Raw genomic sequence first — 72,089 nt, 5'->3', positions numbered from 1 at the left:
GCTGTGTTTCTCCGGTGGCTGAATCAGTGGGGCAAAGCTGACCTGTAGGCTTTAAGGTGGACCTTGACTCGGCCCTGGCGTCCGTCTGAATGGTGGTAGGGGGAAGCTGCCGGGACCAGTGTGGATTACTTCCTCCCCCTTCTTTCCCTCATCATCCCACTGGCGGTACCTGGGAGTGCAGGTGCAGTGTGTGCTGCCTGACTATTCCTCGTGGTGTGACTGGTGCTGGAGACTGGACTGGCCTAATTAGGGCCTAGGAGTTACAGCTGTGGGCCTCAAAGGAGCTGCGGCCCCTCCCTTGACTTCTTCAGTGAATGAGGTGGACTGATAGTGCTGGGCCACGTCAGGGATGACTAAGTGGGGGCTGAGGCAGGATTGAGCTGCCTTTGGAGGAGTCACATGTGGAGAGTGGCCAGACACCTCCTCCTCTTCCCCCACCTTCCCCATATATTGGGATTGCCATCAGCTGTGTATGAGACCTCTGGCTCAGGAGGAGATGCCGGTGCTGCTGGACCTGGGCCCTTGTGAGAAGTGATGGCCGCTGAAGGTGATTCCTAATTGCACCTTGGGGCCCCCCATCTTTAATCCTGATATTTCTTGGTAAGCTCAGAGGGTTGGTTGGTGGACACATATTTGTAAGCTTGGCCTGTTTGTCTGGCTATGTATCTTTTCCCTGAGTTGCCTGCTGGTGGGGGCTGAACTTAGACAGACCTTTCTGACTCTTGGACCGCTCTGCAAGGGAGGACATGGCAGGGGTGAGCGAGACCTACATTACAGCCCTACTTTACATACTAGCTTTGTTATTGTTCAGGTGTGAGGACCTTACTGTGGGCAGTGACAAGCCCCCCCACCTCCCAAAGATGCTCAAACTAAAATGGACCAATGTACTACCCCAGTCGCTGGGACCAGTGGTGAAATCCGGTGATCTCCTGTGACAGCAACACAAGTACCTATTGATTTATCGAATATCCTTACAGCGATTCAGGCGGTTGAAGCTAAGATGGAGGTTGTGCGAGTCGATCTCTTCCTTCTGCGTCATGACCTTTGTAAGGCAGCTGAGAGGGTTACAGAAGCTGAGACTAGGTTTTAATAACTAAAGATGAAGTGAGTTCCCCTCATATGTCAAGTCTCTCAATTGCAGTCTTCGGTTGTGGTCCTCACTGAAAGGGCTGAGGATGCAGAGAACCGCTCCAGGCAGAACATTTCCACCTGTTTTGACTGCCAGAAGTGGTGGAGGGATCCAAAATAATGTTCTTCTGGAAGATTGGATCTACTCTTGGATGCCTCCTGATTTGCTATCTAGCAGCTTTGTGGTGGAGTGCGCGCATCCTGCTCTGACTAAGAGACCTCCCCCAGGGCCCCCTCCTCGGCCAGTAATAGCATGCATTCTCAACCACCAGGGAAACATTCTTCATGAAGCCTGCATCCATCAGGATCTAAGGCACTCTATTGTCAAAATCCTGATCTTTTTACGACTATCCTGGAGCAGTTCAACAGAAGTGTTGCACGTTTGAGGAGGTCAACAAAAAACACCGGGATGCTCAATATCTGTTATATGCTCCTCTTGCTGGCCCAGCTTAAGGATCTATATGAGTCCTCTACCGTGTTCTTTGATAGTCCTGGGCAGGCCTAGGAGTGGGCAACAGAGCAGCAACTACTTCATCAGCAGACCACGGAGAGTCCACATGTATATGGAGCGAATGGCACACGATGCTCACCCTTGGTGCAGCAGACCCGCAGGCGTTGCACTAAGTCTCGGACGTGTGGGCAGCCTCTGGGTGAGTGGCAAACTTAATTGAGCCCTGTCCTTGTACTGGATACTGATCTGGGTCTAGAACAGGTGGCCTCCCTGTCTGATCCCCTAGCAATCTTTAAATCACTGACGGTTTGCATGGCTCTCTGACTTGATCTAAATACTTACACCCTGCTGTGGGTGTGCTTGACTCTTGTGGTGGGTCAGACTCTTAAAATGTGCACCAGGAATGGTGAAACCTGTTGCTTGTTGTCTGATTGATTTGGTGGGGGGTGGGGTGGCTTTCTCATGTCTTCATGGTCTGCTTAATCTACTGATACTTTCACAGCTGTCAAGCTAGGTTATCCTGATAAGGGCAAATGGGGCTCCTGATCGTCATCTCTCTTTTCCTCTACCCCCATAGTTAGTGCAGATTTTCTGTACAGGGCGACAGATGCTTTTGGGTTAGAAGTATGGGCTGGAGGAGGTTTTCAAGCCAAACCATGATCTTTTATCTCCATAGGTTGCAGCACCAGCCTCAATAGAAAATATACACAGTTAAAACATCCATACACCATGAGACAGGCACCATGCGGTGCAGGGATGTGTGCCCCCCAGACTCCATAGCAGAGGCCGTAGAGGGACGAGAGCCCTGATAGGGGCCCCCAAAGTCTGTTTGTGTCTGCCTTTCTATGACTGTCAATAGAAATATATATACTTTCCAACCGCCATGAAGGTGCTGAATCATAATAGTGGAAGTGGGACCGCTAACTCCTTGTTGGCGGTCCTTTTTCCACTACTATATCGGTCGGACACTCATCTAACCAACATCGTAATTAGGGACTATGTGTGCACTGCGTAATCTGCACTGCTGATTCACTTTTTCACACCATTTCTATATTTTTTCATGTATGTATGAATACATTACATGTATGGCGGAAATTATTTTTGTCCAGCACGATTATTTATCATTATTGATTATTCTATATCCAGCATTCATTACTGTCTGTGCATGGAATTAAGTTTGAACTGAATGTGATTAAGAATATTACAGAACCTTCGTACATTTGGATGAATTCTCATGTGCCTTTTTGTACAGATTGATATACAAATTGGACAGAAGGCCACATTTTGATGTGAAGTGATCATCATCCCTACGGAGGTACCTGAGAAGGCAACACCCTTATTGTAGGGATTACATTCTGACCACTGGGCTGACCGACTTCTTGAGCCTGTTGACATAGCAGTGGTTGGTCCCTCTGCGTGCTGCCTCTGACCGCTGCAGCATAATGTGGCAGGCGGAACGCAGGGACAGATGTTGGTCGGATCGCAACTGACCAGTCATCGGTTGCGATCCGACCGGCATTGTAGTCAGGCCCATAGTCTTTAAATGGGCAATACAATTACTACAAAAAGACACCGTACAGACCCCAATGGATATATACACTTTTAAGTTCTGAAAGATCTAGGGGATCTTCCATAAAATTAGCAAGCCCTCTCTGTTTATTGCATGTTTCAACCAATTGGAATTTTTTGGCAACATTTTGACCTCAATGAGGATGTATTTTTTGCAGTACTATAACACCAAAATCATAAGTGCTATGAAAAATTGGTGTTCACATTCTGGTACTTCTCATTGTTCTATTTTTCGTGCATACACAATTGGGCCTCTAGGCAAACCGGAACAAAACAAGGAGGAAAAAACACTTTAAAGATCCACTAAGACATCCATAGAATTTGGAATGGATGCCTCAGCAGTGGTCTCGAGTGGTGGCTATCGGTAAAAAGATTGGTAGCCAATCCTTGACAATAGTTTGACTACAGGATCTTACCTCTCGCCAGATATGCATGATCCCTGAACCAACTAATAATAAGGTACATCTGAATTAGAAGTTTTGTTTTCAGGTGAGAACCTTAGGCCTCATAAATGTGCATAGAGTGCATGTGTAGGTAAGCAAGGATAGACAAACAGCTCTGACAATGGACCCAGACCGGGATGGGGTCTTGGCAAGGGCCGAAACATTTTGGCAAAAATCAGGGGCAATTGAAAACCTAATGCTTAAATAATACCCTGTACTTGTTTTTATTCATATCCACTGTATCTTCCAATAAAAAGGAATTATTTTTGGGTTGAACCGCAAGCCATTTTTAGCATTTTCACCTTCCCGAACATCTGCTTTTTCCAGACACAGTATAATTACATAAATGCAGTAATTTCAGGAATTACCCATTACAAACATAACATGAAATTCCCCAAATTCCCAAAATTACCCTGGTGCAATTTACATTTTGACTGGTCCTTATCAAATGTTGACCGTATTATACTCCATAATGGACAATTCTACTTCAAAATCCAAGGACTGAGAGAACTGCTAAATATGCAACTTCTCAGAGAAAGTACAATTTGTATCTTTAAAGGTCAGAGTCATGCACCCATAACAAATGTTCTACAACTAGAAACATCAGTCATTCTATTTGAGGCTCATCAGTGTTATCTAGCTGATAGTTTGAGAATAATTAAGCAGATGGCTTTGGATGACATTTGGATATGGCAAATCATCATCTATTTTACTTTTTTAATGTATTCTGATAAATTGCACTAAACTTAGGGGTAGCAGCACACTATACATAAAAGTGAGTGAATTAAGACTTTGGAATTAAAATAATGCAGTAGGACTTTCATAGCTGAAAAAAAACATGAACAATGGTGGGAGACCAACTAAAAACATAGGAGTTTAAACAGGAAAAAAAAGTGTACAAATATTGAATTTGGATTGCACAAGGCAAGAAGTAGAATGGTGCAAGAGAAACTAAGAAGGAAGGAAAGATCTTGAGATGCTATGTAGAGTGAAATTTACTAGGAGAGAGACGGAGGGAAAAGAAAAATATAAAGGAAGGTTTCAGTACGGTAAGAAAGAAGAGAGGTAATGATAGAGAAGGGAGGGAACAAGAAAGATATTGCGTAAAAACATATTAAAAGGTATTCGCCCAGAGCATAAAAAAATAGTAAAGCAGGTTTAGTTCGGGTTTAAATTAAATTAAATGGTTTTCATTTTTATCTCAACATTAGATGGGATTCAGAGATCCTGATTTTTAAAGGGTATTGAGTTGCATAATTAAATAACTGCTCTAAAGAAAGATGGTGTTGTTGCTCTTCTTGTGTGGAAACCTTTGGGTTCAAACATGACGTTCTATGAGTTTCTCAAGTCATTTGACTGCTGGGTTGGCAAGAGTAAATAGATTTTTATAATTGAAGTTGTTTATATGTGATGAATGTGGTATTTTAAAATTATTTTTCATTTAAATAATTTATTTTGGTCAATAAACCATAAAAGTGCAGTGCAATAAATTCATACAATACATTAAAAAATCATGTTAAAATATATATGCATACAAATAACCCAGGGAAGTCCTTATTTACATGTGCTATTTCCCCAGACCTTTGCATCATCAAGTCCGATAAAAGCCTACATGTTAGGATATAACCTATTCAAATCTGATTAAAACTGGTATTCAATGCTCCCTCAGGTATAATATAGGTTAATATCCTATTATATTATAAATCTATTCAGTTTTAATATATTCGAATGAGTCTTGCCCATAGATGAGTAGTGGGTTGTGTTACGTCTACGAGCCCAAGAAAGACTTGCGCGTGTACCACATGGAAAATAGGAAGCGTCAGACAGCAAATACAATCGGCTATTGGATATTATATTTCAGGATCCTAATTGCCTCTACACAGTGCTTGGACCCCATATTTCTCCACACCTGGATCACCCGTCTAAATCTAGCTTTTTTATAGCCTGGACAGAAAAAGAATACATGGAGTTCGGTTCCCTCAGCATTGCTGCAGGCTGCACACCCTATAAAAGAGGTGCCTGCCCATTTGCTGGAAAGAATATGCAGGGGGGGAAAGACCCATGTCTGAATTGGACATATAATTTCTTTGCTAATTCTGGCTGTATTTCATCTAGGAAAGACTCAAGATTATAATATTCTTTGATTCTCATAAAGGTAACCGTTAGGTAACCCAACATTGAGTTTTCCAATAGGTGAGCAAGTTTACCTTCCCTGTAACTCCTGGCCAATTCCTTCCTTGTTATTGTGGGACATGATACTTCTGGGTTGCTCCATAAGCTTGTTCTTCCCATTGCTACGGAGTGTGTCCCTGATGTATATAAAACACGCTATTTTCCCTGCACCAGGATGACCCATTACCTCTATTAGACCCATCCTGTATACAGCCAGTGCCCGGGTCGCCCATATGAGCTGCCAGTAGGTTAACGGTCTGAGGCCTATTTCTTTTGCAATTGGTCTGATTCCCAAATCCAGACGCAGAGTAACAAGTGGGGTGCTAAGAGGAAGTTCAAATATCTGCCTAATAAAGTTGTGCTCGATCTTGGTAACATTTCTTGCAGGACAATGCCCCCAGAGTTCGGACCCATACGACGCACCACAGCTGGTTTGCACTTTATAGATCATGGCAGTGGGACCAACAAGTTTATAAAAAGAGTGCCTGAAAGTCTTAGCCAACCCCCCTGAAGTCTCTGCTAGTTTGAGACTTGTTTTATCTATTTGTGATACCCATTACATTTTTTCTGTTAGGGTGACCCCTAGATAATCAAATACGGATACCTTTTTAATTTTATTCTTGCCTACATGAGACACCAGTGAAGTTCTCGAAGGGTAGGAGTCATATAGTCAAAATTTTCATAATAGCAAAAGGTGTGTCTCTGGCTTTGGCAGCTACTGGTTCTGCATGTATGCTTACTCAAGCATTACCCCTGCTCCCAATGTGTTCCTTTCTCTTGGCCCAGCATCACCAATTAAAACCCACAGTGCCCATGCCTTCTCATTTGCTCATGTAATCACACATTTGCCTAGCATTGTATCAGTGCATTCACTCACACATCAAATCCTTAACTCAATCGCTCACCCATCCATTTATTTACTCACTCATTTACTTTCTCAACCATGAATATTATCCTTTCTTTCACACTCCTCCCCTACATTGGCCGTAACCACAGACACTGTGAATGCCCAAATGCTCAATATCATTCACCAGTCTAGCCATCCATTCAGGTACTCACTCTTCAATCCATGCAATGAATCTCTTACTCATGATTATATTGTGGTTAGGTGATTTTCTGCTTGACACATGTGACTGTGCACACATCATTTAACAATAATTTTATGGATACTTTTTTGTCCTTATGATTCTCGTTTCATTTCTGTGGGTTAATTAAATGTGCTTTTCCTTTTCATGTAACAATACAGACTTTTGGAATAGAGTACTTTTTGACTAATATGACCGTGAAGACTTTATTGTCCTGGTTTCTGTGAGAGCCTTCATTTTTTAGAATTTTTTAGGTGTTCTGGTGAGAGGCTTTTTCTGGGTATGGGGTATTACATCTTACTATTCCCTTGTGACTTTTTCTCCTCCTCTTTCACTGCATTCACTTCTTTTATCATCTAAGATATTACACATGTGTGTATCTTTGACTTTCAATAAGGTGGCTTTCTTTATCAATATATTTCATGGGTTTTATCCTTCCCCTTCACAGGTTTCCCTAATATTGATCGAGTTTAATCAGATTAATGAATAATCCTGGGATATGTTTTAGGGCTCTATGTTTCAAAATGAATCTTCTTTTTGCTGTGAATCAGATGTTCCCATAATTTTTCATCTGTGCTGTGGTTTAGTATGCCATTATTTCTCCCTAGTTTTTGTTTGGTTTATATCAAGGCTCACCTGAGGTTTCCACAGGAACAAGAGGCAAGAGACTGAAGAGTAGATCTCCGTTTCATCACTGGACAGGTACGTGACCCTGTAAAGAGGGCATTAGAGACTAGAGTAAGACTCTAAGTAAGATAGAGAGAAACAATTTCGTAAACAGTATCAAACACATGTCAATATTCTCTACCTGATGCTTTCCCCTCTTCTACCAATATCCAAAATAAGTGTTTCAGGAATCAATGAGTAATTCTGCATCGGAAACAGCAAACAGAAAATATCAGAATGTGTACCCCATCCCTTTGCATGCAATGTAAAGATACTATGTAATAGGCTTTCCATGAATAGGAACATAGAAAAAGAAATGTATCCCAAAAATGATAGCCTAGTCATAAACCCATAGGAAAGTTTTGAGTAAGTAATATATAAAAATTAAAACACAAAAATGTGCACGCTAACATATTTCTTATTTCCTTAAATTTGCAGGAATCTAATTTACTGCCTGTTATACTTCAGCGCAGCATACAGCAATTCAAGAATGACAAATGCAGATGTCCATTTCAACCATGGAGACCCCATCAGATAAATATTTCCAGATATATTCTCTGTAACTACTATTTAAGCATCTAAAGTGCAAGCGCGTTACCGCCTTGAATACGCAATGCTTTTCAATGTTCTGCTTTTTTTCTTTATGCAGGAAGGCGCGCCTAAGGCAAGACCGTCTGCGCCCGTCCATGCCTGGACCGCGCCCAGCACCAGAACCCCTGGCCCTCGCGCTAGCCCAAAGACCACCTCCGATACGACACCAGCACCCTCATCGCTCTCAACCCAGGATGGACCCTCACCTGCTGCAGGGCCACCCCGAAGCACACCCACGGTCCCTTCACCTGCCGGAACTGCAGCTTCTCCTGCATCGAAGACGCAGAGACACCTGCCACGACAGAACACAACCCGCTCCGATGCATCCTGATCAACATTCGCTCCGCACGTAAAAATTGCCATTGAGCTCTGGGACCTACTCGACACCGCATCACCAGACGTCGCCTTCCTGACCGAGACCTGGATGAATGAAGCCTCCTCCCCAGACATCGCCATAGCCATCCCCGACGGATACAAGATCGCCCGCAAAGACCGCACCAACGGAGTCGGAGGAGGAATCTCGATCATCCACAAGAAGACCATCAGGGTCTCAACAAACACCAACGACACTCTCAGCACTGCTGAACACATGCACTTCCATATCCACACGGACCCCCAAGACAACCCTAAGAGGCACCCTCGTCTATAGACCGCCCGTACCCCAACCACAATTCTGCGACGCCATCGCCGACTTCATCAGCATGCACTCACTGACCTCCACCGACTACATCCTCCTCGGAGACCTGAACTTCCATTTGGAGAACAACAACGACAGCAACTCCTCCACCCTGATAGACAACCTCGCCAACCTCGGACTGGAACATCTCGTCACGACGCCGACCCACATCACCGGACACACGCTCAACGCCATCTTCTGCTCAAGCCCCCACGTCTCCTTCAGCCACGTCTCCGAACCCACCTGGACCGACCACCACTGCATCCACTTCACCTTCCGGAAACCTGTTGCACATCACCGCACCCTACATATCCCCCGTCGCTGCTGGGGCAAAGTCACCGAAGTACAGCTACAGACAAACCTCTCACTCAACCCACATACCAACCCCTCCAACCCCGACGATGGTGCGTGCTCCCTTAGACGATGGATGGATGACTGCACCAACACCTTAGCCCCGCTGAAAAAACAAACCCTCAGAGACACCAGCAAGAGAGCCAACTGGTTCACCCCGGAACTCCTAGCGTCAAAGCGCACCTGCCGGAAGTTGGAGAACATATGGCACAGCGAGAAGTCGCCGGGCAGCCTCGCAACCCACAAAGATGCCATCCGCAACCACCACCACCTCATCAGGACCTCCAAGAGGACCTCCTTCAAAGACCGCCTCGACAACAACGCACACAACAGCAAGGAGCTCTTCAACGTCGTGAAGGAACTCTCCAACCCCAGCTCCAATGCCAACGACATCCCGCCGTCACAAGCCCTGTGTGACTCCCTCGCCACCTTCTTCCACTGCAAGATCGCCGACATCCACGACAGATTCAACCCCCGGATGACCATAACAGGTCCCAACACGCCGGACCCACCACACCCCACCGATCAAGACCCCTGACAACCTGGGCCAACGCGAGCATCGAAGACACAATCAAGACCATGGGCACAATCCACTCAGACTCGCCATCTGCCCTTTTCCACAACACATCTTCAACAAATCCGGCAGCTCCATCGCACCCCACCTGCGCAACATCATCAATCTCTCCTTAGAAACCACGACCTTCCCTGAGAGCTGGAAACACACCGAGATCAAAGCCCTACTGAAGAAACCCAATGCGGACCCGAGAGAACTCAAAACCCTCCGGCCCATCTCCCTGCTTCCGTTCCCAGCTAAGGTCATCGAGAAGATAGTCAACATCCAGCTCACCCGCTACCTCGAAGACAACTTCATCCTGGACCACTCCCAGTCAGGATTCCACAGCAACCACAGCACTGAGACCACCCTCATCGGTGCCACAGACGACATCAAGATTCTACTGGACAACGGTGAGACGGCGGCCCTCATCCTTCTGGACCTCTCCGCCGCCTTCGACACCGTCTGCCATCACATACTATGCACACGACTCCACGACGCAGGGATCTGAGACAAGGCCCTGGACTGGACCTCCTCCTTCCTCTCCGGCAAAGCCCAGAGAGTCCGCCTCCCCCACCGAAGCCTCCGAGATCATCTGCGGTGTCCCACAGGGATCCTCCCTCAACCCGACACTGTTCAATGTCTATATGGCGCCTCTCGCACGCATCGCCCAACATCACGACCTCGACATAATCTCCTATGCCGATGACACGCAACTGATGCTCTCCCTCACCAAGGACCCCCTCACCTCCAAATCCAACCTCCACCAGGGAAATAAGGCCGTCGACGACTGGATGGATGATAGCCACCTTAAGCTGAACACAGACAAGATGGAGATCCTCATCCTCTGGCCCAACCCCACAGCATGGGACGACTCCTGGTGGCCCGTGTCGCTGGGGACACCCCCCGCACCCACCAACCACACACACAACCTGGGAGTCATCCTCGACTCGAAACTCACCATGACCAAACAAGTCAACACTGTGTCCTCCACCTGCAAAATAATCTCCTTCAAGCTCCGGATCCACGCACACAAGGCACTCCACAAGACCGGCCCAGCCTATCTCAACAGTTGACTCTCCTTCTACGTACCCAACAGGAAACTCCGCTCCGCAGACCTCTCCCTGGCTACCGTCCCATGCACCCGTAGAACCAGAGCCAGAGGCAGATCCTTCTCCCACCATGCCACCAAGACCTGGAACACCCTCCCCCTCAACCTACGACAAACAGAAGACCTTCTAACCTTCAGGAGACAACACAAGACCTGTCTGTTCGACCAGTAGCAACAGCACCCCGCTCTCTCCCCACCCTCAGTGCCTTGAAACCCTTGCGGGTATGTAGTGTGCTTTTCAAATTATTTGATTGATTGATTGATTGAACCAATAGCCCAACAGCTACTTGATGTGAACTCTTTCTTTGTGCACATATGTAGCAATCCATGTGCAGTTCTCAGTATCAGTTGCCAGAGAAGGCCACCAAAAGTGCCATCTCACAAGTTCTACAGTTTTCTCATGGGATGGCCTATGAGTAAATGAGCATGACTCAATTCTAAGGCCTGTCTTTGTAATTCTGCTGTGGGAACCACTAAACCCCCTTGTATGTATAGGAGGTTACTAGTACTTATCCATTGATGTTTTATCTTCCATGCTTTTACCTCCTCAGTGTCTTGTGCTACTGACACCTTCTGAATGAAATCCACTTCAGAACATACCACCCCATGTATACATTCAGTGGCAATAATGGGAGGGGGTTGCCATTCCTGTTCCTCAAGCTCATAACCCAATCTAGATAAGGCATCCGCCTTTCCATGTCCCTTTCCCAGTTGATATTGTATGATAAAATCAAATTCGAAAAAAATAAAGTCCACGTCAACTGTCTAATAGACATGGCTCTTGCAGATTACAGAAATAACTGATTTGTATGGTCAGTGAGAACCGTAACCTTATGTAAGGCTCCCAACAAGTATTGGCCCAATTCCTCAAAAGCTCTTTTTATGGCTAACAATTCTTTGTCCAGAATGGAATACTTTTGCTCTGTGGTATTCAGCTTGTGTGAATAGAAAGCCACAGGATGTAAGCAACCTGTGGTTGTATCTCTCTGAGACAGAATACCCCCTATAGTCAGCTGGGAAGCATCAGCCTCTACTGTAAACGGTTGAGAAGGGTTTGGGTATTCTAGTATGGGAGCTTGAGTAAAGCCTTCCTTGAGTTTGTTGAAGGCTGTTTCTGCTTCAAAAGACCAAGAGAATGTTACCCCTTTCTTAAGTATTTTAGTTATAGTGGAGGCTAGCGCCGAAAATATCTCTATGAACTTTGCGATGCCTATGAAACCTTGTACCTCCTTCAGTGACCTAGAGGATTGCCATTGTGAGATTGCTGAAACTTTGTGGGGATCCATACCCACTCCATCCAAAAATATGATAAACCCTAAAAATGCCACTTTTGTGTGTGTGAAATTAGCACTTCTCCAGTTTTATGAACAAATGTTTTTCCTTAAGTATCATCAGTACTGCCCGTACATGGGTTTCATGCTCCACTATCGAAGATGAGTAAATCAAAATTTCATCAATGTAAGCTAAGACATATATGTCCAATATTTCTCTCAGAACTTCATTTATGAAGAATTGGAATGCTGCTGGAGCATTGCATTGGCCAAAGGGCATTACTGAGTACTCATACAGGTCAAATTTGGTAGGAAAGGCAGTTTTCCATTCCTTCCCCTGCTGAACTCGTACCAGGTGATATGCCCCTTGTAAATCTAGCTTGGTGAAGATCTTAACCTTTATTACTTGATCCAACAGATATGGAATTAAGGGCAATGGATACCTGTTCTTTATCGTGTTCTCATTCAGTGCTCTGTAGTCGATGCAACACTGAAGATCCTCTTCCCACTTTGGAATAAAAAGAATTGGAAGACGAGGCAGGAGATCTAAAGGGGTGGATGAGCCCAATTTGTAGCATCTCGTCTAGGTATTCCCTGAGATATATATTCTCTTTTTCAGTAAGAGCATAAATACAGCAGTACCGATTATTAGCTTCAGGAATTAAATCAATCCTACAGTTGTATGGCTGTGTGGAGGAAGAACAGTGGCCTGTTGTTTGTAGAACACTTTCGCCAAATCATTATAGCAAGAAGGGAGTTTGGGCCCCTCGTTTTCACATGCTCCAACTATTTTAGTCTGTTTCGGTTTTTTTCCTATACATCAGTCATTGCAAAAAGCGGAATGAAAGGCTAATAACTTCTTTCTCCCATCTACCACAGGATTGTGCTGAGTTAGCCAAGGTATGTCCAAAATGGCTGGGAATTGTGGGGACAAAATTAAAATCAAAAGAAATGATTTCAGTATGAGAGTCATCAATCCAAAGTGTCAAGATATCGGTTGCATGTGTGACTGCACCAGACTAAATAATGCTGCAATCCATTGTCTTAAATTCTTCTGCAGCACCCTATTGTTCAATAGGTATCTTCATGTACCTGGCCCATTGCAGGTCCATTAAATTTCCGGTGGCACCAGAATCCAACATGATTTATATTTGAATGGGCTGGTTCTCCCAAAGTAAACATGATACAACAAAAAAATGGGAGGTAGTCAGTCCTGAGTCGTTCTGAGTAATATGTTGGGAGACTATCAACCCTGACCCACCCAAAGCTGTTATCCCCTTAGACTTCGGGTTTAGTAGTTTCCTGATTCCTTACATCGCTTTAATTTAACAGAACCATCTTTCTGGAAATGCCCCTGCTCCCCACAATACAAACACAATTTCATGTCATGTCTACGCTGTCTTTCCTCATCACTAATGGGACCCCTAATGCTGCCTATCTGCATGGGTTCTGCTTTTGATATTGGTTTTTCTACTTTTATTATTTTCTCTCTATAGAAAACAAGCTGGGTGTTAGCACCTCTTTCCTTTTTTTTTTCATGAAGTCTGTCGCCCAGTTTCACCACTAGACCTATGAGACCGCTACAGGTGTCTGGAGGATCCACAGCTTGAGCCAAATGATCTTTCAGTTCATCCTTGAGTCCCTTATAAAACAAGGCACTACGTTTAGCCAAAGGCCATCTAGCCTCTGCCACTAAGCGATTGAACTCTGTACTTTATGTCATCAAATCTTTGGTCCCCTGTTTAATATTTAACAGCTCTGAATCAACAGACTGGATAAAGGAATGTCTGTCAATGTCAAACAGTTTCTTTAACTCTTCTTTAAAGGCGTTTTAGTCATAAAGGAGAGAATCATTGCGATCAACCAATGGTATGGACCAAGTTGCTGCCACGCCCCCCCCACATATGAAAGCAGAAATGTCAACCTTTGCTTGCTGGGTTGGAAAGCAGGTTGCCTTACACATGAAGTGTAACTGGCATTGGTTAATGAAGGAGGCGAATCATGTGGGATCTCCCATAAACCTTTTGGGAGGTCTAAAGGTATCGAAGGGGGGTAGCGACAGGTATAACTTAATTCCCTGAGACAGAGGAGGTGGAGTAGGGAGAAAAGACATCCCCTGTGGCGCCCTGTGCTGACCCTGTGGAGGTGGTTTGTCCAGTATCTCATTGTAACGTATCTACTCTTAATGTGAGTGCTTCAGACGCCTTTTGAAAATTTCCCATGATTCATGTGTGCCAGATCAACAAGTGTAATTTTATGGTCCTCCATTTTGTTGAGGTGAAAAGCCAATGTGAGCTTCGCCTTCTATCAAGGCTTTACTTAGGCTTCCATAGGAATGAGAGGCAAGAGACTGAAGAGCAGATCTCCACTTCCCGCTATCACCTAGTCCGCCCAACAAAGTCAAAGCAAACCAGTGCACAGGGGGAAGAGGAGAAACAAGGGAAGGAACAAAAAGAAGGTTCCTCAGTATGACCCTGATCGCCAAGTTTCATCACTGGACAGGAACGTGACCCTGTAAACTAGGCATTAGAGTAAGACTCCACGTAAGTTAGAGAGAAACAAGTGTTTAAACAGTATCTAACCCATATGTCAATATTCTCTACCTGATGCTCTCTCCTCTTCCACTATAATCCAAAATAAGTATTTCAGTAATCAATGAGTAAATCTGCATGGGAAACAGCAAAGAGAAAATATCACAATGTGTACCCCATCCCACATAATAATTTACAAAATTTGAAAGCTAACGTTTTTCTTATTTCCTTACATTTTCAGGAATCCAATGTACTGACTGCTATACTTCAGGTCACCCTATAGCAATACAACAATGAGGAATGCAGATGTCCATTTCAACCATGGAGACCCTATCAGATAAGTATTTCCAGATATAGGGCCTCATGTAGGTAAATAAATTTTACCGGTTCTTAAATACCGAGCCGTACCGAATCGGTAAATTAGAATTGGTAAGTTACATGTAGGTAAAAATTCGGTAACAGTTACCGATTCGGTAACAGTCGGTAAATACGAATCGGAATTCACCGATTCGGTAAATACCGAGGTGATAATTACCGAATCGGAAAATACCGAGGTGGTATCTACCGAATCGGAAAATACCGAGGTGGTATCTACCGAATCGGAAAATACCGAATCGGTACGTACGGATTCGGTAAATAACATCACATGACTTGACGAAACAGCTAATCCTGTGCAACGACAGCCCACCCAACCAGGAACTGCCCACACCCAGGCAGGTGTACACAATTAGCCGAAGTGGCCACACCCAGGCAGGTGTACATAATTAGCCGACCCTGGAGAGGCTCGGAGTGCAGAGGAGAGGCAGGGAGCAGTTGCATGTGCGAGCGGGAAACGAACAGCATGTCCAGCCAGAGCACACAGAAAGACGGAGGGGAAAGGAGGAGGAAGCTCAAATTCAGCCCCAAGGAACTCCAGGTGCTGGTGGAGGAGGTGGTGAAGCAGCACCAGAAGCTGTTTGGGAGGCAATCCCTGCAAGTGCCTGAGGCCGAAAAGCGCAACATATGGCTGGCCATCCAGGCGCAGGTCAATGCTGTGGGAGTGACCCACAGGGAAATTGAGGTCCTCAAAAAGCGCTGGTATGACCTGAGGATTGTGACCAAGAGGAAGATGGGCGACATCCAGAAGGAGGCCAGCCAGACCGGAGGTGGAACCAACAGGGCACCTGCCCTCACCGAACTGGAGGAGCTGGTGGCGGCCACACTCGAGCAAGAGAGCGTCGTGGGTCTTGGGGACGCCGACAGCTCTGCCAGAGCCGCAACACACCAAGGTAAGACGAAAGCACAGCAATGTAGCCGCCCCTACCCCTATCCCACATCCCCCATTGTGACACGAGAATCACACTGCAGTCCACACGTGTCAGTGCAGACAGGCAATGCATTCCGGGAGATGTAGTCAGGGCAACACTAACCATGACGTAAATGTCACAGGGCAACAAGGCATGTCACGCACTCGAGGCACAAGGAGACAGAGGACAGATTGGAATGTGAAATGATTTATTGTGACGCTTGCAATGCAGCCCTTCGGGGACACTGAGCCAATGTTGTTTTTCTGTCCACAGATGTGACATCATGCAGTACAGGGCATGCTGCAGGGGAGACGGCACACCGGCCACAAAAATCACCTCTAGCCAGCACGAGTGCAGACCAGGGAGCAGGCCCACTTGCAGCCGCACCACCTACGCAGCCAGCCTCGCCGCACACAGAGCCAGCATCACCTCACCGAGAGCCAGCATCACCACCACCAGAGCCAGCATCGCCACTCATGTTCGATTCACCGGCCACATCTCCGCTTGCAGGTGTGAGAATGAGGAGGCGTCCAGCAGCCAGGCTACGAGCCTTAGACACCTCGTCAGACGACAGCATGGGCCCAGAAGACCGCACCGGGCCCCAGGAAGGGAGCCATCCCACTGTGCCCCAAACCTCACAGGCAGCACAGACGGGAGCAAGAGGGCGCCGCAGGTCGCGTGTCCAGAGTCCACCAGCACCCACTGACGGCCATGGTGTCTTCTTGGGGCTCGAGGGCCAAATGTTGAAGCAACAGCGCCTGCAATCAAAGGCAGTAATGTCAGTCCAGAGGCACATGCGGGTGATGAGGACAAGCTTAGTCAACATGGACACAAACATTGGCGGCATGGCTGCGGGCATTCGGGACATGTCCCAGTCAATCCAGCAGTTGTGCAGCAAATTAGATGCTGACATCGAAGCACGGCGCCGGGAACGCCAAAGAAGGGACACTACCAGCAGGGCACTCAACCGTCTGGCAACTGCGACTTCCCTACTTTGCCGGCGCTCTGTGACGATGCAGGAGGGCCTAACACAGTGCTGCAGCGACCTGTCACGGGGGATGGTGCAGGTGACAAGTGCACTAGGGGTGCTATTGACAAGTCAGGCGTCGACAACTGCTGCAGGGGATGCTGCGGAGAGCATCGACACCAGCAGCAGCATCACACCCCCCGTCCCCGAAGCACGCAGGAGCAGCAGGCGGCTTGGGGTTGGCTCTAGTGAGGATGCACAGGCCGTGCAATCCACCACTGCAGCGCGTATGCGCAAACATTGATGTGGCCCTGCTTATCCACTTGCCATTGGGTGACGTAACCCTGGACATACTCATTGTATAGATGGCATATTGCCAGATTGGCCTGTTCATGTGTTCATGGCGTGGTGCCACATTAAACTACGTCATGACTTCTCACGACTCGCTGTGTCCCCTCACTTACTCAGAAATAGTTGCATGTGATCTCTGCCCGTCTCTCTCTCCCATCGATTGCAGTTGGCACTCTAGCTGCGCTGCCCTCTGGCTGGCCTGACTCATCCTCGTTGTTCTCAAAATATGTTAGTTCCACATCTGTACCTTTTTTCGTGGCAAGGTTGTGCAGCATTGCACAAGTGGCAATTATCTTGCAGCAGGTGATGGGTTTGTACTGGCGTGCGCCTCCGCTCTTGTGGAGGCAGCGGAACCTGCTCTTCAGCAGTCCAAACGTGCGCTCCACCACATTGCGTGTAGATTTGTGGGCCACGTTGTATCGTCTCTCACTCTGGGTTGCTGGGTGTAGGTAGGGAGTGAGGATGAATGAACGGCATGCATATGCACTGTCGCCTGGATGAGTAAAAGGGAACCATCAGTTACATGCCTCTATACACTCTGATTTGCAGGTTTCAAGGGGCGTCACTGTTACTTACCCAGCAGGTATCCCTCTCCGAATTCTCCGGCTCTCAGTCGTGTGTAGATCCCACTGTTCTGGAAGATGTAAGAGTCGTGGGTGCTCCCAGGAAACTTTGCAACAATATCTGTGATGATGTTCCCTGCATCACAGATCACCTGCACATTGATGGAGTGGGTGGACTTCCTGTTCCTGTAGATGTGCTCTGTGTCAGCTGGAGGACAGATTGGGATGTGTGTACCATCAATACAGCCGATGACATGGGGGAACTGTGCCATGTGATAAAAGTCTGTTTTTGTTTTCTGCAGTGCAGCCTGTGTGTTTGGGAAGCTGATGTAGTGGTGCATTCTCTGCATCATGGCATCCAGGAACTTCCTGAAGAAACGTGACAGGCAACTCTGGGATACCCCACCCACCGCAGCTATCACCACCTGATAACTGCCGGATGCCAACAGATGTAGGCTGCAGAGCACCTGCACATGTGGGGGTATGGCGTGCGCCCTTCTTATTGGCTGGTCCAGGAGTGGGTGAAGGTCCCTGATTAAGTCCATGATGGTTTCGGGGTGTAGCCTGTACCTCTCATGTATCTCTGCATCAGTCAGCTGGAATAGTGTGATGCGCTGTCTGTAGATTTGTTCCTCCCGTCGCCACACCCTCAGTCCTGCTGCCTGTAGACGTAGGCGCCTTGCAATGACGTACATGGCGGCCATGTTGTCCACGCTGTTGCATTTTGGGATTGCTTATGTGCATTGTTGATGGTTACCACCTGCTTTCCATCCGTGTTAATTACCGACTCTTATTTACCGATTTTCCTGGATTTCTTAATTACCGACTGCTCCTACATGTCATTTTAAATTTTTACCACTTCATATTTACCACTTCATATTTACCGATTCGTTAATAATGTATTCGGTAAATATGAATCGGTATTTTAGAATTCGGTAACTATGAATCGGTATTTACCGCCTCATATTTACCGAAAAGTGGTTTTTGGACTCCTACATCTCACTTGTCTGAATACCGGCCGGTAACGGCATATTTACCGAAAATCGGCCGTTACCGACCGGTATTTGGCTACCTACATGAGGCCCATAATCTCTGTAACTACTATTTAAGCATCTAAAGCGCAATCACGCAATGCTTTTCAATTTTCTTTTCTTTTTCTTTATGCAGGAAGGATTCTTGCAGTGCCCCCGAGGAGATGTGAACACGCCGACCGAGAACTCAATGCGAGGTAACAGGAACCAACAGTGCTGGGAGACCTGGAGGCAGGTGAGTGACCCCAGATGCGAAATAGACGCTCGCATGAACTAGAACGCGAAGCATTCCTTTTGTCCCAAAGCGTCCTTTTAGAATTGCGTGGCTCCACCCCTGTTGCAACAAGGGGCCTGGATGGAGCATTCTTGACAGTTTAATTCAAACAGTATTCATGCAAAAAAAAAAAATTGTTACAAGACAATGAAATAGATTGCAGTGTTTACCATTCTATAGTCCTATGTTGGTCCTCACATTCCTCAGCTTTCTGCTCTGGAACAAATTTAAACTTGCATTCATCTGTAAATATCCTATCATGCTACATTTGTTCACTTCAACCACTTAAAAACAGAATCCCACATTTATGATTGGCAACATTATATCATAGAGGAAGCACCAGAGCCACGACCCTGGCAAGTTTATTTTAGAAGCTAGTTTTATAAAGAAATCAGAATATTGGAAAGCCAAACTTTTGACCCCAGGGGATGATGTTCACCCCCGGAAAACATGTAATTCAAAATCTTTTTGAAAATCAGAGCCAGAGGAAAGTTCAGAAAAGTTGGGGCCAAATGTACAGCTCATTTTACTGGTCACAAACGTCCCATAAGGCCATTTGTGACTTCTAAAATGAATTTTCCTATGTGCCAATCTATTTTGTGAGTCTGTAACCTATTACCAACTCGCAAAATAGGGTTTGCAAGTCACTATTAGGAAGGGATGTATAAAGGGCATCACTTCCTAATGGCGAGTCGCACTGGTATGTATGAATGTTTTGCAACCTGGAATGCAGTTGTAAAACCTTTGCAGATTACAATCAATTTCAAATTGGTATTAAGCCATTTGCAGACAGGAAGGAGTCCCCAAAGGGAGTCCTTCCCCTTTGTGAATAGGGGCTCCAACATTTTTTCAGAGCAGACAGTGGTCCCACATACCACTGCCCACTGTAAAAAAATGAACAGAAAACCTTTCATTTTTATTGTAGAAATGCATCATATTTTCCTGTAAGGAAAATGGGCTGCATTGAAGAAAAAAAAGCTTTATTTAACAAACAGTCATAGACATGGTGGTCTGCAGACCCAGCAGGCCACCATCCTTGTAGTGCCGGATATTCCCATAAGGTTGCAAATTGTGACACGTCCCTTGCAGCTCATTAGGGAATCGCAAACAATGTCTGAGATTCTGTTGTTCATCAGGTTTTGTGGCTCACAAATTGCGAGTCACTAAGAATTACAATTTGTGAGTCGCAAAACCTGCTGGTCATACATGTGGCCCTTAGACTTGTATGGATTGTCTTTTCTTCTATTACAAAGTATGCCCTGTAAAACAATTGTTAAAAACAATATTTCTTAACATAATTTATAACCACTGGTAAATCACTTACTGTGATGCATTCCCACAGTTCTCACAATATAGTTAGTACTGTTAATGTGCAGGTGGGTAATTTATAAGGGAGAGAAATGTGCAACTGTGAAAGGGAAATCTTGGCAGCACCTTTCCTGGGAAATTTGACTTTTGGGGGTTGATTTGATCTTGGACCACTGGAATGCCTCTCACTTGAGGAAACTTTTCAGAAAGTTATTGACAAAGGGAAGTCCATAAAAATGTAACTTCTGTGAATCCTAACCCCTCTTCTTACTCAGAATGCCCTATACATGTCACAGAATAGCTAAAATGCACCATGTCATCAAACTTCTGTTTCTAGTTTCTAGTCAGCAACAAATGCCATATAATCCTGAATTTAAATATGACTGCTAATAGAAAATGGACCTGAAGTGTATGTGGGGCGTATAATACTGGATAGGAATGTGCTAAACTCTACCCTTACAAGTATCAATCAATCAATAAATCGGGCGGCTTGTAGAGCCCATGTACTCACCTGTAAGGGTCTCAAGGTGCTTGGGGAGGGAGTCTGATAGACAGACTTGGTGGAGAATCATTTAAAGAGCCAGGTCTTGAGGTCCTTCCTGAATTGGGTGAGTGATGCTGATTGCCTGAGGTGTAGAGGCAGGATGTTCCAGGTCTTGGTGGCAAGGTAGGAGAATGACCTTCCCCTGATTCTGTTCTTTTGGATCCTGGATTGAAGGAGAGGGCGAGTTGGGAGTTGTCTGGTGGGTAAGTGGAAGGAGAGGCGGTGGTTCAGGTACAGTCATCCTTTGTCATGTAGGGCCTTGTAGGTGTGAGTGAGGAGCTTAAAGGTGACTCTCCAGAATGACTGGAAGTCAGTAGAGCTGTTGGAGTAGTTGTGTGATGTGGCTACGGCGGGGGATGTTGGGGGATCACTCTGGAGGCAGCCTTTTGGATGTTCTTTAGTTTCTTGAGCTGTTTCTGGGTGGCGCCAGCATAGAGTCTGCTGGTGATGAGTGTGTGGGTGACCGTCCTTCTGAATTCTGTGGGGATCCATCTGAATGTCTTTCAGATCAGGTGGAGCATGTAGAAGCAGGCTGAGGAACTGCTTTGATTTGGTGGTTCATTGTAAGAGAAGAGGCCACTATGATGCCAAACTTGCGTGCGCCATCCGTTGGAGCGGGGGAGAGCGCCCAGTACATTACAAAACAGCTATTTCTGACTAGAGATTCAGGAGAGTGTGAGGAGATGAAATTAATGTGAAATGTGGCATTATTCTACCCAGAATGATCTATGAATATCAAATTGCCAAAAGGATATGTTTAAATGTGTGCATTCTTCTGTGTTATCCTGAAATTTCGCAGAAGTGTTATTCATAACTAAATTGCTATTTTGAGAATTCTAGACACTGGCCCCAATGACCAATATCTGTCACATAGGAAAATGGCTGCCAAAATACATTATTGACTCATAACACTTGAATAGATCATGATTTCACTTTTCTACGATCATTTGTCCTACACTCAATTTTCTACATGCACATAGAAACATATTTTACACATGATCAACAGTTGTATCTTAAAGTCATGCAAGAGTATAAATATAAGAAATTCTGTCTTACTTAGGTCTAATGTTTTATATGCAGAGAAATTGCTAAACAGGACAAATATTTGTGGTTTAATTACCCACTGCAAGTCGCAAAATGTATGAAAAATAATAGTGGTATGATTGAGGAGGATAGATGCTTATTTTTTGCACCTTTATAACATAATTTGCAGTAACTAGGTGATAACAATTGTTCTGTTTTGATAAAGTTTAAAGAAGACTTCATGAATAGTGAATTTAGTGGGACATGAACCTGTATGAAATGTTGCCAATTGGTAATTAACTATTTTGGATGAAACTTTGAAGAGAAGTATAAAGCTTGTCCAACCTATATGAAGGTCAGCTAAGGGCTGTTAGGAATGTATTTTTTGTCAAAAAGCACAAACTGTGAAACTAACATGTTCTAATTCTTCTATCAGCAACACATCTGCAGGATATGAAAATATAAAGACATTCTTCAGGCTCATGAATCTGTAAGTTGCTTTCCCAAAGAAATGTAGACTCTAAATTAATAAAATGTTGGCATTGGAATTAGAGCCACACTCTTTCAGTTCAAAGCTATGGGTCTCAATAAGTTCGCGAACGGACGAGCATCTGACGCCATCGTTTCGGGCACGGGACCATCCAACAACCTCAATTACAATAGGACCGTTGTGAAGGTGGTTGTAAACATGCCTGTTTCTTTTGCAGCTTGTGCTGCAGCCCGGGAAAGGGTAGCCGCACAAGCTGCAATAGAAAAAGGGATGTTTTCAAACATCCACGCATCGTGTGCCAGGAACCAAGAGGTGGCCACCACATGTGCCCCTCTGGCACCATAGCGGGAAACAACCTTTACAACGAAACTTTGACAACGCGTGCAGTTACATCGCGGATTTTACAACGAACGCGATGTAACCACGCGATGCCATTACAACGCAAGTCTTTACATCGACTTGCGCTAGATGGCGTGCTAACATTACAAATAGTGTAGTTTACTATCCCAACACCTTCCCTACTGTTAAGTGGACTGGAGTTGGAATAGTAAATTACGCTTTTCTAATGTTAGCACGCCATCTAGTGCAAGTCGATGTAAAGACTTGCGTTGTAATGGCATCGCGTGGTTACATCGCTTCGTTGTAAAAACCGCGATTTAACTGCACGCGTTGTAAACACACGCGTTGTTACGTCATACATCCACCATAGCAGAGGCCCATGGGGGATAGGGCCATTCCATCTGCCCTATACATGGCACTGGAACAATAATGTCAAAGCGCAGGGAAAGGGACATCCTAATCCCTACGGCGTTGCCTCCACAGGCACTGCCCCATTGTACGGCTTAAGCTCCAACCGCCGCACACTTTCCCCCAACCAAAATCACTCAGACTGCCTGCATTGTAATCGGGCAGACCTCCACTTATGGCCTGTTGGTGGCTGTCCCCTTTACATCCCAATTGGTCCTTAAGATTCCGGAGAAAAAGCAATTTGTGCTAAAATCAGCAGGCAGTGGACTGTGATACTGAGTATCTGAGGAAGAAATGTAAGAAACAGGATCCTTCTGGGTCTAACAAAGCACATTTACCAGCAAGTGCATGTGATGCCACATCTACATGTGAAATTATAAAGAGAAAGGATGCATGCAGTCATGACAAGTCTGAGCAGAAATGCTTGTTCTGTGACAATAAAGGCTCTGAGATTTGATTAGTAGTTTGGCAGCCAGGGTACTGCCATCTTTCTCTCAGCAGAGCACCCCTTGGCTAGGTCGAGAAGATGTTTCCTCCTTTGGGCCTACAAGGTAGGTGCCATCAGAGGAAGGGCAGTGCCCTATGCACTCTAATTAATGCGGATGATGTGCCATCCTTTTTTACTATCCTCTCCAGGAAAATAACAAAGGTTTACCCCTACACCCAGGTAAAAACCTCCCTGCGTATTTGGTGCATTATTTTTGGTTATTTAAAATAATCTTCCACTTTGGGACTTTATTTTGGAAAACTTTGGGATGGCCATCAAAACTGAAGGAGGTCATCCACCAAATTATTTCTACTTTGACAGGAACCTCCATGACACCATGACGGGAACCACTGGGCCAGTGATGATCCCTAAATTTGGCGAATGCCACACTGTTAGTGTGTTAGTGTGGCAGACGTAATGTCCTCCACCGATCTGACAGATACAGATCAGGTACTTTTTCCCTTGCAACAAGTTTTACACTGAACATTCGTAAAAGAGTGTGTGCTTTAAATCTGAAAGATGAAGGGCTAATTCTTAAGCTAAGTGAGACATACATGATTGCTAACAATGACGTTTACCATGCAGGGTGCCTGACATGCTTTTATTGTAAAATATGAAACAGCAAGCTAGAGACTAAATGGGTGATTCATGGTGTTTGACATTCAGGTGCACATTTGCAGAGCTTTTAGTTTTCATTCTATCCACTTTAGAAGGCAAAGAAAATAAACCAGTTTTTCAGCATTGTGACCTTAGGTGGCTCTATTCTAGAAGAATTGAGCAGTTAACAAAAAAAATGTCTAGCATTAATTCTAAGCATTAATGGCTAAAACAACAAATGTTAACAAATTTCCCTGAACATGTTGTATACACAGAAGGCAAGGATGCATTAATAGTTGTAAACAAAGAAATCAGCCACTCTCAAAGGCAAAACAGTGCTCTTTATGATGAATAAGTGACCTTGGCACAAGTAGAAATACTTTTACTCAGAGATATTCTACAACACAAATAAATACCTTCACCTGGATCATCAAAAGAAGAATGATATGAAGCTTCCATTACTTCTAAACTTCAGGCTTTAACTTTTATATTAATGTATGATCCAATTTTATCAAGTAAGGTAACTTATGGATCACAACAACCAAGTCTTACCATAGCACAAACTACTGATTTCAATATATTTAAGGAGAGGGATCAATCCACTAAGATTATAGGGTGTTCTCAAGCCCAAGAGACACGATTTTCATTATTTGTAGTCACTTACTTGTATACAAGTAGTTCTAAGGACCTTGAAGATTTCTTATTTCATTTTATAAGCAGCAACTGAGCATGTATCAGACATCTCAGTTGGCCAAGAGAAAACAACTGTGGCTAATGTTCATGATACTGGTACTGCAAAACCTCCCAAGTTAAAAATGAAACTCCTTACAACCCCCACTGTTGAAAACATCAATATATATTCCAGTACAACAAGTACAGAAAGATCATAACATAGAACAGTTTCGATCTTCCATAAATCTTATAAGGAAACCATAGATGAAATCAAGAAAATTGTGAAATTGCCTCCAAGCTATTCGTTAGTACCGCCAGTCGCTAGCACCAAGCTGAAAGTTCAGTGCTTTTTAATATGGTTCAGAACAATTGGCAGAAACAACAGTTGTTGATGATACTTGGTTTAGGCATGTTTCTGAGTTGCTTGACAAACATTTATGCAAGTTGATCTAGTTTTCACTCTGATCAGAATAAAGAGAAACTGGGGGGCGTGGCTAGCACCCGACGAGCATGGCGGCGTCCACGTAGAGCTCCGGTGACCGGCGGAGGTCAGGCGCGCATAGAGTATCGCTAGCGCAGACCCGAATGCCGGAAGGCCTTTATGAAACGAGGCTCGTTTCCAGAAGGCCTTGTGTGACATTCATCAATGCAGAAAGGAGGCTTTCTTGTCATCAGTGTTTCGGAAGCAGAGCTGTGCATATCGCGACCGCTATTTTAAATTTGCTCAGCGCGCTGAAAGCCAGCTTTCTTCTTTTAAAAGACATTTCTTTCACTGAAAAAATGCTTTTCATTCTGGCACTTGAACCTCACTACGGATTCCTTTCAGCTATATGCTCTTTAATATTAGTAAATTGCTTCACAGGACAGTAACTTTACTTCACCCCATATATTACAGCTTCTGAGGTATCATAGTGCTGCCGCCATTTTGTGAACCATGCCTCAAGCATCAACTACATGAACTGCTGATCTCCTTGCGCAAAACCAATTGAATGTGAGGTTATTTTCGATATAAATGTTTTCTGGTGCAGTCTTCTTTGCCAATATTTTCCATTTCTGCATGGATACATAATTTTCAATCGCCGAATTATTATCTTTTATGTAGAACTGTTTGCAGAAGGTAATCACGAGTATTCCTTTATTTTTGCGCTTCTTGACATCTATGTACCTATATGTCATTGTAAATCGCAATTTTTGCTCTCACAACTCCTCACTGCATGCTATCTTCCTCTTTTATTATACGTTTTGGGCTGGATACCTTGTGCATGGTCCTCCTCCATTGCACGTATTGATGGGAAGAAGAAAAGGCAACCTTTGCAACACCTCTAAGCCCAAGTGCTCTTTTATTAAAAATTCTAAGCTTTTTACAGAACTGTCTAGACTTGAAGATTCAGGCACGCTTCAAACAGAGGATACTACTTTAACAATGGAACCATTACCAGCCCCATCAGGTAAATTGAATGTAAAGTGTTTAAAAAAAGATCCCCCCTCACCACCAAAACCATTGCCTCCAGTCTCCATGTATTATTGCTTCAGGAGATAAGGGCTCTTAGACCTTTTATTGAAGAAACCAACTCCAAATTGCAAATTCTTTCTGATAATTGGTCTCTAGTCGATAGTAGGTTCACAACGGTGGAACAAAGCGTCTCCTCCTTCATCGAAACCTCCAAGTGTATGACCTTCATGCAGTCCCAAGTATCTTCACTACAAAAGCAGGTTGAGGACCTTGAAAATTGTAACAGGAGAAATAACTTACATATTTATGGTCTGGTAGAAGGCGCAGAGGGTCCGTATCCTATTGCTTTTTTCAAATCTTTTCTCCCCAAAATTCTTCACATGCCAGAGGATGACGTGCTCAACATACAACGTGCTCATAGATTGGGTTTCCCTCCTATTAATACTTCTTCTCAACAACCAAGAGGTGTCATCATGTACTTTCTTGAGTACACAGATTTACTGAGAGTGCTGTCTGCTGCTAAAGCCATCCAGCATATTTCATGGTCTGGTTCCACGTTATTCTTTGCACAAGATTAATCCAGAGCCACAGCTGCCAGACTAAAAGCCTTCCTAGACTTGAGACCCGACTTTCGATCTATGGGTGCTAGATATGGTCTTTTCCACCCATGTTTATTCAAAGTCACTTACAACAATAAAACTACTTCCTACAAGGATCCAGTTTGTCTACAAAGCTTCATTAATTCACATAAGACGGTTCATATGGTTTCTTCAGGTTCTCCTTCCTCAAGTGTTACATGACTCTCCTGAAACATACTCCTGATATGCCATTTTTTCTTGTAATGAAGACTTTATTTGCTACTTCATTCCGATCTATATTTTAGAAGTTTGCATCTAACAAGTGTTAAAGTTTTTGGCGGTTCCTGTCGTTATGCCCTTGTGTTGCTCGAGTTATGTTATTATATGTTACTCGTTCTTTCTCTTTACTAAAGTATTAATATGACACTCTTTTTTCTTCTTATAGCCATGTTTACGGTTTGACATCCTGCTTTCCCGGTTCTGTCCAGTTCTTCACGGACGGTTGTCTGCTCCATGTGGTTCCTCCCACCCCCACATTCGTATTCCCTTTATGTAGGTATGTTTTTTGTAGGAATGTTTTTTGTATTGTCTTTTGCTATTACTTAACTATTTCTTTCCCACCTTCGTGTTCCTTTTTTGTAGGTGTTTCTTTTGTTATGTTTTGTGTTTTGTACATTGTACCATATTACTCTACTTTGCTCTGTTACCATTTATTTTCTTCACTTACTTCTTCTTATTTGGCTACTCTCTTCCTTCATTGCTATGTTTGCTTATTCACTCTCTATATCTCTCTACATTATGTATCCATTTTCCTCCTTCCTTTTCCGCTTATTTCTTTCAATGATAAGAAATGCCTTTGCAATAAGTTTGGCCTTGGTGTATTTAGCTTGGACTCTTCTATTCTTGACCCTTTCACCTTTTCTTGCTTTTGTTTAGTTGCTCTTTATATTTCTCAATGTCTCAAACTTATTTCACCACTTCTTTTTTCTTCTATCTATTTTAATGCTCTACAATGTTTTTGCAATGAATTGGACTTTTCTTACTAGAGACTTCGATCATTCTATTGCTGGATTTTCTTTTTTCTTATTGAATTGGATTGTTATTTTATGCTGTTTTTATTATCCTATTTTCATATGTCATGTCACTTAAGTTAGTCTCATGGAACATTAGGGGTCTAAATTCGCCCATCAAGTGGCAAAAAGTTTTAACACATTTGGCTAAGTTAAATGCTGATATTGTTTTCTTACAAGAAACCCACCTCACAGATACTGAATCTCTGAAGCTGAAAAGGGGTTGTGTGGGTGAGGCTTATTTTTCTCCAGGGGATGGTAAACGTAATGGTGTGGTGATACTATGCCGTAAATCTTTACCAATTACGCTGTTATCACAAGAATTAGATGATGATGGGCGATGGCTTATTGTTAAACTTTCATTAAAAGGGGTTCTAGTCTCTCTTCTCATTGTTTATGCACCTACAGGCGGAGACGCTTCCTTCTGGCCTGATTTGGCTAAGCATATCTCTAATTGCTTTGAGGACAATTTTATTATGGCTGGAGACTGTAACCAGGTACTTGACCACTTTTTAGACAGGAATTCCAAAGCGTCCTTCGTATCTAACAAGTCTCATAAATCCTTTACTCACACTATACACCAACACAAATTGCTTGATGCATGGCGTCTTTGTAACCCAAACAGAGAATATTCCTTCTACTCTTCCACCCATCATACCCAATCAAGAATTGACTACATTTTTGTATCCCATAACATTTCGCAGTCCCTTACGCATGCAGAAATTGACCCTATTCTCTTATCGGATCATGCCCCGGTTTCAATTGGCTTTGATATACTTCCCAGAAATAACGCTCCCAGAAGATGGCGTTTTAATAACGCACTCCTGTTAGACTCCAAATTTACCTCGGCTTTTACCTCATTCTCCACTGAATATTTTGAAAGAAATAATACAGTTTCCCTTTCTCCCACTACCATCTGGGATGCTTTTAAAGCGTTGGCAAGAGATTTCATTTTAGAATACGTTGCAAAGAAACGAAAAGCTGCGCGTACGATTACTAGGGACCTTCTTCAAGACATTAAGGCATTAGAACATTCAGATTACACATCACACTCAGAAGAATGTTTAAAGACCCTCATCAATGAATGAATACATTTTTTATTTGTATTGCATAGTTAACTAAAACCATTTGCAACATGACTTACAAACAATTTAAAAGAGAGTTAGAACAACCATGGTTAAAAAAAAACAAAAATATTCATAAAATGAGTTTACATACAACATTATCAAAACATGATAAAAGTATGGGTTATATACATTAGCAAAATGGCGAGAGATTGCCAGTGCAACATTTTTGCAAATTTAATACGAGTTCTATGGTTTGATGGTTAGAAATAACATCTTCACCAGCTGGTTACTGGAGACTGATTATTTAATAAACCAGATTGTCTATCGTATTGCCTGGCCCCTCTTCTACCATAAGCCTAAGTCGGAGCTCGGCCATGTATCTCCCAAACCTGGCCAAGTCTGGCGGTAGAGTGCAGGAAAAGAGTACCGAGGCGGCTTCTTTTTACAGTCCAGACCCCGTTACGCAGTCATATTTGTTTTAGAGGGATCTGACGGGGCTGAAGCATACCGGGACAACAACAAATAAAGTGTAGCAGAGATTCATGTTTGAAGTTGCAGATTCTACATCTGATTTTGTGTTCAAGTGACTTCCACCCAGGATTTAATTCTTTGATTGGGAGGGACACTAATCTGGCCCATACGATGTTTTTGAGTGCTTTCCTTCCCAGAGCTTGATTAAGATAGGGCTGGATGTTGTGCCCTGCATATGATGTTGACAGCCCTGGAGGACCTCTTCCTGTAACATATTCCGCTAGGTCATTTGTATGAGACAGTTGGTAACATTGTTTATTAATTGAGTTTTTAATGGCCAAATAGTTTATAGACCCTTTGTCCCAATTTTCAATTGCCAAACTCAACATTTCCACTGCTTTCTCCATGTAGCATTGCCACGGGTTGATTGACCCTCCATAGATTGGCTTCAGCATGCTTTATAAGCTTCCGGCTGGGGCTGTCGATACTTGATAGTAATATTTTGCGTGCATTCCCAAGCATTCTTTACTTTGTTGGTTCAGTCCGAATTCCAAACGAATTAGGCTGTTGCGAGTGTATTTGGGCAGTTTGAAAATGCGTTTATACTATAGGCCAGGCATTGTGCTTTGTCCAACATTGCTTCCATTTTGCCTGGAAATGCCTGCTGTGCGTAACCTGCAGTTGCCCTAATTTTGGCTTGTATTTCTTTCCTGATAGGGGCTGTTGTTGGACTATGCATTAACTCATTTAGTTTGCATAGGGCATAAGTTGTTGACTGTGCTCTGGCCTTCATTTTGTGGAGATGTAGTGTTGCTTCACCTGTTTCACTTAACCAGCACCCGAGGTAGTTGTAGGATTTCACAGTAGCGATGATTTCTTTTCCCACATACCATTTCAGTAAAGCTTTTTTGGAAAAATTACTGAAAATTACTACTTTTGTTTTTTGAGCATTTATAATAAGCTCATTTCTTTCGTTATAATTATTGAGGGCGTCTAGGCCCCTTTGTAGCCCGATTTTTGTGTGGTCCATTACCACTAAGTCGTCTGCGTATTGTAATATTTGCAGTTTGTTGGTTCCAATTTTCAGAGTTACCAGACTGGCATTATGAAGCTTCTTCCCCAGGTCAGCGGTGTATAGGTTAAACAATGTGGGGGCAAGTACACATCCCTGTTTTAGTCCGCGATTTGTCAAGCACTTCTTCGTTGTGGTGTTGTCTGCTAACTTCACTTTAATCCAGGTATTACTGTATAATATCATCACAGGTAATGAAGCAGCACTTACCCCCTTGAAGAACTGGGTGCTATTTGCATTGCTCAATGATTGAGCATTCGGCTATATTAAATGTTCCCACTACAGTGATTGAGCATTCAGCTTTGGGTGGATAACTAAATATGTGGCAATTGGCTGTCGGGTATGGCGGTGAGCTCATACCTTCCCTTCTCATAAGCGGGGTCAATAAACTTATTTTCCACTAATCTAAAATTATAAATGGCAGGACATATTGTAGACACAAGAAGAATGAAGTAAAGATTCTTCTTCATTCTCATAGAATTAACATTGACAACAGTTGCTTGAGTTGACATTCATAAGCTAGCCTGACTGATGAGGGGCAATACCCTGATGCCGGTCTGGGCTGGGCTACCGCCCTTGGTATCTCCCCTTTGTTATTTGTGGCTGAATTGGATTACAACTCATTGTTCCATCATGGGACCCTGACCATTTCATCACAGAAGACCGATAATCACAGTGACCATGGGAAAAAGGAAGCTCACCATGACAGAGGGTGTTACTAATAACATCCTTGAAAAATATTAACAAAGGCAATGAGAACCTCAAACAATGAGATGAAAAACACTGAGGCAAAACTTGAGGAACTATAAAAGCGCCCACCATAGTGACAGAGCCCACCGTCTCAACGACATCAACAGCAGCACCTATGGCCATACAGGAGGGTCCTTAATGTCATCTCAGTTTTCAGGGGATGTCATGCCTATGCTAAGATTAAGCAAAACACACAAGATGATGGACGGAATGTTGCACATTGGCAAAACATTCACCCCCAGTCACAGATCTGGGTTTAATCCATCGTTATTTTGCTCACCACGCCACCCCAGTTCAGACATGGCCATAGGTATGCCCAGACGTGTGTTCCATGCTCTCCATGCCACTGGAATCAAGCTATCCTGGCTGAAGAGGGGTGAAACCCTGAAACCGGTCCTAGGATGCTTGTTTCCAGTCCAGGGAGGACCTGGCTTGGCAGTTCGGGCTGGACTGTACCCATGAGGCACAGGGTCAAGACTGATTTGCATATGGCTGGGTTCACACTGGAACAGCATGGTGAGCAAAAAAAAGATGGATTTAGGCCCAGATCACTGTACTGGGATGAATGTATGACATTACTCTGCATTCTGTTCATTAACTGTTGTTTTTGCATCTGCTAAGATTAAAACACTATCCACAATTTTTCCCCCCTAAAAAGAAACCTAAAAAAAGGAAATGCAGACGAGCCATTCAAAGCTCCCACCACCTATGACCGAGGTGAAGGTGAAGCTATGTTTAGATCCTGAGGCTGATCCATTACCGATAATCCCTGCTTTTTCAGCTATTGTTTCATGTGTAAAACAGGCATTGAGCCGTTGTCACAGTCATCACATGCCCAAGTAAGGGGTTGGTTTTGCTCTGATTGTATGATAGCAAGGAATCAGCTGCATAAAGCGCTTCAGCAGTGACTAAGGGACTTGGCATCAATCAGCCTTGCATGTGCACACTTCAAACAGACAATTGCCCGTAGAAAGGAATGCATAAAAGATACAGCATGGGAGGTCTTGATACAGACCAGCTCCCTCAAGGATAGTAGATCTTTTTGGAAGGTGATAAATAATAAATATTTTAGGCATTCTCTTGAACCCTCAACGGAGGTACATATTGCAGAGGAGGCATGAGTTGAACACTTTACCACTATTTACGATAATCACCCTATTATGATTACTAAACAAGATGCACAGAATAGCCCAGAAACCCAAGTGGCTCTAAGGTTAAATAACACAAAGCACATTTTTTTAGCCTGTCTGAGTTCAAGAGGGCATTGGACGAAAGTAGTAAGGGGAACACTCCAGGTTAGATGGGACTTGTTTAAATATGGTTGGGAGCAGCAAGACCTATGGGCCTGCTTCTGATGAGCGTTTATAATGCCATCGTGGTGACAGGACCTTCCACCGCATGAAAATCTTCCACTATAATTCCGATTTATAAAAAAGGTGGCAAATCTCTACCACAATATTATCAGCCCATATCAATGCTGGATGCTACCGCAAAGGTTATGAGGCGTATATCACTTAATAGAATAGAAGACTGGGCGGCCACTAGTAATATACTAGCTGATACACAATATGGGTTCAAAAAAAGATTGAAGACACTCCATCAATGCCTGTATCTAAGAATCATTATAGGGAAACATACAGGGGCCGATTCCGATTCAGGTCTGAAAGCACTCCGACCGAGTCGGATCCGGAGTGTTTTCTGACCGAGCCGGGCCCCTACAGTCCAACCGAGCTAGTACGATGCGCACGCATGCTGTCGGACTCGGTTCGGTAGGACTCCCATAGAAGTCAATGGGAGCCAGTTGTACGACGCATACATGCGCTCCCATTGACTGAATGGGTACGTCTCGAACAAGTGCGCCCCCTACAGTGGGTACGCATCGGTGCCATCCGCGCCATACATGCCTGTGTGGGGGAGGCCCATGGGTCTCCCCCTGTGTGCGAGTCATAGGGCTGCGGGTGTCGGGGGTCTGATGCGGACCCCCGAAGTCCGACTCCGGGAGTTTTTGCGAGACACTCCGGCTTGCACAGGCTGTCCGACGAGTGCATCGTACTGGCTCAGTCATGAATCGCATCCATTGCATGCCACGGTTAGCTTACGACCGAGACTTACGGAGTGGTTCGGACCCGGAAACGACTCGGTCGGTGAATTTCATGTAGCTCGCATCATACTGGCTCGCTCGTACAGCTGTTCGAGTCAGGCGGAAAACACGCATACGGCTCGTAGTTTTTCCGGCCGGATCGCGTTTGGTGCCCTTCCGGCCCGGATCAGAATCGGCCCCACAGTGTCCACAAAGAGCACACTATACCTATCTGTCGTGGATTTGTCAGCAGATTCTGACTCCGTTCACAGTCAAAACTGTGAAAAATTATGAAGGATTTAGAGGTTGAGGCATCCCCTTTATTTGGCAGCTGTACTCCGACATAAGCGGCTGATTGTGAACTGGTAGGGACGGTGAATGCTCGGGCAGTATTAATCAGAAGAGGGGGTTAGGTGGGGTTGCACTCCTACTTTCCCTATATACGAACAGGGTAGAATCAGCTATAGGCACATGTGTGAGGGACATGGCAAAGATGGGCTTGCACCCCCTCCCTATTTTACTCTTTGCAGATGATGCTGTATTGATCGCTAAAACAGGGAGGGGTTGAAAAGTTGACGATTACTTTGGATTTGGATTTATGAGTAAATGTCACCGAGACTTAAATTATAACCTATGGGGTCAAATCCAGAAAAAAACCTGCCTTCTATGCTGAAAGGCATAAACTGAGTGAAACCCGTACCTTTCCCTACTCCTCATCATATACAAGAGAAAAAGTGTGGCGGTGGCTTAATTTGGCGCTGGGGTTTGAGGAATGGCCAATATACGGAGGGGCAGATTTACAACAAAGTAATGCAGCATGGTGCAGCAAGTCTTTCTCTGCTACGTGTGAAGGGGCCATATTTACGAGGAGAGGAAAAGTCACGGAGGGTGGCTGTTCCTCTCCTTGTAATTATGGAGGAGCCCCCTGCACCACCAGTACGTCACGAAAAGTGACGTAGTGGTGGCGCAGGGGGCTTGTAAATCTGCCCCAGAGTATCCAAAGGGTGGAATTATTATTTTTTTTTTTTGATTTCAAAAGAATCTATTATTTTAAAGGAGTAAGAACAAGCATAGTATACAATCACGGATGATACAAATGATATCAGCTGAAAGACATCCAACCTGGAAAGCTGAGAATTAACACTAGAATTTCATTACAAAGTTCATTAATCTGGAAATATCCGAGGAATGCATTAAATAAGGAAGAGACACTAGATAGTCAGGAGACGTGCTTATCAAAAAGTATCATCATCCTATATTAACTTGGGGATAAAGGTTAAGAAAGAAAGGAAAGAAAGCAAAGACAGAAAAAAGATAGAAGAAAAGAGGAAGAAGGACAAGACAGGATGAAAGAAGAGAAGAGGATTTCCAAAGGATTCACCCAGCAACAACGACAGCATTAACCAGGCACATCAAACGGGTATTGAGCCACGAATCCCTCTGAGGCCCTTTGCACGTACGTATCTAGAGTCCGCCACACCTCATTAGATATAGACGGAGAGAGGTGAGCATGATCAACTGACGTATGAGCACTACGCAAAAAAGAAACCCATGCCCACCAAGTATGATAAGAGACTGAAGAAAAAGATTTCCACTCCATGAGAATTACTTTGACCGCAATAGTTAGTAAAAGATCCAATAGTTGTAATTCCATGGCATCTAAGGGCAATGGTACCGAGGCCGCCAACGGACCTAGAAGAATTAGTGGAAAAGAGAGTTGAAACTCAATATCAAAGATAAGCATGAGGTGTTTGTGAACTAAACCCCAAAAGGGTTGGAGAAGAGAGCAATTAAAGAACATATGCTGGAAGTCACCTGGTGCAAGACCACAACTCCAACAGAGATTATCGTCCTTGAGATTTAACGCGTGTAAACGAGTGGGAGTCCAGTGAAGAAGATTAATAGAGAAAAACTTAGATTGCATTAATGAGGGGGCGATTTTATTACGAAGCGAGAGCCTACCAATATCTTGCCAAGTGTCCGAAGAAATATGATCAGTGACTTCATGCTCGAAATGACGTAGCCATTTGTGCTGCGTAACAGTTTGAGTAGGAAGTGTAGAGGACGACAAAAATTTATAAATCCTAGATGCTACATGACCAGACTTAATCCATAGGTGAAAAAGCATAATCATGGGGGAAGAAGGCTGAAGCTGTATTCTAGCAAGTGCTACCTTTATCTTAAGAAAAGTATAAAAATCTAAATTAGATAGAGAAAATTGCTGGGCAAGGGTAGAGAACGGAAGAGGATCATTATTGGAATCATACAAGTGCTTAACAAGCGAGATACCTTTCCCCGCCCAGTAAGACATCAAGTCTGGATCAATATTAATTTTAATTTTGGAGTTGCGCCAAATGGATGACCATCTAGTTTTATGCAGCGGAATCGCCACTCTCATGTCAACTTTGCGAATCGCAGCAACCGTATCCAAAATAATAGATCTAGAAAATGGAATGAAAAGGGTATGCGTGGTTAAAAAAGAGGCAGTTGGAAGCGGAGAGGCCAATTCCTGTTCTATTAGCAACCAAGCTGGAACCTGCATAAAGGGAGAGGAAAACCAGAGCGCACCCTGGGAGGCTAAAAAAGCAGATTGATATTTTCCCCAATCAGGAAGATTACATCCCCCCAACTCATAGGGTTTCCTCAAAAATTTATAGGCAATTCTAGCCCTTTTATTATTCCATAAGAATTTGGAGGTAATTAAATCAAGATCATGAAAGAAGGCATCAGAAAGCTTTACTGGAATCATAGAAGAGACAAAATTAATAATAGGTGTTATCATCATTTTAAGAGTTTGGAACCGACCCCACCAGGAGATATGCTTCGGAGACCAATTATCTAAAAGATGTCGCACTTTAAGAATAGTTTGAGATTCATTATAAGTAACCGTGGCATAAAGGGTGGAACAAAAATAAATACCCAGATATTTTAGTTGCTTAGATTGCCACTTAAAGCCCGCCGAACCCATATGAGAGGAGAAGCAGTAAGCATTTAAGAGGAACATTTCTGTCTTATCTCTGTTCAGTGTATACCCTGAAACCTTTGAGAAAATGGAAATGATCTCAGAAATAGCCGGGATAGCACGTGCAATATCATCAGAAAAGATGAGAACGTCATCAGCATAGGCAGCTACTTTTAGCTGATGGGAACCAAAAGAAAAACCCATAATGTCTGGATGTACATCAATCAGTCTAAGAAGAGGATCAATGGACAACAAAAATAAAAGAGGAGACAAAGGACACCCTTGTCTCGTACCCTGGCAAAGATTAAAAAAGGACGAGGTGGCCCCATTCACTCTTATGTTAGCCCTAGGTCGGGAATAAAGAGACATAACCATACTGATAAAAGAATCACCAAGGTTATGTGCACATAAAACAGCTCGTAAAAAAGGCCAGGAAATCTTATCAAAGGCCTTTTCAGCATCAAGGGCCAAGGCCGCCGCCGGAAGATTGGATCGCTTAGCGGCACCTAGAATATGACAGAAAGTACGGATATTATCACGTGCAAGACGACCCTTTACAAAACCTGTTTGGGAAGGATGAACCAATTGAGGGATAAAGGATTCTAATCGTTTAGCTAAGATTTTAGCAAAAATCTTAGCTTCCATATTAAGCAGGGAAATAGGACGAAAATTCTTGGGGTCTGAATGATCTTTTCCTTCTTTGGGGATTACTACAATAGTAGCATCGGCAGCAGAGCCAGACACAGAGCCATCCTTGATAAAAGCATCAAAGACCGATTGAAGTTTCGGAACAATCACAGATAAGAAGGTCTTATAAAACAAAATAGGGTACCCATCTGGACCCGGAGCCTTACCGGAACGAGTGGCTTTAATCGCGGAAATAATTTCATCAGAGGTAATCGGGGCATTTAATGAATTATTAGCATCCTCCGGTATAGTTTTCAACGGCACTGTCTTCAAAAACTCCTGGCACTGTTCAAAAGACGCCTGAGTAGAGGGGGTATATAACTTATTATAAAAATCGCGAAAGACCTCAAGAATCTCTTCAGTCTGAAATTTCCTCTTACCAAGATGGTCAGTAATAGAGGAGATTTGGGAAGACTTATTAGCAGACTCCTGGAACTTTAATGTAGCTGCAAGAGTCTTGCCCGCATGATTTTTTAACAGTAGCCGCTTAGATTTCTGAGCCTGAAAACCAATATGCGCCCTCTTAGTGACAATAGTATTATATGCATATTTTAAATTCTTAATAGATTGTAAGCACGATTTATCCTTAGAATGTCGAAAAAGAGATTCCTGACGCTTAATATCCTCTGCTAAGTCCGTGAGTTCTTTTTTGATGGCAGCGTTTCTCCTGGACATACACTTAATGACCTGACCTCGAAACGTGCATTTAAAAGAGTCCCAGAGAACAACAGGGGAGCTTACTGAGCCAACATTCTCAAGGAAAAACGTCTCAATATCATTGGAAAACTCTTGAACCTGGGAAACATCATGTAAAATTTCCGTGTTTAGCCTCCAAGATCGAGACCTTGCCCTAGGAGCAAAAGACCTAAGTGTGAAAGTTACCGCGGCATGATCTGAGACTAAAATGGGGTGAATAATCGGAGATGCGGAAGCTTGAACAAGAGAGGAGTGAACCAGGAGATAATCAATACGTGAGAAGGACGAGTGAGGGGAAGAAAAAAAGGAGAAGTCACTGCCAGTGGGATTGTGAAGACGCCAAACATCCTGAAGATGGGTCAGAGAACACATATTAATCATTTGTTTATGTGCTTGAGGGGGACGAAAATTAAAGGCAGAATTCCTATCCAGAATAGGATCCATTGGTAAGTTAAAATCACCACCTACAACAAGATTGCCAGAATGAGGCGTGTCATTTAGCTTTTTGGTGATCGTTTTCCAAAAAGACGGATCATCCTTGTTAGGGGCATAGATATTCATGACAAAGAGAACAGCATTACCATCGGACAGCTTAGATAGTAGCCAGCGTCCCTCTGTATCCTGTTCAGAGGAAACGATAGACAAACCCGAATGTTTAGAGACTAAAGTAATTACCCCATTTCTTTTACCACACGCATCTGAGCAAGCAACATCAGCAACCCACTCCTTCTTCAGAAATAACGCTTCCCTAACAGAGACCTTTGTCTCCTGAAAAAGTACGAGATCCGAAGAAAGAGATTTACAATAGTCTAGAATCTTTGACCTTTTAACTGGGTGACTTAGCCCTTTGACATTAAGGGAGAGTACATTCAAACCAGCCATAGACCTATTAACAGGAGAAAAAGATATTGCATAATTGATATATGAACTACAACATCTAAGAGACCTCGCCTCCAGACACTAGACCTCCACACGCAACCGGGAGAATCCCCGGAGGAAATCCAAAGAGAAAAGGAAAAAAGAGATAAAAAAAAGAGCAAGAAGAAAGACAGAGAAAGAGGGAGAAGGGTCAACAAGGAGGGTCTGAAAAAGACCGAATTCATACAAGGGGGGGACATGGAAAAAGAGAAAAGAGCCCAACATGAGGAATAGAAACCATCAGCATAAATAGCCCCAAAACAGAACATAACAGATTATACGTCATTTTAAAAGAAGAACAATCTAAAGGATATGAACAAGAATCAATAACCGTTCTAGAAACAGTACAACATATAAGTCTATACAGGCGACAAGTTGACCAAATTGATAAAAAGGTAATACCGAAACAGAATCATAAAAAAGTGTAACTGATGCAAAAGAGAGCTAAAAGCTATCGTCACTATTATATCGAGCCAAACCAAAGCAGACAGATTAAGAGTAAGAGAAGAATAAAGAGAAGAAATAAATACCAAAGGATACTATATAATACATTGTGAAGAAAGTAAATGAAATAAAGAGGAGAGCGGCATATAGTAATAGATCAATATATAAACCATGAAGTCTTATGGCAGATACATAAGATAACTGAGACAATACAACAAAAAAGAAAAATGTAAAGTCTATAGATAATCTAATAGATAACTGTCCAAAAATACATATCATTCGTTGCACTCGATTTAACTGAGAGAGGTGAAAATATCTTAAATATATGAACATGGAAGTAAAGAAAACATAAACCTATCAATTACAATACAGCTATAGAATTCCGACCTAGTCGAAAAAGACACTTAATAATACGAAACACAGCAATCAATGCTATAACAGTGACATAGAAATCAACACTAACTCTACCTATAGCAATTAATAAGCAACAAATATTCATCAATGAGTCAAATATGTAATCAATCTATACACCAATATATTATAAACACTATCGTACTCCACAGATATGAGACAACCAAAGACGATGAAAGTCATACACATACCACAATAAAAGAAAGTAAGAAGTCATACACTGGGATAAGAAACGAACCAGGACCTAAAATGCGGAAAGACAATTTGGGAAGGAGAAGGATAAAAAGGATGGCAAACGCGGAAGAGTGACGTCAAAACAACACTAAACAATACCACGAAATCTTGGAAGGTTCATACAATAGAACTATCAACAATAAAAGACCGTTACACCATACCGACAAGGAGGGAACACCACCAGATGACAAAAGCACAACAAAAACAATGGACACTAAGACCACCGTGCAGAACTAAAAGAGACTAATCTCAATAGAACTGCCAAAAAAGAAAATTCATTGCAGTATAAATAACCGCATCAGGTGCCAGAAGAACCAGGATCAAGCGAGGGCTCCATTTGAAGTTCCATCTGTAGCTCCATCTGATTGTCCAAAAACGAGACCAAGTCAGCAGGTTCATCAAAGATTCTAGAGCGACCTTTAAAAGTAATGCGGAATTTTGAGGGGCCAGCAAAAGAAAAGGGGATATTCATCTCAGATAGACGCTTCCGAAGATTGAGAAAACCCTTCCGCCGTATGACCGTGTCTCTGGCAAAATCTTGAGAGATTGAAATGCGATGACCATTCCACGAAACAACTCTAACCTTCCGCATATGAGCCAGAATTTGTTCTGTATGCTGATGGCGCAGTGGCTTAAAAATGATCGCCCTAGGTTGCGTAGCAGACTTAGAACGAAAAGTGGGAACACGATGTGCACGTTCCAGCTCAAAATCTCTTTGGAAGGAAATTTGAAGTGTGGAAGGAATCCATTGATAGAGGAAATCAATCATAGAAGGCGCATCTTTCTCAACATCCTCAGGAAGACCAAAAATGCGCAGGTTAGACCTGCGGTTACGATCTTCTTGCTCAGTGAGGTCCTTCCGCAACGCTACCATTGATCGCTCAAGTTGTGAAATAAATCTGGACTGCTTTTGCATGGAATCCTCTGCGCCGCTAATACGTGCTTCCGTGTCTGAAACACGAAGCGACAGGGCCTTGAAGTCATTCCTGATAGCTAACACTTCCACTTGCAATAAATCTGTGTTGGTCTTGGTAGACTGCGCAATTTCATAGACCTCATTAAGGCGCGTCAGGCAAGTCTCAAGAGTGGGACTGGGGTCCTTTTGCGGAGATTCAGGTGTAGGAGATAACTGCTTGGCCCTTTTAAGCGACGCTTTAGATTCCTTTGCGTCTTTAGTATTTGAAGACGGGCCCATATTTGCAGCCATAGAGCACACCACCTCAGTAGGAGAACAGTACACCACTCCAGACAGATTCCGAGAAGAAAATGCCAGGTGAGGTAGGAAACCTCAATACAACATAAGGGAGCGAGCAAAAATGGATAGCGCGCTCTTAGCAGGAGAACAGAAAAATAATAAAGGCAGATTCCAGGGACAGAGAGGGGGGCCACCTCACGAAAATATCACTCCTTGCCGGAATCAAAAAAGGCTCCTTTCAACAGTCACAAATATCCCAAAGGCAGGTTAACATTAAGCTAAGAGGCCCCACAAAATGGCCTTGACGATGCTTCTGACGCACAAAATAATAGGCAGAAAAAACAAAAAGTATTACCAAAATAGGCAGCAAGGCAGCAGGCAAAAAATAAAAAAGCAATATCAATTGAAAAAATAGAAGAAACGTCACCAATTCTTGTCTAACAACATTCCTGGGTCTTCTGTGGCATTGTCGACTTCGCGCTGAAGAGAAACGTCTCACCGCTTCTGAGGAGACAAAATGGCGGCCGCTCGCGAAACACCGAGCGCCGTCAGACAGGAACCAGAATATGCATGCCAGCAGCCTCAGGAAGCAGGAAACCTCCTCCACAGCACCCGTAACATGTTCCTATCCATCTGTCCGAAATCCGCGATGACCGGGGCAGCCCAAAACAGCAGCTATTCCTCTGTTAGCTCCGGCTCAGCACGGAGCCCAAGCGCAAACCGCCATATCGTCGCGGCGCGCAAGCCACGCCCCTCTGGAATTTTTATTTTTTAACATATTTTAGCTCTTCCTCCAAGTTGCTCGAATTGTCTTTCCCTTTCTGAAATAGGAGCCCTAAACATAAGAGAAAGAATTAAGATGGCTTCGATTTTGCTGTGGCATTCCACATGGTCACGTGAGGAAATGGGTTTGAATAAATGAATTCTCATTGACAACTTGAACTTAAACCATGCCTTGGAGATCCCGTTGCTGAGATATGTAAAGTTGGGCTGTGAGGAGATTGTTTTAGTGGATCTCTTTACTAAACCAGATTCTTGTAGAATGCTCGCCAAGGGCAAGTTAAAACTCTTTGTGCAGAATAAGGCCATGTAGAAAAGATGGGAAGTGGAAAAAGTAAATCATCTGTTCTCATCAATAGCATGGTGTCCCCCTACGGAGGGCCTACAACAAACTTATCCGACCCTAGTATAAAATCCCCAGCACAGGTTCATTCTGACTCGATTTTGGACTAAATGTTGCCACTGATGGCAGGGATTCAAGCCAATTGCTATTCCCTGGCAGATCTGTCCCCGTGCCCTTGTGATGGCGTGTCCCCCCTAAAGATCCTTCCTATTGTATTCTTCCGTTATTTCTATGAACTCCCCCCAAAAATAAGTGTAATACCTCTTTTAAAAAAATATAATATTAGACAGTGTAGACCAGCTCTCCTATTCCTGCTGCAACTAAATAACACACTTGTTTGTTGTGCAATGAGCTGATGTCTATGGCAGGTGCTAAAAATAGGGAAACATTCTGCAGTTGAAACTTCTTTAATCAAATTGTATCTCCGATTGGCTGTGAGTTTTATTGTTTATAAACAGCAATATGAATTTTAGGTACTTCTACTACCAAAGAAATGTTTAAAAAGTCCATTGGTTTCATGAGCTTTGAGATTTTATTAAGGGTAGATTTTATAAATGACAAAAACTCCTGAGCGGACTCTTCTTAATTGAAATGTACATTTGCACAACTATGAACTTTTATCATGTATAAAATTTAACAGCGAAAAGGGGATCTCTGTTATATATTTGCACACGCATGAGTTTTTTATTTGTTTGTGAATTTTTTAATGTGAAAGTCCTATGACGTTCATATATTTTTATGTCGTTTTAAGTTATTTATTGACTGACATTCATAAGTATTTTGGGGATTCTTTACAAACCCCTTGCACCTCCAGTGCATCACTTTTAATAAGAGAAAAAGTGACAGTATGGCGGTGCTAGGGGCTTGTAAAGAACCCCCTTCATTTTAAAAGAGCAAGAATTCCTGCAGTCAACATTTTTAGTATTCCTTTGCATGCTTTTGCTCCTAATGTATATTTATATGTTATCTGACATATGCCCTTTTCATCATTGATGGGGCACTTTTGCATGAGATGGTGAATAAATCACCTCTAGATTTTTTTCGATTTGTGTGTTTTGCTCACTTATGGCTCACTTATGGCTCACTTACGGCCATGTGTGATTATGTGCCTCTCTCAGGGCAGCTAGCACCTTCCCATATCCTAATCACTCTTTACAGATTTTGTCATCCAGAGACCATACTTTGACTAGGATCCTGATTGCTTTAATCGCAATGTCGGACCCTAACTATTTTTTTCTCACAATTAGTGTGTAACTATAGGTGAAGTACCGCCCCCCCCACTCTTGACCAGGGGTCCAAAAAACAACCATATTTGATTGAGAGTCACACATGCTTGTACACTCATTTTTTTGTGTTTTGCAGTGATGCTTAGCATGCTACATACACACACAATCATTGCGGTTTGCAGTGTTCAAGATTGATGATGTTGGTTTTGGACATACTATGACAGTCCTATCATTTTATATGTGGAGATCCAGCAGTTGTCAAGGTACTACTAGTAAAATACCTTTGTGAATAGCAAAAAATCATAAACTTGCACAAAAATGTATGTTTACCTTTGTGAATCAAGCCCATCCCCTCTGAATGGATTGTGGTGAGTGCTTGTGCTGTTCTGAAAGTGACACTTGGGGTACAGTGTCAAAGGCCATGATTATGTCTGATACAATAAGCACTGCACTGTCTCCTTGAGCCTGCATAGTATGGATGTTATCGGTAACTGACAACAATGCAATTCTAATACTATGTAAAATATGAAAACCTGGTTGCAAATATCCAAAGAATTACTGCATTCTATAACATCCAAAGTCACTCATTTATTTCCCTTTCTATTACGTTAGAAGGGAAAGTAATGAAAGAACCAGGGAGATAGTTACCTAGTGTTGTTGGGTCTGCCTTTGGTTTTTTCAGAAGAAGGACAATCATATTTGTCATCAATTGAGGGCCTATGACTTTTCTACTGACATGATATCAAGAGAAAGAAGAAGGGAGCTGAGTTGGTATGTGCTCAGTAGAGTTTAACAGGAGAACACAACTTCATCTTATTTATCAATTTTTTATGGTTTTCAAGTGGAGTTGGCTGGAAATGTGAGAGAATGGGGACAGGAACCTGGGTCATAGAAGGAAGCTGTTTATGGTGATGTTTGCCAGTGCTCTAAGTGAATTATCATCAACATCATCAACAAACTTTATTACGATCACACAGATCCTAAAAAGTATACAGCACAGGTAGTTTTTCCTTTAAAAAGCATACACCAGCAATGTCATTAAAAAGATAAAAGTTAAGATAAAATAAATAGAACATTTATACAAATTCAAAATAGGAGGGCCCCAAGAACAATTGAAAAGTGCAACGTGAAAAAACAGCCAAATGTATAATAGAAGTTAAAGTGCTTAGTGATAATGCTTACACAGCCTTGATAAAACGTTCACCTGGCTGGCTCACGATGCAAACCTACAGAAAAGTGACTCCTCAAGCTTACCTCCTTTCTAACTTCTCCAGAACCATTAAAGCAAAGTTCTTGAAATTTCGATTAGGTCTATTACCGACGGTATACCATCTGCCCCCTTGGCTGCGCCCTCCAAAGCCAGCAATGTGCCGTCTTTGCGGGGAAGGAGAGGAGGACATAGACCACATCATAACTATTTGCCGTGAGCTGATGCGAGAGCGCCGGTTACTACTTAGACCTACTTTCAACAAAAACCAAATACGGTCGTGCAGACAAGCGGTGCTTGCAAGCTTCTCTGGCGAAGACACTCAATTAAGCTGTTGTGTAGTAAAGTTTTTATCTGCAGCTGACCTTCATTTTAAAAATAAGTGCACATAACTGTAACAGTGTTTTAAGCACATAACTTCAAGCGTTCTTTGCACATGTAAATACGCCAAGGAAATCATTAATAGGCTAACTATATGGCCATCTTTGTTTTTTTGAGGTGGCACTATGCACTTTAAATCTGCACCCCTCGGCCTGATATCACTCTGCAGTCAAGACTCTGATCAAGGGGGTAATTCTACCTCACGAACTGCCGCTAATATTTGCCAACAGAAATGAAGAAACAAGATTATGGGTCACCAAGGCCGGGGGAGTGGATATTCTCCGCAATCTTAAACGTGTGTTTTTAACTATGGCTATCAGTTTTTTTGGGGGTTTTTTTTGGTTTATTTAAATTGAGTTTTCATTGCTAATAAGAGATGGTCAATTTTTGTAATGGTTTTAATTAACTGCACAATAAACATACTTACTTACTTACACAGCCAGTAGTAAACAGTTTAATAAAATTCAAGTCAAGCAGCACTTTTAAAGATAAGGTATCTCCCATACAAATTTTCCTACGTCTAGTTCAAAGGGCATGCCAAAATCTAGCAAGACCAAATACAGTGGATTGACGAATGTCAGTGCACAAGAATCTGAGGACATCTAAGTAATGCCCCCGTCCCGCTGGAAAACATAGCGGGACAATCCATTCTTTTCTCAGGGACTGGTAGCTTGTGCAAAGAAAGAGTAAATGGACTATGGATTCTGAACTTCCTTGACATGCAGGACACAGATCAACCAAATCATTACAGCTGGACCATTTTGAGCAAAACAGTTTAGTGGGAAGGGATTTATAATGAAACTGCTGAAAAAGTTTCAGTGCCATCGGCGGAACAATTTCGTCGATGGTTGGCTCAAAAAGCAGAGAACATTTGAGAAAGTCTTTGGATTCTGCGACTGTAAGATCTTCTACTAAAATAGATTCCAAAAGCTTTTCTTTCATTCTCATTCTTGGCATTTGCCTCATACTTTCCGGGTTTCACCAAAAGGCATCCAAACACAGTTTTACTAGAGCTTTCCGTAGGGTGGTAAACCAGTTAATTGTAGATGCCTTGGGGAATCTTAGGAGGTCTAACAAGGTCTCACAGTAAGACTCAAGCTCTTCTACAGTCCACAGCCTAAACCAAAACATTATCAATCTGTAAGTTACCTTGTGTTTCAGTTGTCTGTGTGCCAGATCCATGTACAAAGGTTTGAGAGGAGTGCAAGGGGGGAGGTCAACCAAGGATCTTAAAAAACAATTTTCCACAACTGTTAGGGGTGATATATTTCTGTATCTTACTAATATGGTTGCATTGAAAGATTTGATGTAGCTTGGCCTTTTCCTTATGAGCGTCCCAGTTTACTGATGGGGTTACACTAATTCCTAAGTAATCAAAATCATCTACTTGTTCAAGTAAGGTGCTACCTGCCCTGATGGATCTGCATGAGTGTTTTGTCCCTCTCTTGTTAAAAATCATATACTTCGTTTTTTCCTCATTTGAAAACAGCCCCCTGTCATTACAAAACTGAATCAAATAATTTAAAAGTTGTTGGAGGACCTGGGGAGATTTAGAAATTAAAAGAGTATCATCCGGAAATAACAGGGTGGGAACTCTTCTATTGTTTATTTTCGGGGCATCGCAACCATCCCTATCCAGAAAATCAATAACCCCATTAATAAAAACAGTAAAAAGAAAGGGCGCCAACACACAACCCTGCCTCACTCCACGATTTACGGGGAAGGTGTCTGCAACTTCATTGTTGGGGCCCCACCTAACCTGGGCTGTATTGGAGGCGTGGAGTATAATTAAAATGTCTAAAAGATTTGGAGGCAGGCCCAATTATTTCAGCACTGTCCACAGCTTGGCCCGGGGCACTAAATCAAAAGCTGTGTGCAAGTCAACAAAGGCCACATATAGTTTTCCCCCTTTGACATCCACTTTCTTCCAATAGATGCAAATAAAATGAAAAACTTGGTCTAAGGTGCTAACTTTAGAACGAAAGTCCGCTTGAAAATCACTTAAAACATAGAACTCTGTCATCCAATCTTGGAGCCTCCTCAAAACTTGTTTACAAAAGATCTTTTGGAGAGAGTCAATTAAACTTATCAGCCTGTCGGTCGATGGCTTAGTTTTGTCACCTTTCTTGTAGATGCGTACAATGTCCGCAACCTTCCATGATAACGGTACAGGTGCTCCGGACAGGATCAAATTTCATAACGTATTAATGTATGAGCCCCATAGAAATGTATCCCCTTTATACAAGTCATTGGGGATTTTGTCTGGACCAGGGGCACACGCTGGGGAACAAGATGAAATCGCCAAATCTGTTTCCTCTATTGAAAAGCTCAGGGGCTCAAAGTCCCCGCCACCCCCCGGTTTTAGAAACACTCATCTCACCACTAATGTGACTATCTTTTGCATAGAGAGACCCAAAATAAGCCATCCATTCATCAGGCTGTATGTTAAATTCCAACAATGGTTTCTCTCCCTTAAGCCAGTAAGTTGCCTCTCTCCAAAAAGACCGTTGATCTTTGTCATTTAATGCTATATGTAACGTTAGCCATAGCGAACTCTCCCACTCCTTTTTGGCACTGGTAATGGCCCTCCTATACTTGTCTCTGCAAGTCACAATCTCAGGGTGCACCTTGCGCTTTAGAGCATTAATAAGCTATCCCTTGGACCTTCTACAATCCTGATTGAACCAGGAACTTGATGAATTTTGCTTTGTGCCAGTACAGTGGCTACCACTTCCCTGTGCTTTTACAGGCCGACTAAGCAATTCCCTAACCTCTTCAAAGAGATGCTTGTGGCATAAACATAAATTCTTTACAGCATCTTTACTAGGGATTTTGGCTAGATACTCTGTTGGATCCGATGTTTTTTTCTTGACTAAGTCTAGCACTTCCGGATGCTTTTCTACCCAGTCCCACTTTACCGATCGCTGGTTATTTGCGATTGATTGCACTCCCAGGTCACAATGGCCATTTGGAATGATCTGTTTATTACCGAACACATATAGAGAAAGTGCACGTGCATTATCATCGCTTTCAAATCTATTTTCCACTATTAGGAGTTATTAAACAATAGTCTATTCTACTGGTATGATTTGGTCTGTTATACGTATGGGCCCCATTTGGATCTGATCTGGTTCTCCATTTGTTGCTCGTAGGTCATGCTGGAGCGTTAAAGCTAGCAGCTGACCACCTCTCTTTGTCCATTTAACATTGGGTAGGTTTAGTGGCGGGATTGAACATTCCCTATCCCACTCTTCTGTCAAATCTGGGGCAGTTAGAGCGAGGGGCTCAAAGGTACAATTAAGGTCACCAGCCACTATAGTGGGGATGTTATCCAAGTACTTGACTAGAGCATTGTCCAATATACAGAGAGTCTCAGTTTCCTCCCCAGCTGAGTCAACTCTGTTAGAAACATTACAAATTTCCCCTTCCAACCACTAGATAGGGACAGCTCAAAAGCCAAAATGTCCTGCGAGTCTACATAAAGGTGCTTAATTTTACTCCCTACTGCATTCTTTACCCAAACCAACAGACCTCCCTTGGGACATCCCCGCATCTTCCTGGTAGCAGCGATGTCAATGGCAGAGTAGCCACTTCTGTGGGGGGTGGATAAGCTCCAGGTTTCCTGCATCAGGATTATGTCAAAATTGTCTATAAAAGTACACCATTCTAGGTCTGATAGTAGTTTGGAAATCCCAGCCACATATCATACCAAAATCCTGAGAAGAGCTGGTGGGGAAGACCCTACTTCAATGGAATGAGTATTCTGAGTGATAGCATACATTTCAGTTAGGGATTTGGGCACAGCGAAGGATTCAGTAGTACATATTAGGTTATTTTGTAGCTGGGAGTTCGGAGGATGGGATAAAAAATCCTGTCTAGGTTCGGGTAGCAAGACGCCATCCGGCTTCAGTCAGCGTTGCCTACCATTTGTCCAACCTGGGCCAGAGCATAGTTCTGCCCTCTGTGATCTATGTGGAGTAGCTCCAATGTTAGATGGAGATTGGTACCGGATCTGGATAGTGATGTTTGGGGGGCAAAGGTACAAGAGTCAATTGACAAAATCCCAGATACCATGGCTTTGTCAAAAAATATGACTAAAATTGTAATTGTTCGGTCTACTGGCACATCTAATGTATTTCCTTATAATGGAATAGCAGTGACGGTGTGACCTAAACCAATGAGTAACCTTATTTATTAGGGAATCCTGGTCCTCATAACCCCTATCTGGGAGTTTTTGGACATTTGTAAGGTAGACTACGTCATGGCAAATCTTGCCCTCCGGCCTTTTATACACTCCATCCCTTACTACCCCCAAACCATGTGGGACTTCACGAGTAGACCTGAATGTATATCTTTCGTCCAGAGTCACCTCCCTCTGTCCAGGTATCTAGTTCCTAATGCCCCATGGTTTGCTCCTTGTAATGTGTATTTTTTTACTCTTGCATCCCTGGAATTTAAGAGGGATGACTCCGCAGGTACTTCAAATTTGTGGGGAGGGTTTAACGGAAAGGCTCTAGACTGTTTCTGAGCCTGTACGACCTGGTATTGCATTGAGGCACTATCTTTCTCAAGGGGCTGCTTTAGTGAGGGCATTTTTAGGGATCCATGGCTTGGTTCACTCCCATGTCCACCATTGACCCCTAGGGTAAGACTCCCAACCTCCTTTTTAAGGGCAACCACTTCTTCCTTCAGTGACTCAATCAGGGACCTTAATACAGCTAATACATGTGTAGGGGCACTTCTGCTTTCACTGGGCTTAGACTCACTGACACCACAGTCATCAGCCTCTAAAACATCAAACCTATTGTGAAAATCTACCTGGACAACATAGGGATTAGAGGGGGCCCCACAAGAGACGTCTTGAGGATTGTCTACAATCAAATCGGGCTCCTTCCCCTTTTCCTTTACTACTCCCTTTCTTTTTCCTTTCAGATAAGAATTAAACATACGTGGGATCGTCTTTGCTGAGTTGTGTTTTTGCATTGTGATTTGGGAAGTAGAGGATGAGGTTAAGTCAGGTATCCCTACACGATGATCAGCAGCGGGCTCTCTGCCTGTGTTGTGACTAGCCATGTTTTCTACCATAATAGAGGATTTTGTTTGGGAATCAGCTATTTCCTGGCATTCTAATAAAATCGATTCAATGCGATCCATGGTCTCATGACAGACTATACCAGGCAAAGTATTCTTCCTTTTGGCATTTACAGGGCCACTGGCCCTCTCCTGATCTTTCCTTTTACCTATCAGCCCCAATTACCCAGGAGAACGTTTGGATTGAATAGTTATGATGTTGATATTTTTGCTACTTTTGTTTCTGAACAGTGGTTCAAAGTGTAACAAAATAAGTGGTGATACAAAAGAAATCAAAGGGAAATTCTCACCATACAATCCAAACTCCATACAATCCAAACTAACAACCCCCAAGATACCTGCCCCCACACATATAATATGTGTCCTTAGAAATAGTCAATAGTCACTACCAGGGGGAGCAGCTCCAGGGGAAAATCCCATCCAAATGCTTCAGTAACAGTCCTTAGGGCCACGAGAAGATCGAAAAATCCAAAGTCTGCACCATAGGAGAAGGACAGAGAAGATCCAAAGGGGGGTGGCCCTGCCCTGTCACTTCTTGGCCCGGGCTTCGCAGCGGGTGTTTCGAGCACCTTTAGGCGCAGGCCAGCAGCATGACTCCTCCCTCCTGGGAAAGCTCAGGATTGTGGACAAAGCAGTCCCCAATGGCGGCAGCGGTAGTTGTGGCTAGCATCTACTATGGTTCAGCTCAGTCTAGCAGACAGCTCCAAGAGTGTGCCCCAGAGCAGGGGCTCCTCCAGCTGCACTTATTCTTGCTTGGATGATATCCCCCGAGACCAAAGAGAGTGCCACAATCTTCCTGTTCACGGCACTAATGAAGGCTAAGTGCACATTAACTATGGCAGCACTGCTATTGCGTCAGTGTGTGTATCTGCCGCCTTTTAGTCCATGTGGGGGGCAATATGCCACACTCAGCGCACCGTACTCAAGTCTGTCTAGTGGGGGGGCAAGGTGCCAGTCCCCCGTGTATCTAATTAAGGGCTCGATGTGGGGCCCAAGCATTCCAACCAGCACCGGCAGCGCCACACCTGTCCATCCAAACGCTAATCTCTCCAGGGGAAAAAATACCTTGGCGTAGCGCTGTTTGTAGGTAAAGATCGCTGGCGTTCAAGACGTGTGGAGGTGAGGAGGGAATAGCAATGTAGCAATGCAGCAGGTAGCGCAATATCCCCTAACGGCGCATGCTCCTCTTCGTATCAGCACCGGTCTGCTGTTGTCCCAGAGTGCGTCTTCGGTAGCGTCATAAGTGAATTATATATTTTCAAGATTTTATCTTTGAAATAAGAAGAGCTGGAATCACATATGAAGAAAATACAATGGAGAGAGTCATATGGAGATAATTACCCTATTTTTACTCTTTGTGAGCTACACATCAGAATGGCGCTCCTGAAGTGCTTATAATACTAGTTAGACAGCAGTGGCCATTATTCAGCTCTTGAACAGTCAAAAACAAGCATGCTGAAGTTGTTGAACAGTTTATGGAAGGCAAGTTTAATGGTAATACAATTTGGTTCTTGATTTTCTAACATGCCTTTGGATAACACGTATGACCCAAATAACTCCTCAGTAAAAGGGCAAGGAAGTAACAAATAGGCTCAACAGAAAATCCTCGCTCCCTACTAATATGAATGGTGTTTACACCAGAGGTAGTCAGGATTATGGATGTGTTTGTGAAGCTAAAGACACCAATTCAATATAAGTACTGCTCAAACCATGACAACACTCATATCTCAGATACAGGTGAAGATCTATTGATTTTAAATACTACTGGGATTGTCAATATGATTATTGTTTATTCCATCATGTCAATAAAAGATCTGGGAAAACTTTGAGTAAAAACCTCTTCAACAAAAGGCTCAAAAGATGAAACCCAATATCAATTTTGGTTGCAAGAACAGGTTCAAAAATAAAAATTTGGACATTGTTTGGAAGCAGTAAACTATCAAAAACAAGACAAAATTGTAATGCTCATGAAGATATAGATAACTTTTTCTGTCATGAAAATATTTATCCACCATCTTTGTCAGACCATGGCTCATTGTACTATAAAAGGAAGGCTGACCTTCTTCAGCTTCATGAGAACTTGGGGCCTGATTGCGATTGAGGAGGACCTGCCACCGACAGGCTGTCCGTGGCAGGCCCTCTGCAATTGCAATGCAAATTTCCCCCGTCATATTATGATGGTGGGAAAAAGCATTGGTGGTCGGAAAGACTGACTGCCATGGTTCTGACATGTGGTCCTTTTTCGACCGCCTTTCAGAGCACTCACATTGCCTAGCATAGTGGCGTGATTATGATATCCTTTCTGCTGGTCATTTTGCTGCAGTCAACCAGCAATGAAAAGGCAGGCGGAAATAGATCTGGGGGCCCGCAGAGGGCCCCCTTCATCCCTGGGCATAGGGCAAGGGCACTTGGGGTACCTGTGATGCCCCCTACATATCCCTGCACCATGTTGCAGGCACCGCATGGTGACTGCCACATAATGCACGGATATGCAAGTGCCTTTTTTTTATGCAGGGACTGCTAACCACATCCCCACCACAATGCACAGTATAGGTGATGCGACCGCTGTGGTGGTGGTTGCATCGTAATTCGGATTGTGGGGAGGCCGCCTCATAGGCTGCCGGTCCCAAATCCGAAATGATGGCGGGCGGACTGAAGTCTCTCTGCCATCGTAATGACCCCTTTGGTTCTAACAGAGGATGACGTGGGAGTTTCACATCATTATCTTGATGTTGACATTAAATGTGATCATCAATCACTCAAGATATCACTAATTGCTGCATAGTTTCCTGTTTCAAGTACGGTGCACTGTCTATTGTATCTTCTCTTTTCCCGTGGAAGCAACAAACAATGGCACTCTTGTTTTATTAATGATCTTTACTGATGGCAGGCAGCCCAGCTGGAGAATGAAAAAGCGAAGGATAGGGATGAGAGACATTGTCTTCATGTCCTTTAGGCAAATGGGGAAGGCTTCTTTTGTGCACACTGGTCCACAGTGTCCATACCAATAGGCAAATGGGTTTTGTTCGAGTTATAAATCTTTTGGGTCATATAGACAGTCTTAGACTATCCTCTGAATGTTCATTTGGTGCTGCCACTTGCTCAACCTCTGTTGTATTTTCCTCTACACTTGACTTATGCCCTGCCACTTAAAACCAAACCATTTCAGATGTTGGGTTAGATTCTTCTGTTGCTTGTGTTGATGGTGATGATGGATGTGACACAACAGCTCTGCCCTCTGTGGAGGTTGAGGGCTGCACACCAGAAAGTCTGCCCTGGCATCTAACTTCCAGCCATACTTCTTCCAGGTCTCTGAGTTGGTCAACAATCCAAGTCTTGTATTGTGAAACATCCCCTTCTGAAAAAGGAATGAAAGTAGCCAGTATTTATTTGTACCGTAGAACGTATATTGTGGCACAGATGTTCTCCTTGGATGGACATGATCTCTCTTTGCCGCTTTGTATTAACAGTCAATTGAAGAGTAAAGCTCTGAACCAACTCATATGCTTCTTTGTTCACATCTGAAAACCTTTTCAACACCTTGTTCAGCTGGTTCTGTAGCGGATGCAACAACAGGATTACTTGGCTCATTGTACTGTCCTCCTTGCTGACTTTCATTGTGAAAACCTTAAAAGGAAGTAGCATTTGTGTGAGGTATTTGACTTTGACTAGCCCCCATTCTTCTATTTCCATGGTCACGCGTTTCCCTCTCCTCTTTGAAGGACATTGTTAGTTAATGGTCTAAACTACTGAAACAGAAATTGCAACATGTAGCAGGTTGCGTTACAATGAGTTGGCATCTCCTGTATGAGGGTTTTAACCAGCACACCGACTGACCCTCAACTGCTTCCAGGCTTTAAAAGAAATACTGAATTTTTTTTTAGAAAGGCATGCACAAGGTTAATGCAATGCAGCAACACACAGTAGCCTGAACTATCCACCATCTCCCATGGCCTTCACTATATTACTGTCATTGTCCGTGGCAACAAATTCAATTCTGTGACCTTTGTTTTGAAGCCACCGAAACATCTTGCTGTTAAAGTCTTCCAAGATGTTTGCAGCTGTATGGGATTTCCTCTTGGTGAACATTGCTTCTGTTGCATGCCTCCAAACACCATTAAAACTTTCTTAAGTGCTGAGACTTGCAGATAGCTGTTGCCCAACCCCCCACAAAAGGAGATCCAGTGTGCAGTGATACACATGTAATCAGTTGCATGACAACTGGTCCACACGTCTGTCATCAGGTGGATAGTGTGAACAGCACTCTGCTACTTAGCTTGGCTACTCAATTGCTGGAACAGCAACTCAGGCAAAATAGGTCCCCCTGTTAAAATTTCCATTTCGGGCAGATGGCCTCTACAAATTGAAAAATACCACTCCTCCCACTAAAGAAAAAAGGAAGTGCTAACACTTTCCTTCTCGTTAAACAAACATGCTGTTGGTACATTCTGTTAGTACGGGCCCTCCTGCTAAACATGCTCATATTGGTAGCTTAGATTTTTTTCTTTTGTGGTGAGAGAACCAGGGGGTGGTAGACTCAATATGCATCTTGGGTGAATCACTCTCTGCAGAGGTATCTGTATCTGAGTCGTGTGCCATTTGGAGGTCGCTAATGCTGATGCATGTGATGTAGGCACATTACAAGTGACAGGACTGCTTGGTATAATGCACTCACTCTCTTCTTCCTCATGACCAACTTATTCTTCTTCTATCACTGTGCACTCATCTACTCCCCCCTCTCATCACCACCACCTCCAAAAGCTATCTTTTTAAGGTGCTCCTACCCCCAAATTGTGTGAAGGTTTCTCAGATGGGACACTTGGTCTCAGTACCTTAGTGCGAACCTGTCTTACCTGGAGGAACCCTCACATGGCAAATGGAGCATATTTTATTGTTATCCTCCTACTTTCTAATCGTAAGGAAGCTCCAAACTGGGGAGCAGAACGTTTTAGTGGCACAGTGCCTGAAAGCCTGTGGCATACTTTGTCAAAGCTTGAAGAACTGGAGGTAGGTTGGTAGACCATTGGCCTCTCTGTACAGCATACCTGGACTGTGATACTGGTGGATACAGGTATAGAAATATGGAAGCAGGCAGTGGTGGAACCGCATTCCTCTGAGAATGTTTATAGGAGGGGTCATCTTGGTGTTCCATGGACTGGCCTCCAGACTGACAATCACTGGCTTGTCCTCATCCGAGTCACATTCCATAATTGTAAGGCTTTCACGAACTTTCCTTTTCCCTTGAGTCAAGGGGTGGGTCTCAGAGTCGGCCAGTGTTCAGTTCATGTCCAGACCATCAGAAGGGGGGCTTGAAGAAGAAGATGGAGTACCCTTTGTTTTTCTTTCTGGAGGTTTTGGAGCAAATGATTGAACAGCAGCATCTTGCTCAGCAAGAAGCTCAACCTCCTGTTCTGCCCTACTTCAGGAAGAACTGTTCCTCTTGTTCACTTTCCTGTGATGATTTGGTACCAGTTTGTTGCTGACACAAATCCACTTTTGATTCACTGCTTGCCGTCATGACTGCAGTGGATACATTGCAAATAGACATGGGTTTGGGCTTAGCCTTAGGTTAGAACTGTGCTGTTGTTGATGCATGAGGGTTGTTCTCAGTCTTTTGCTGCCCAGAAGAGGGTGTTGAAAGTACATCACATTTCCTAAAAAAGGTTGAGGCAGGTACACCAGTGTTGGCACCATCCTTCTTTTCCTACCTGACCAGTCTATTGGCAAGAACATCCTTTGTTTGTGCCATCTTCAAGTTCTTTCTTAGCTCTGGCAGTTGTCACTTAGCCCCCAGCAGCCCTGGAGACCGCCAACTCCCTGAGGATCTTTTTACAATAATGCGTGGGGAGCTCCAGCACCCCTACTCAGCCCCAGGGACCACCACCTCCCCTCCTGGAGCTGTAAATGGCTCTCTGGACCGCCACCCCCCTCCAGCTCCAGGAATGTCCCAGGTTGCCCACCCTGGGACATTGCAGTTTGCTATGGCTTGGTGGGAGCAGTGCTCCCACCAAGCCATAGCAAATACTGCTTCACTTCATGGAAGTGAGAGCATTGAAAAATGCTCTTGCATCCATGAAGTGGAGCAGAATTGTTTTTGGGCAGAGGGAAATTCATGTTTTCAGTTCCCTCTGTCTGAAAGCAATGCTGGCTCCTGGAGGAGGCAGGGAGCCGGTAGGGACCGCGGGAGCCTTGAGACTCCCCCGCGGTCATCAATGACGTGGCCATGCCCCAGGGGATGGAGTCCCTAGTTAAAAAAACAAATGGCCAGGCCCCAGGGGATGAGGCCTCCAGGATCAAAATTTGCCCACAGAGGGGGATCGCGTGGCCCCCCTCCCTTCAAATAAAATAAAGAAAGAAAATGAAATAGCTAAGCCCGGGGACGAAAATGGCCAGGGGGACTGCTGGTGGGACGATGAGTTCCCCTTGTGCCCTGAGGATCTCAGGACTAAAGAAGACTTATGGGTGAGCAAGTGGATGTGTGTGTAGGTCAATGAATCAGTGAGTGGGTGTGTTAGTACTGGAATGGCTCTGTGAATGGGTTTGTGAAGGGTTGTGTGGGAGTGGCAGTGGGTGTATAAAAGATCCTATAGGGGTGTGAGTGGGTGCATCAGAGATGCTGTGGATGATGTCATCACTGATGACACTGACCTTGTCATGGATGATGTAATATGTGAGGTCATAAGCAGGGCATTCCGGGGGCATGAGTTATAGTTAACTCAGCTAACAATAACGGATTAATTTCTCTGGTAAAATCTGACCAGAATTATAACGCCTCTGTAACCTTTGTCTTTTTTGTGTATATATATATATCTATTACCTACTGGCAGTCACCAGTAGGTATTTATTTTAATAGTTTTATATAGTGCAAACATGACCCTTGTGGGTATTGGTGCACTGTACAGAGTTTCAGTGAACAGAGTAGTAAAACAGTAATATCACATACAGTAAAAATTCTAAATTAAACAACAACCGAGTATCATAGTTCCATCATTCCAAACAGCATATTGCCATAGTTCAGATCATTGCAAATACCAGGCCGTGTGGAGGAGTAGGGGAGTAAAGACGTTCCACATGGGAAAGCGTAACAATAAAAGTAGTTGGAGATAGGTAATCATGTGAGCGCCTGAGGAATCATGGGATCTAGGGAGGACGTTTGTTCATAAGGAGTTCCTTGACTTTTTTCTTGACTGAAATTACTGAAGGATTTGTTGTTGAAGGAGGTAGTGAGTTCCAGATTCTTGGGCCACTCCCAGAGAAGGCATGATTGTAGGTTTTCTTCTTGTGGAATCTTTGAGGATTCAGAAAAAGGGTGTTGGAGCTTCTGGATGTTCTGGAACTGCCAGAGAGCTTGAGATTCTGAGCAAGATAGTTGGGGGTATTATGATGGAGGACTTTATGAGTCATGCAGGCAATTTTTAGTTGGATTTTTGCTTCTTAAGGGAGCCAGGTGAGGGATTTGAGATCAGGGGTGATGTGGTTGTGTCTTTTTGAGCCAGTGAGGAGTCTAGCAGCAGAATTGAACGAGGCCCTCAGAGGAGCAAGTTTGGACCTGGGAAGTCCAGATAGTGTTGCACTACCATAATCAAACCTGTGAATCACTAGGGCTTGTACTGCATCCTTGAAGTCATTGGGGGGAGGAAAGGTTTTAGTTCTCTTAAAATACTAATTTGATGATTAGCTGCTTTGGTGGAGGTACTGACGTGCTTCTCCATGTTGAGGTTCTTGTCAACAGTTATGGCCAGAGATTTTGCAGAGTCAATGACTTGTGGAGTGCAGTTGAGAGCTGTAAATTGTTTCTGCCATTCTTCGGTGATCATTGCCTGGCAGGGTGGGCCGACTAGAAGGAGATCAGTTTTTTGAGTATTTAGTTTGAGGTGACTGGTTGCCAGGCAGTTTGGGTTTCCATTAGTGTTGTGTCGAGGGAATTGATGTCTTCTGGGGAGGAGACTTTTAGGTATAACTGGGTATCGTCAGCGAGCATGTGGTAGTGGATGTTGGTTAAGTTTAGAATTTCTGTTAGGGGTTCCATGAATTGGTTGAAGAGGGTGGGAGAGGGAGATGAGTGAGATCGGCATGGTCTGTTATAGAGAGTGCCTAATTTTCACTCTTTGCTCAGTGAAGGACTGGTCCTGTTAGACCAATACAACGTTCAAAAAGGTCTATCAGACTTGTGTGTTTAACAGTGCCCCGACACCTCCAATTCCAAAATATTGCTGTATGAGGACAAATAAAAATAAATACATTTAACAAAAAAAACTGTGTCAAATGCTGAGGATAGATCAAGGACGATTAATAGGCAAGCTTGGTTCTGATCCAGCATTTTGGGTGCATCTTCCACAATGTGTGTCATAGCAGATTCAGTGCGGTGTCCTGCACGGAAACCTAATTGAAATTGGTCTAATAGATGGAAATAATCAATGTGGTTACAGAGTTGAATTTGAACACATTTTCAAGGAGTTTCACCAGGGTAGGGATATTGGAAATAGACCGTTATTTGTTAAGGTCAGTTTGGTCCACTTTTGCTTTTTCAGGATGGGGTTAACTTGACCTGAATTTAGGCAGTCAGGGATGGATCTTTGAAAGAGGGAGGAATTAACAATATTGGTCCATATTGAAAGTATTGCGGGAATAATTTCCTTGAAAAATTTAGAGGGGAGCGGGTCATTGAAATGGTTTGAGGGTTTCAGCCTAACTAGGAATTTGTGAACAGTGTCTTCATCAAAGGTTCTAAAAGAGTTCCATGAGGCATTGTTTTGGGGGAAGGGTAATGTTGTCCCAAGGCCATCTGCATATTGTTTCTCATATTGTCTGCCTTCTGCAGAAAGCAGGAGGCAAATTTGTCACAATTTGGTAGCAAATTTGGTCCAACAAGCGATTGAATGGGTGGGCAGATTGATTGTGCTTTTATGAGCTCAAACTGTTTTTTGGGTCGGTTACTGGCTCAAACTAGATGATTTCTGAAGAAATTAGCTTCAGAGGTTCTGATGTTTTTGTAGTATTTGCTCCTCAATGATCTAAGGTGTTTGAGGTGAACAATGGATGGGTCAGATCTTCATTGACGTTCTGCTCGTCTCAGGATCCGTCTTTCTGTCTTGAGACTACTATTGTACCAAGGTTTAGAGATTTTAGTTGAGGTTCCTTTTAGTTGTAATGGAGCGATTGAGTCAAGAACAGACTCCATGGACAGAGTGTAGTGATTTGTGAGATCAAGGACATCTGTGAGCTCTTCAGGGGGAGTCAGGATGTTGTGACTGAGAGAGGTCAGAGCATAACCGTTGATGTTGTGCATGTTAATTTTCCAGACATTTGGTTGGATTGTTGAGCAGTATTGTTTATGAGAACTTCCATGATGAGGAAAGTGATACTGTGGTGGTCGGTCCAATCAAAGGAGAGGATAGATTGAATCTGAATTGAGTTGGGCTTTCAGTAACAATATCTAATGTTGCTCCTTTATTGTGAGAGGGCTTGTTGCAGAATTGAGTCAGGTTCAGGTCTGCAAGAAAGGTTTTAAAGCTGTTGACTGCTAGATCATTCAGGTCATTCCAATGCAGATTGAAATCTCTGAGGAAGATTTGAGGGCAATGTTGAACGGCGTTTGTTCCAATGGTTTCCATGATTTGTTCAATACATTCTAGGCTGTCACCTGCTGGGGGTGGTACATCATATGCAGCTTGCATAGGGATCTGTTGTTGCAGGTGATGTCAAGACAAAGGTATTCACAGGTGGGTAAGATGGGAGTTTGTGCACGTATGATAGAGAGGTTGAGGTTGTGTATGCATGTGATGCCACCTCCTGGTCTATGGAGTCTATCTAGTCTGGTAATACCATGGTTAGGGGGACTTGAATGTCCATGCCGGGTGTAGAGGTGTCATTTAGCCATGTTTCCATTAGGATTAGGAGGTCAAGTTATTGTGCGAGGATCAGGTCGGCAATATCTTCAGCATGTAATGAGGCAGATCTGCAGTTGATTAGCATGCATTTTAGTTGGGTTTTGTGGGGTGCTGGGTTAGAGTGTGTGAAATTAATTTGTCTTCGGTTATGGGTGTTGATGGCTCAATGGTTGAGTCTAGGAGCCCTTGGAGGGTTGGTCGCGAAGACTTGGATTTTTTTTGACTAACCAGGTTCCTTAGAGGGTTGGTCGTGAACACCTGGATAGTTTTCTGACTAACAGGGTTCAGAGGGGGAGAGGAATTGTATGACAGGAGAAGGGTTTGCAGATCGTTGTCGGATAGGGGAGCTTTACATCTAATTGGTCATGAGGGTGCATTGGGGTAGGGTCTCGTCCTCAGAGTCCAATGTGAGGACAGAGTGTGGGGAGAGGTCTGGTTAGTAGAGAGGAGCTTTTGGGTTGTGGTGGGGTGGTTGAAGGGTTGGACAAGTGTGGAGGCATGCTTCACATGGTTCTTATTAGGCCCCAGATAGTTGGTTGTCTTTGTTATGGTGTGAGAGAGTCTGTGAAGGTCTGCCTTGACGTTTTGTAAGCTTTTTGTAATCTCATCCAGTTTGGAAACTAGTGTAGTATAGGGGCGGGTTGGCAAGTCTTGTGGTATTGGATATGGAGGTATATGTGTGGGGGTGAGGCAGGGGTGCAGATGAATTGGGGCAAAGGCATGAGAGAGGGTGGATTGTGGTTTGCAATATAGTCTTAATTAGGATAGGGAGAGTTTGAGAGATGGATGCTGGGGCATTGTAGCAGAGTGTCTTTAGGTGACATAGGAGGGGCTGTAAATGGTGGAGATAGAGGTAGAGGGGGAGGTAGCGATGTAGAGATTGGGAGGGATGTTAGATTATGAAACTCCGGAGAGGTAACTCTCGGTGTGGGAAGTGTCGGTGATCTAGTGTGGTGGTCAGCAGTTACCCAGTCTGTGGTAGATGGGGGATGTTAGAGATGTCAAATATGATAGAAAGGGTAGAGACAGCGGAGGAGTTGGGGGATCGACACCAGTTTCTTGATGTGTCTAAAGAATTCTTTGAATAGTTTAAAGTGGCTATCAGATGCTTTTAAAAGGATAATGCCATTATTGTAGATGGTGATGGAGCATGCAGCTTTACATGTTGAAGAAGGGGCTACCGATAGTTTGAGACCATGTGGGATTTTTCCTACTTGTAGAGATCAGGAGCGTAGAGAGCAGGGCTTTCCTCTATTGTTCATGCTTATTTGTGTTTATTATCTTTCCTTTGTTGGCGCAAAAGTAGGGTCAGTGACAAGTTTTTCTGGGTGAGATTTGAAGAGACGCTGTTTTAGGGTCTTAGAAGCTTTTTTTGAAAGATTCTTGGCATATATGATTTTATGCGCAAACTGGACCGAAGGTTCTAAGATGATGTTGGTAGCATATTGTGGATATATGTCAGCGATAAGGAGGTAAGTGGGGGTTCTATGTGGCAAGATGACATGAAAGGGTAAAATGTGCACAGGCTGGAGTTCTTTCTTGAGAGATGGAGCAAGATTAAGAGTTTACTTAAATGAGTTGGCAGTGAGGAGAAATTGCTCATTCATCATATGTGGTAACTTACAGAAGTCCTTTTATTCTATAAAAGGTGGTAGATAGTGATGGTTGTGGGTAGGTGTGAATATCATTATTAGATGGCCACTGTTAGGGGAGTGGAATTCTAGTAATCATAGCAAATCCTGAGATGTAAATGGGCAAGAGACTTTTCTTTGTGTTTTAAGATGTAAGGAACATATAAAGTAGAAGAGAGATGGGATAGATCAAGATGAGGGAGTCCTTCTTCAATATTGAGAAGTCAGATGCTTCAAGTCCTTTCTTTGTTTTAGGCACAGACATCATTTTGGGATAAAATTCCACCATGTTGCACTATGCTTGTTACACAGGACTCCCTGGGGCAGATTTACAAGCCCCTTGCGACAGTTTTATGCCACCGTTGCGTCACTTTTGTGACACAGCAGCGGCGTAAACAATGCACCACTATGCGACATATTTACAATGTGACGCATCTAGTGAGATGCGTCACATTGTAAAGCCCTGCGCTACATTATACCTGGGTCAGGTGTAATATATGCAGGGTGGGCGTTCCCTCACAAGGAAGCTCCGTAAAAGTGACGCAGTGAAATCTACAAGATTTCACTGAGTCAATTTTACGTCCCCGCAGCTTCAGATCCTTACGCCTGCTTGAAGCAGGCATATGGAGTGACACAGCATATAAGGTATAGGGCACCCCTGAGCAGTGTTGGAGTTGCGTCACGCTTGCGACACAACTCCAGCACTGCGTCACCCTTAAAGCGACAGATACGTCATGCATCTGTCTAACCGTGCGCCATGGTGCATCGCATTGTAAATGCGGTGCATCTATGGTGGCGCAAGAGGGTTTTTGAGTCACGCAAAATAACTGGCGCATTCCTGCTAATATGCAGGGATGCGACAGTTATTGTAAATCTGCCCCCCTGTATTTAGCCCTTCACAGTGCATGAGAGAGTAGAAAAAATTTAAAGGTAAGAGAAAGGTAGTTATACTTAGGACCTGGTTTCCATTGGAAAAGCATTTTTTGACTTGGCTATAACTTTGGCCAATCTGCAAGACATTTTGACAAAAAAGTGTCACAGTGGGTATTATTGTTTGGGAAAGTTTGTGGCTGATCTATGGAGTGGGGACCGAGAATTTGGGGCACCAAATAAGGTTGTGTTTGTAATGTTAATTCCCATAGGAACCTTTAGCCACCTCTACAGCCCGAACTACTAAATGGACTTACACCAAATTTGGCAGGGAAATAAATGTCAGTTCAAGGAAGTGCCTTTTGCTTATTTGGTATATATGCGTTCAGTAGTTTTTGAGAAATTTAAGTTTCAAATTAGAGTGATATCTCTTGCCGCAGATATTTCGTGAGGGTTTCGCGATGTATCGCGAATGAACGCCCCAACGGGAATGCTCTGATTGGCTGGATGCAACCTGAATAGAAAGTTGCGGCCGCCATTATCTTTCGGGAACGGTTCCTGGGGCTAAAAAATCTTTGTGAAAGCCCATATGTGGGTTCAGGCTGGAGATACTCTGACCCCATGGTTGAGAATCAGAGATGTTAGTGACAGAATGTATATGTCACAAAATCTTTTTTTTTATCGCACACAATATTGACAATGACGCTGAGACTGCCAGTGGCCATCATGGGGTATTGCAGCTATCAACGCCTCGTTGAATATTACAAAATATATCAATGAATCATTAGTGTGCAATGTAATGGAGATATTGATAAATGTTTTATAGACTTATTCATATATTGAGTTATCGACTGTGATGGTTAGAATAAATTAAATATGTGGTGGTGGCTATTGAATTCCTGCTTTTGAATTCTGCTTTTGCGATGTATTTGCGGGGATCGCGATGACCGACATCATTGCGATCTCCGGCCTCACTACAAGTGTACAGTAATAAAAGTCTAGTGTGTAGAATAATGTAATGTGTGTGCATATATATGTTTTCACTTTATGGGAAATGCGCGGTTGACACGGTTAATGATGCCATTGTGACATCCAGAATAACCGTGAAAACAGTAAATAGGTCTAAAAGATGGTTTTTAAAGAAAGTTAGTACAAAAATATGAGTTTAGCATGCTTTGACACTAATATGTATTTAGTAATGTGGGCAGGGCTATGTTCAGAATGGATGTTTTTTTACATATTATTTTTGGATGTGCTGATGGCCATTGAATGTCTGCTTTTGTTTTCCGTTTTTGCGGCCTGTCCACGGGGATTGCAACGTCATTGCAAAGATTCCCAAAAACGAAAGAAAAAAACCTCTTTAGAAAAGAACTTCACAATATTTTGGGTAGAAGGGTGGCTCTGACAAGAGCCATTGTGTCGGTTGTGTCGGTTGTATGTAAATGGCTGCTACATGTAAAACCAGATGCAGAGTTTCAATATACTTAGAAACACCTTGTTGCCTTTATCTGTAAAGTGCACTCCATCATTTCTATAAATACCATGCATGTCAAAACGCAGATTGTTGTTGTAGATTCAGTCCATGTGATGTTCTCTGAGGAATGCCGAAATAGTTGTATTAGCATATTTCCTGTCTTTGTCAATCTGTTGACAGAATTGATTTGACCCCTTCCATTCTTTCTTTGTCTTTTATTTGAGTACAACAAGACAGTGTGAGGGAAAGCGACATTAGTTCGTCGAAGTTTTCTTTCATTAGGATTTTCAGCCCTACCACAATGCACAATCATGTGGTGAGGAGATTGGGAATTCACAATGGATTTAACCAAAGCCAGCAACTGATGAAACTTTAACCCTTTCTACCCAAACCAAGTAATCTGCAAATTTGGCAAACCCATGTCTCTGTCAGTTCTTCTCTTTTTTTGCAGCCTCTTTAGCCCAATAGATATATCTGTGGCCCAAAATCCATACTGTAAGCATTTCGAAGTAAAGGAGCAATAATAGTCAGGAGAAGGCTGGAGCTGAATGATGTAGTTTTCCAAAGGAATAGCAGCTAAAAAAGAGGGTTTTTTTAATTTAAAAAAAATATATATTTCATTGGATGCTGTCAGCATGAAAGTGAATAAAATTAAGTAGTGTGCTGGATGCCTTAGCAAGACGTCTTATTATGGCTTTGTTTAAGAAAATAAATGAAATACAGACATGGATATGTTTTTGAATCTGTGAGGTAAAGAACTCCTGCAGTACCTTATTTGGAAGCAGAATGTTCCTTCTAGAATGTGCTGTGAACGTTTGAACTACTGGTTCCACTGGTTTGCTAGGTACACTGAGCTAAGACTGTATTGGGGTGAAGGCTGTTAAAGAGACATATTTTTTGGGAGGATTGAGGAGTGATGGCACAACTTAGGTAATGGCAAGTTTTAATTTCCAACTCAGGACTATGTAATAAAGATTTGCGTAGTATTTCAATTTCAGAAAAGTTAAGCAAAATATAGGTCTGAACTGCTGTTTTGTTTTTTTGCATTTTCACCCCGATCATCATGAAAATGCGCCAACAGGAATCTCATTTTGAAAGAGAGGGAAAGGGTTAACAGATGCTAACCATTCCCAAGTGGAGATGCAGTAGTCTAAAATGAAAGACAACATTTCATTTGCTGCTTTTCTCATGATAGAGTGGTAGGTTGAAGAGCTTGTCATTGTAGAGTTGCTTTGTATGAGAGTGGTGTACCATTCTTCTACTTATTTTTTCCAAATTTTAACAATGTCAAAACTATGTAGAAAGAGCTAAAACAACTATATTTACCTACAAACTGATTTCTGTGGTATGTATGTAACTGTGTAATTATTTTACAAAAGTACATTAGCAAGGAATATGTACATGGGAGTTTAGGAGTATCAAAGTGATGAGAAAATAAATATATATCAGATGAACTGTATGTATTATAGGGTATGTGTTTAAGAGGTTAGTGGTAACTGTTTTGGGAATAAAATAAAAATGAATGAGTGCCTGTTTATTACATTGTGTATTTTATTGAAAAATAAGCATATAGGAGTGATAAATAAAACAGGAAAACATGTTGTCTGCCTGTATATGAATTAAAAAGAAGTAATACTTGTTATGTATGCATTGATATGTGTTTGTCAATATGGTGTTTAACTTATATGACCACTTTGCATATGCTTAGATGGTGAGACATAGTTGTTGTGCTTGCACATATTTATATATACAGAGGGATTTTTGAGTGTGCTTAAAGATGCAGAGAGGTATATATTTTGAGAAAGATGTCATGAAGGTGTACATGCATTAAGAAATTGCATATATGTTTACATGGTGATCGATGTTCAGTAAGGCTGAGGAAAATGTTATGTATATGGTGAGGGTAGTGTTTTTTGCTTTAAACATGCTTTGTTTAAAATAGAGAAGGATTAGTAGTGGAGAATGCTTTGAAAATTCTTGTGCTAACTTCCTTCAAGTGTAACTTTTGTTAGAGAAATGCTGAATATATGTTTTAGTAGCAGAAGAAGTATTTAAGAAACAATGTAGGTATGCCATTCGCAAAAGGTTTTGTGCTTTGAAAAGTTTCAAAATGTTGTTTTCCATTTAAGAAACTTACTGATGCATGTGCATACTCAGTAACAAATCAATGTATGTTTCTAGAGGGCCATGTATGCAATTATATACCAAGTGTGATACCTAGATTTCACTCACACATAGCTCAGAAGAAAAGCATGTATACAGTAAAACAGGTAGTTTGATCCTGACAGAAGGAGATAACCAATGAGTCAGAGATATAGTGACAACTGTTATGTATCTATCTACAATGAAGGCACTTTCTCATTCAGTCTGAAGTATTCGGGCACTCATGGGATCACCCAGCCACTACTCAGTCAAAACAGCGATTCACTATTCATGGGTTTATTCAATTATCCAGAAACTACACATGTACTCTTGCAATCAGAATTTACATAGTCATTGAAGTATGCAGGCACAATGTATACATTCATCTAATCACCGAGTTACTAACTATTGACTTATTCAATTAACAAGGCTGTAACTATGCAATCATTATAAGAGTTGAGCAGAATCTATGCAGCCATCTAAACACCCACTTACATCCCATGCAGTTATTGAAAGACTGAGGCACCCACATGCACTGATGGAGCACTCAGGCTCTACTCATGTACTCATGTAATTATGTAGAGAGTACAATTGTAGTAAACCTATCACCCATTCAGTGCCTATGCAGTCATTAAATTACCGAGCCAATAGTCTTGTGATAATTCAATCCCCCCAACAGTATACTTACTTTCATCCAATCTCTCAAGCTTTAACAATAGAATCATTCATACACTTGTCATGCACTCATCTAATTAGGTAGGCAGTAAGGCACTACTGCTGCCCTTATTTAATTCTCCAGGTACTACTTATGTAGGTATGTAAGCATTCAAGCACTACCTGTTCAGTCAAATAAAAATAAATGGGCAGTATCTAATCGCTGAAACACTATTCATCCAGTCATCCAATAGGCTAGGTGATATGCATGTGCTCAAACAATCATGTATGCACTATCCATGCACTGTTTAAATCACCTATATACTATGTATGCACTCTTCCAATTATTCAGGTACAAGAGTTGCACTCATTTAATCACCCTACCAGTATCTATGCATGTATTGAATCATTGAAGCATTAGTCACACACTTGTCAAATCATTCAGGATCTACTCATGCACTCATCCAAACACCCAGATACTAATGTATACTCCGGCAAACACGCAGGCAGTAAGTATGCAAATATGGAATGACTCATGGAGTTATGACATAGTCAGGGAATCATCTATGCACTACTTGTATCCTCAGGGAATCACCTAGGCACTACATATACACTCATTCATCATCCAGTGAGTACTGATGTATTTAACCACTAAACCATGTATTTTCAGGTTTTACTGAGGAATATGTAGTCTTTAGACAATATGGGTATACGGTTTACTACAATGGTATTCTCTTCGTAATTACATGCGTACATGAGTAGAGCCTGGGAGTTTCATTAGAGCAGGTGTGTCAGTATTTCAATGACTGCATGCGTTGTAAGTGGATGTTGAGATGGCTGCATAGATTCTGGGAAAATGTTATAATGAATGCATAGTTACACCCTTGTATATTTAGTTTTAAAATAAAAAAAGTGTAGAAGAAGGAGTTATCCAGTGAAAACTGAAAGAACGAGTTGAGAGTGTTGTTGATAAGGCCTTTGCTTTGAAGAGACAGCTTTTCATTTTGATTCTATATAGAATGAAGACTCTTGACAATATGGTATTGAGACAAAACCAGAAGAAAAGATTAGTAAATAGATGTAACTTTTGTACAGTTTTTTAGTGGAGAATGGATACATACTTCTAGTACAGTGCCTTTCTTTAATCAAGAAAGCTATCTGCAGGATAACAGTTTAGTCCATGCTAATGATGAAAGAGGACAATATTATAAAATGAAGAACGGCAGACCTATAGCGAAAAATATGCTGGTACTTAGAAATGTAGAACACATTATTGGAGAAGAGGTACAAGAAAGGCATAGTCAGACGCCTGCATAGAAATGGAATTGTAGTAGCGTTGGTAGTATTCAACAGCAATCCATTGATATATCATGGAAATATCTACATATCTTTCTAAGTGAAGTTTAAAACACAAAATAGGCAGTGGTGGCTCGCCGAGGGAGTGCTGGAGGGTGGTGTGGCGGGGCGGGGGAGGGCCAGGGTGGGGGATAGTAAACTCCGGCTTATGGCCGAACGGAGTTAAGTAAATAAATAAATTAATAAAACAGTTTACATTGTGCGCGCTGCAATGCCGAGTTGGCATTGCAGCGTGCGCAATGTAAATTGTTTTATTTACTTATTTATTTACTTAACTCCGTTCGGCCGTATGCTGGAGTTTACCACCCCTCAACCTGCCCCTTCCCTGCTCTAACACACCACCCCGCAGCACTCCTTCGGCGAGCCGCCACTGAAAATAGGTACTCTACAAGAATTGGTCCTTTCAAGATTGGGAAGCATACAAATTTGCAGAGACACTCACTAGCTTCTTTATCAAACAAAGTGTGCCAAAGCACACTTTCATAATTTCAGAATGTTATCTGTACACCACTCAACAATCCAAACCTTAGTTAGGAGGCTGTACTATGCTTTAGGTTTAGGAGAAATGAATAGAGCACTTTTGCATGGTACTATGGCAGACGAAGAAAAGTTTTGTGATGATGTGCAGTTTCGTTTCTTTGGTCCTGAGCAGGATTCTAGGAAAAATGAAGAGTTGTTAAGAGGAGGAGTTGCAGAACAGGACACAAATATTACAGTTGATAGTTTTAAAAAAAGAGATTACAAAATTGAACACAAAGTAGTCACAAAAATTAAAGTATGTTTGTATATGTTGTCAACACATTCACTAGGAGATACAAACACAGACTGTTGGCAAAAGTTAGCAGTGTATTTATCTGTAAAATAAAAAACAGATTAACATTTATGATTATTTGCAGCATTGTGAAAGGCTGTTATGGACTGCTCTTCAGCACTCACTACAACTGCACAATCTATGCAGTATGATGCCATCTGGGAAAACTTTGGATCTAAAACTTGAAGTTGTGATTGGACCTCTGAAGGGACTCTCAGCCCCAGTATTGTTGTGGGTGCTATTGAAGTTGAGGGTCCTTCAGCCTTATTTTACCTTGTTATTGCTTTTGCACTCTTGCTATGGTATGTTTTTAGATGGTAAAACATGGACATAGTCTTGCAACACTATTTTTACTTGTATCCATTGACTATGTATTGTGACATATAGTGCAGTACGCAAATCTGCTCACTATGAACTTCTCTCAAAGAATGCTCAAGATAGATAAATGGGTGTGTTCTTCCTATTCTTTTAGTTGAAAAGTGTATTTTTCAATGATACTCCTCTACTTCCCAGTGACATGATCTTCTGTTTTGTTTTTGTGGTTTTGTAAAGTTGTAAAATGTTTTGTTCTTTTTTTTGATAGCAGAAATGGCAACTTGAACAGGGGGAATTCAAAAAATGTGCACCGAGAAATGAGCAAAAAGTATAAAAGGGTAAAGTAATTACCATGTATGATTCTTTGCAGCCTTTCAAATAGCTGTATTAGACTGTTCAACAGCAGTTTTACCAATGCTGCAGTCCATGCAATATACGACCATTCTTAAAAACTCTGGAGCCATAGCTGTTGAAGTAGTGAGAACCTCTGAATGGGCTTTCTAGCCGGGAATTGTTGCTGCTGCCACTGATGAAAATGGTCCTCCAGTTTCCCTCTGCTAGATTATCAGTTGTAGACGTTTTCTATGATAGGTTTAAGATGATATAACTTTGTATCACATGAATAGTTTCTGTTTATCCCTCTAGAGATGGTCTTTTTACAGACTGTGCATTGTAATAGTTTTGAAGACGTTTTTGATTCCCCATGACTTTGGGCAAAAATGGGTAGCTTGATGGGTGTTTGGTAGATATGTTCTATTTGTGAGTTTAGATGTTGAAAAGTTATTTTTTTAAATTGTTGTTTTTTACAAATATGTTGCTAAAATAAAGTTAAACTAATGTGTTACTTAACAGCTAGACGCATACTTTACGCTAAATATGTCTATATATCTGTTTTATACTTTGTCATTTGTTTGCATGACTACAGATGACATTTCAACCTCCAGTGTTGCTGTGATGAAGGAAAATGCATTTTTGATGTAGTTATTTCGATAAATGAGTACAAAGGGGAAAGTTAAATTATTAACTTACTAAATAGCTACACTGAAACTTTAGGTAAAATATGTCTAGATATATTTTTTACAGTTTGTCAAAAACACCCAGTATTCGCAGTGTGTGCTTGGCAATGGCCCTCATAGAATCACACATGCTTTACCTGTGCAATCATACAATCACCCAGGCACTACTCATGCATAAAGCCACTCACAGACCCAGTCACCAACCTATGCAGCTACTCACACACCCTCTCTCAAAGTTTACAGGTTACAGTTAGGAAATAAAAATGAAAATACCTTCGAAATTCACTGAGTATATATATTTAACACTCATAACCATTTTAAAACACTCAGTCACTGAATGATGTGATGAGTGATGTGATGAGTGATGTCATTTGAAATGTCATCAGTGATGTCATCAGTGATATCACTGACCATGTCATGAGGGATGTAATATGTGAGGGCATAAGCAGTACATTGGGGGGGCATGAGTTTTAGTTGGCTCAGTTAAATATAGCTGCTAAATTTCACTGGTGTTGTATGAGTGAAACTTGAGCTTAACTATAATGTCTCTGTAACTTCTATTTTTTTCTTTGAGTTTGTAATGGCTTTTTATTACAATTCCTAAGTAGAACATCCCTGTAACCTTTGTTTTTTCCTATATATATATATTCACTGAAAAAAAACATAGGTTTACAGACGTTATAGTTAGGAATTAGCATTTAAAAAACCTTAGAAATTCACTAAAAAAACATAGGTTTCAGGGACGTTATATTTAGTTGAACATTTGACTCATATAAAACCAGAGAAATTCGCCTGCTATAGTTAGTTGAGCTAACTATAACTCGCGCGCCTGCAATTCACTGCTGATGATGTCACATATTACATCACTCATGACATGGTCAGTGACATCACTCATGACACCACTGATGGCATCTCAAATGACATCACTGATGACATTACTCATGACATCATCTTGTGAATGTGTGTTTCTATAAAATGTAAATATGTTCTATATATATATGCCAAGGTTTATTGAAGAATGAATGCATTTACAAGTGTCTAAAGGAATTATTTTGTATGTATGTGACTGACTGTATAAGTGAGTGATTGAACGTTTCTTACTGAATGAATGGGTTAGTGACTAAACTGTGTAAAAATCTGTATTAGTCTCTCCATTGGTGTGTAAGCAACTGCATGGGTTGCTGAATACCTACATGAGTGTCTATATAAGTTATTGATTTGTTGTCTGAGTATCTGTATGGGTCCCTGAGTATCTGTGTGGGTGGGTGGGTGTATGAGTCTGTGCATAGATTTCTGAGTGGGTGATTCGGTGGTTGTATGGATTAAAAAGTGCATCTGGAAATGGCTGTATGGGTGAGTTAATATGTCTATGGGTGTGTTGGTGAGTGAATAAATGTCTCAGTGGTATATCTGTGACTAACTACATATGTGTTAAGCCACTATATGTGAGTGTTGGAGTATATACATGAGTATACGTGAGACTAAGTTATTTCAAGAGTGGGTGTATAAATAAGTGTCTGCTTCTATCAGTGATTGTATACAGTAAATATGTGTTAGGATCTGTATAAATAAGGGATGTGGTATGTCTAAAAATAATGAAGTTGGTGTGTATAACTGTATACATGATTAAATGGGCATGTTATTCATTCTTTGCATTACTGACAAGGCATGTGAACAACTCTATGGATGAGTGGCAGTGTGTGACTTCATGTATAGATGTATAAGTGCATATTATAGTCCTCTATTGATGAGTAACTACATGTATAGGTGACTGGATGTGTGTGTAGACCTAGGAAATAGTGAGTGCTATGTAGTATATGGCATTCTTCTGTGTATGGTTTCAAAAATAGTAGTCAGCATTTTAGAATGGGTGTTT

The sequence above is a fragment of the Triturus cristatus genome, chromosome 7 (assembly GCF_964204655.1).
Source record: "Triturus cristatus chromosome 7, aTriCri1.1, whole genome shotgun sequence".
NCBI classification, from domain to species: Eukaryota; Metazoa; Chordata; class Amphibia; order Caudata; family Salamandridae; genus Triturus; species Triturus cristatus.
This window is presented reverse-complemented; position numbering follows the sequence as displayed.